Below are 72,089 nucleotides of genomic sequence, written 5' to 3' on the forward strand. Positions count from 1 at the left end.
GCAAGATTGGAGACTGTTCAAACTAGTCGTCACCTTGACATGCAATACAGGTTGGTCGACATTTCACTTAGATGTGAAATCAACATTTTTGTATGGTCCTCTAGATGAAAAAGGTATATGTCGCACAACCTCTTGGGTTTGTGATTCAGGAGGAAGCAAGGAAAGTATTCAAGTTGCATAAAGCACTATATGGTCTCAAGTAGGCACCTAGGGCATGGAACAAGAAGATCGAGTCATACTTAGTCGAATTAGGATTCGTCAAATGCAAATCTCAATATGGTGTCTATGTTCATGTTGTAGCATAAGATATAACAATTATCTACTTGTATGTTAATGACTTGTTAGTAACTGGGAATAACTTGGAGAACTTGTCGAAGCTCAAAGAGCTGATGAAAAAGGAATTTGAAATGTTAGATATGGGAAACTTATCTTATTTCCTAAGCATGTAATTTCAAATGTCGAAGCAAGGAATGATGCTACATCAAAGAAAACATGTCAAAGAGATACTCAAGATATTCCAGATGGATGATTCGACTCCTGCGTTTTCGCATGTCGAACTAAATTTGAAGTTGGAGACGCATGGAAAGGAAGACAAAGTCGATGCAACTTTGTTCAAACAAATTCCCGAATCTCTGAGATATGTGTGAAATAGTCAACCTGATATAGGTTTCTTAGTTGGATTAGTGAGCAGATACATGAGTGGACCAACGATGTCACACATGAAGGCTGCAAGAAGAATATTGAGATACTTAAAGTAATCGATAAACTATGGAAATCTATTTCGAAGAGACTCTGAAAGCAAATAAGTTATGGTTACTTTCTATTTAGATTCTGATTAGTGTGGAGATAATGAAGATTGAAGAAGCACAACTGGTTATTTTTTTCAAGTGTTTGGTGCCCCAATGTCACGACACTCGAGAAAGTAACCTGTGGTGGCATTGTCATTGTGTGAGGCTGAATATATAGCTGGATCTTATGTTGCGTGTCAAGTAATTTGGACCAGATCTGCGCTTGAAGAGATTGAGGTCGAAGTGAAGAAACCTCTAGTGCTGCAAATCGACAACAAGTCAGGCATAAATCTTGCGAAAAATCCAGTTTTGCATGGAAGGAGTAAGCACACCGAAGCTAGATTTTACTTCTTAAGGGAGAAGGTAAATTAATGTGAACTTGAAGTAAGACATTGCTCAAGTGAAATATAGTTGACCGACATTTTCACCAAATGATTGAAGATCGACAGATTCCTGGATTTGAGAAAGAAATTAGGAATAGTTCAGATCGACTATAGTTAGTGTTTGTTCCACAACTTGGATTATATGGGATTTATTCAGATATAATATAATCCAAGTTGTGTGAGGTCCAAGCCCAAAGTTAATTAGGATTTAGGGTTGTTATATTTGTTATTTAGTAGTCAGGTTACTTAGGTGTATATAAACATATACCTTGTAATTCAGTTTTGTAACAAAATTATTCTTCAATAATATCAATCTTTACTTTTACATTCTCCCTCTCTCACTAAAAGTGCCCCCACACACAAACAATATTTAGTTGGCTCACATGAACGAACATCATCATCAAATGCCCAACAAAACCAACAACAAACCATAAATACCCAAACCCAAAAACTAATACATGTCATACACCCAATCATAAAACCAAGAGAATACCCTATACTACCAACAACAATCATAAGATTTTTTTATCAATCTTCCCACCAATAAACACGAGCCCCAAACCCATCATACACATTACAAAACATCCAACAAACAAACGTCAACTTCCAAATACCACAACACCAATTTCCTTTTTACCCCAACATAATATTCTCACAAATGTCATCACTCGACCGACCTCACTATTGCCTAACCATGGACATATAAACTCAAACAACACAACCGCACTATGAAAACATGGACAACAAACTAAATTACGACAATTCTTACATTAACCCACAAGTTCGAACACAGATTGAAACAAAACATCTACAACAATTAAAACCTCGTCTGTGTGGAATCAATAATCACTATAATGCATCACATCATATTGGATATTGTAGTCTAATTTTAATTATATTACATTAGTTAGTAAATTATTTATTAAATATATTATATTAATTAAATATTAAATAATAAAAAAATATAAAAATATAAAATATAATGATACTTACATTTAATTGGTGCGCTCTATTTTATTAATAATAGCAGTGCACACCAATTAATTTGGCGGACTTAGTGTTGGTTAATTAGTAGCCTTCAATTGGTTTGGTTGATTCACTTCAAATTATTTTTTTTTTTTTTAAAACTTGAATAGTTTAAAATTTTTGTTAGAAATATGGGTAGAGTGGATATTGAATTGAGAAAGATGTATATCCGTATTTTAGTAAAAAAATTCTGGTTCTGTCCATAGGTCCCACATCAACAATAATTAGCTGGTGTGAAACATGCCGCAAATTTTGATGTTGCCCTCTATTTCATCCTGTAGAATGTAAATGCTGCTGTTGTAAGCAAAAACACCATACGGTTTTTTAGTCAAGATCACATGGTTCATTCGTTACTTAAAACATATGTTTACATAAATAAATTGTATTCAAGATAGAAATATTTAAAATTTAGAACAATCAAATATACCACTTATAAAAGAGTTTTTTCATTTTAAGTTTTTTAACAATATATATATATAAAAATTAGAAAAATGATAAAAAAAATTGTAGGTAACTGTAACTTAGTACTTATCGCGTGTACGCGAACTCCACGCGCAATCCATGTCCGTCCAGGACGGCACCCCATTACTCAAAGCTATTCACAAACTTTTCATTATCATCAAAAGCAAATTAACTTAATCTTACAATTAAACGTGCAGCCACTTTACAAATAACATTTTTAAACCATTTTAAGTCTCGATTAAAAAACATATATATATTATTTTTAAACAATTAATAAAAATTTGTCTCTTCACTCCACCTAGATTGTGCTCTATGTATTGACTATTGAAAATGAAATAGAGATAATGGTTAAGAACACCTCATGAAAATGCATCCCACTAACTTTTTTTCTTTCATTCCTCACATCATAGATCGTGCTGTTTTTCTTTTGCAACTTCCATTTTCATGTGAACTAGTAGTATCAAAGTTGTTACTTTCTTCTTAGAAAAAAGCATTTAAATTCCTCAGCAACAATGTGTATATTAAAATACTCCTGTTTGCAATGTTTGACCAAATTATAGATAACAACAAAAACAACATTGTCTTTCTAGGAAGTTACATGGAAACTGTTTCATCATGTACTCTTTAACACGAAATATCAAACTGTTTGTGTGTATATATACATAGGTGATCATTCTTGTATCTATAGAATGAAGTTCTTTCCTAGTATTTTCCTATAGGTCTAGTAAAATTCCACCATGTCTAACAATCATAATCTACAATATGATGGCACTTCATTCATCATTGATATCACCAACACCTTCACAAAAGTCACTTCTAAATACACCAATAATGCAAAAAGAAGGTGGCGTTTTGCATATACAGCTATATATTCTAGAAGGGTTATGCTTTCCCTTGCCCAAGAAGTTATATCCAGAAAAAATCCAAAACTCTTTCACACACAGTCTTCTAGCACCACTCTTGATGTAATTGAACCGCTCATTACTCGACATAACGGAACCGATCATTACTCATTGGTTTCTCATGATGTTGATAGAATCAAACTCGCTGATATGGTTAAGGACAAAAGCTTGAAGTCATTAGGTGAGTTTGGCGGAGTTGAAGGCGTTGCGCGTGTTCTTGGAACGGTTCCGAAAATGGGAATTGTGGGGAGTGATGATGATGTTTCGAGACGGATTGAGTTGTTTGGTTCGAATACTTACAAGAAGCCGCCCCCGAAAGGGCTTTTACATTTTGTGCTCGAGGCTTTCAATGATACAACTATTATTATCCTTCTGGTTTGTGCTGGTCTTTCCCTTGGTTTTGGTATAAAAGAACATGGACCAGGGGAAGGTTGGTATGAAGGTGGAAGTATATTTGTAGCGGTTTTTCTTGTGGTGGTTGTAAGTGCATTAAGCAATTTCAGACAAGAGAGACAGTTTCACAAACTGTCTAAGATAAGTAACAATATCAAAGTGAAAGCTGTGAGAAACGGAAGGCCGCAGAATATATCGATTTTTGACGTACTTGTGGGAGATATTGTGTCTCTCAAGATTGGCGATCAGATTCCGGCTGATGGAGTTTTTCTATCAGGTCATTCACTGCAGGTGGATGAATCTAGCATGACAGGTGAGAGCGACCATGTAGAGATTGAGCCTTTAAGAGAGCCTTTTTTGTTGTCGGGCGCGAAAGTGGTGGACGGATATGCTCAGATGCTTGTAACATCTGTTGGGAAAAACACTTCTTGGGGTCAAATGATGAGCTCGATATCGCGAGACACTAACGAGAGAACGCCCCTGCAAGCTCGTCTTGACAAGTTAACCTCTTCGATCGGGAAGGTTGGACTCGCGGTAGCGTTTCTCGTACTTCTAGTATTGTTGGTTCGTTATTTTACAGGTAATTCACAAGAAAAGAAAGGGAATAAAAAGTTTCAAGGAAGTGATAGCAATGTAAATGACGTTTTGAATTCTGTTGTGAGTATTGTTGCGGCTGCGGTTACTATTGTGGTTGTGGCAATCCCTGAGGGTTTGCCGTTGGCCGTGACGCTGACGCTTGCTTACTCGATGAAAAGAATGATGGCAGATCATGCCATGGTGAGGAAACTTTCTGCTTGCGAAACCATGGGATCTGCAACAGTTATTTGTACGGATAAAACAGGTACCTTGACATTGAATCAGATGAGAGTGACCAAGTTTTCTCTCGGCCTCGAAAATTTTATCGAAAATTTTTCCAATGCAATGACTCCTAATGTTCTTGAGTTATTCCACCAAGGGGTAGGCCTAAATACAACTGGAAGCGTCTATAAGCCGTCATCAGGATCCGAACCAGAAATTTCAGGTAGTCCGACAGAGAAAGCTATACTAATGTGGGCGGTATCAGATTTAGGTATGGACATGGATGAAATGAAACAGAAACATAAAGTCCTTCATGTTGAAACGTTTAACTCGGAGAAGAAACGAAGCGGCGTTGCAATAAGGAAGGACAGCGACAACCGAGTTCAGGTACATTGGAAAGGAGCTGCAGAGATGATACTTGCAATGTGTACAACCTATATTGATAGTAACGGCGCGAGGAAGTCCCTCGACAAAGAAGAACGGTTTAAAATCGAGAAGATGATTCAAGGCATGGCTGCTAGTAGCCTAAGATGCATTGCTTTTGCTCATACGGAGATTTCGGGTTCAGAAGAAAATGATTATATGATCGAAAGGGAGAAAAAGACTCTACAGGAAGATCGATTGACCTTGCTCGGCATTGTTGGCCTCAAGGATCCTTGTAGGCCAAACACAAAGAAAGCTGTGGAAACTTGCAAAGCTGCAGGAGTCGAAATTAAGATGATCACCGGCGATAACATATTCACCGCAAAGGCAATAGCAACAGAATGTGGAATATTAGATCCTAAGGATCATGCGAATGCTGGAGAAGTCGTCGAAGGTGTTGAATTCAGAAACTATACAGAAGAAGAGAGAATGGCGAAAGTTGATATTATCCGAGTGATGGCAAGATCGTCCCCTATGGACAAACTTCTGATGGTGCAATGCCTGAGAAAGAAAGGCCACGTAGTTGCGGTCACAGGCGACGGTACAAACGATGCACCTGCATTAAAAGAAGCCGATATAGGACTTTCAATGGGGCTCCAAGGAACCGAAGTCGCCAAAGAAAGTTCCGATATCGTTATCTTAGATGACAATTTCAATTCTGTCGCAACTGTTTTAAGATGGGGAAGATGTGTTTACAACAACATCCAGAAATTCATTCAGTTTCAACTAACAGTCAATGTTGCAGCACTCGTGATAAACTTCATCGCAGCAGTTTCTTCCGGGGATGTTCCCTTAACAACAGTTCAACTTCTTTGGGTGAATCTCATTATGGACACACTAGGTGCTTTGGCACTGGCAACAGAAAGGCCTACAAAGGAGTTAATGAAGAAAAAACCGATCGGTAGAACTGAGCCTCTTATCACAAACATCATGTGGAGAAACCTTCTAGCGCAAGCTTCATATCAGATAGCAGTTCTTCTCATCATGCAGTTCTACGGAAAATCGATTTTCAACGTAAGTAAAGAGGTAAAGGATACACTAATTTTTAACACTTTTGTTCTCTGCCAAGTTTTCAACGAGTTCAACTCGCGAAGCATGGAGAAACTATACGTTTTCGAAGGCATTCTGAAAAACCACCTGTTTCTCGGAATTGTGGGGATAACTATTGTTCTTCAAATCTTGATGGTGGAACTGCTGAGGAAATTTGCTGATACAGAAAGATTAACATGGGAGCAATGGGGAATATGTACCGGTATCGCAGTTGTTTCATGGCCTCTTGCTTGCATAGTAAAGCTCATACCTGTTTCAAATCAACATTCATTCAACTATACTAAGTGGTTAAAATTATTAGTCTTCAAGATTAAGAAAGCTTTTTAGGTTTATCTTGAGTTGCACTCAAATTTCAAGTATCTTATAGCATATACCTTTATTTAGGCTTGGAAGTTTGGGTAGTAGTTGTAATTGAAAAGTTCTTTATAAATGTGAGAGTGTATAATAAATATAACTACCTGTATCTATTTTTTGGGAAATTGGGTGGGTAGGAATTCAACTATAGGTGATATATTCGTGTTAACTTCTCTCAAGTGTACCAAAAAGTATATAAGCTATTAGGGTTGAAACCTTCAAATTGGTATGAGTAGAAATACATTCATTTGTTGATATAGATATGCTATCATTCTTGCTTATATAATGGCTCTTAGTTAAGGGCCAACGATAGATATCACTAGCTAAAAGCTTAGACCAATGTAAGACATGAACCCAAAGAAAAAAACCCGAAAGAGTTGTTAGGAACACTTTGTTGATGTTGAATATCTGATACAAGATAATCAAGTTTCATGTGTTTTCTGTATATAATACTTGTCTTATGATGTTGTCTATGCATAAAGGAATAAATTTGAAATGGTTGTCATTCTCATTCATATGAATAGAATATATATATATATCAATGTGTAATATTTGGTCAGTATCTAATTATGATACGGCATAATTATTTAAAAATAATTATGACAAATTATAACAAAAGAGTTTATTCTATCACACCTATGCAGTCAAAGTGGGAGGGTCACAGACGTTTAGATTGACTCGAAAATCATCAAAGAGAATGCGAGGAGACCCTTTGATGAAGATGTCTGCGATCTGATGTCTGGAGGGAACATGAAGGACACGTACCTGACCACGAGCTACCTTTTCCCGAACAAAATAAATGTCCATCTTAATATGCTTGGTCCGCTGATGCTACACATGATTACCAGATAAATAGATGACATTGACATTGTCACTATGCACCAATGAGGAATAGGAAAATGGAGCTTCAGGAGAAGATTGCAAATCCAACACGATTCTGAAACAACATTGGCAAAACCCCTATATTCGACTTCAACATTAGAACGGAAAGAGTAGGTTACCTTTTGGAGGACCAAGAAATAACATTGTCACCTAGAAAAACACAGTAGCCAGATGTAGAACGTTTGGTGTCAGGACATCCACCCCAATCATCATCAATGTAGAAGATAAGCTTTGTAATGGAGGATGGTGATAAATCTAATCTAAAATGTATGGTTCCCTGAACAGAGCGAAGAATGCACTTGAGAGAAAACATATGTTATGTGCGAGGTGCATGCAGGTGTAAATAAATTTACTAAACAACATATGATATGTCAGGTCGAGCGAAGGTGAGGTACTGTAAAGCCCCTGCAAGACTATGATATAGGGTGTGATCCTTATAAAGAGTGCCAGAGGAGATGCTGAGTTTCTGCTTGGTGTCGACAGAAGTGTCTGACGGCTTGTAGAACGCCATGTCAGCACATTCAACGATCTTTGAAGCATAAATGCTTCGACTGAGAAAGATGGCACTAGAGTGACGCGATAGTGCAATACCCAGAAAGTAACTCAGGGCCCTTAAATCCTTCATTGCAAACTCAGATGCTAATAGTGACATAATTGATTTGCAAAGGACCTGAGTGGAGGTAATAAGGATGATGTTCTCCACATATAGAAGAATGCATGCCATGTCAGAACTTTGTCAATATATGAAGAGGGAGTGGTCTGATGTGTTATGGCGGAAAAATGGTGGTGACATAGTCAGCAAAGCGTTGGTACCATGCCCTGGGCGCTTGCTTGAGACCATAAAGTGACTTCTTTAAATGACAGACATAATTTGGATGATGGGGGTCACGAAAACCCAATGGATGATGCACATAGACAGTCTCATGAAGATCACCATGTAGAAGGTCATTATGGATATCCAGTTGATGAATGGGTCATAATTTGAATAAAGCAATGGTGAGCATTGTTCGAATGGTAGCGGGTTTCACCACGGGAGTGAAAGTCTAATCACAATCCACACCAACAACCTGTGACCTGCCATCACCTACAAAACGAGCCTTATAATGCTCAAAGGAACCATCATAATTTTTCTTATGCTTACAAATCCACATACATCGAATAAGGTTAGCATCAGAAGGTCGGAGAACTAAATCCAACGTCATATTTCTAATAAGAGCATTAATTCAGATTGCATTGTGGATTTCCAATTCGGGTCAGATGAGGCTAGATTAGGGTTTTTAGGTATGAGAGTGATGGTATGGTCAAGTATAGAAAGTGATAGGGTGAATATCTTATGGGGTTTGAAAATGCCTTTCATGCTACAAGTGGTGATGGTCTGTGTAAGTGGAGATGGAGTTGGTTGGATTGATGGTGGTGAGGGAGAGGAGATCGTAGTTGGTGAGTTGGTCGAGGAGGGATCAGAGAGTGGTTGTTAGTTTTTTAGTGAGGGTGTTTGGTCGGTTGTGGTTGTCGGTGTTGTTTGGTTATTTGTAACAAGTGGTAACATTTGATTTTGCCACTGATATACAAGGTAAGGGTGAAAGTCATCGTTTAGGAAGTCATAAGAGTGAGGGAAAGGGGAATGTATCTTAGTGAAGGGAAATTGGGTTTCATCAAAGCACTTGTAACCTCTATGATTCAACGGGTAATCCAAGAAGATACGTGGAGTAGAGCGAGGTTGTAACTTATGAATGTTATAGGATAAAAATAAAGGATAACATAGACAACCAAAAACTCATAGATGTGTGTAGGTAGGATCTCGGTGATAGAAGACTTATCTTGATGACTAATTTTGAAGTGTTTTGTAGGGAGGAATGTTTAAAAGATAAGTTGTCATTTCAAGAGCATGATGAAAAAAAGATGTGGGAACAGAAGAATGGTTTTGATTTTGCATTCCTCTTTCCCATTTTGTGAGGATGTGTGAAGATAAGAGAATAAAAAGATAAGGCCGCGATTAGTGCAATATTTTCAAAATAACTCATTATTATATTCATCGTCATTGACACATTGAAAATATTTTTCATTTTGCAAAAATTATGTGCGAATACAGTTTGTTTGTGAGTGTTGTAAACATTTTAAATACTTGGGATTTTTTGCTAATATGGAAGGTTTATATGAAATTTATGAAATCATCCAAAAATAATACATAATATTTATGACCGACAAAACTTAAAATCGGAGACGTCCATATATCACTATGTAAAATATCAAAAAGCATCAAAGTTATAGTTTGAGAATTAAAAAATGGCAATTTAACATGTTTGCCTAAAACACAAGAGTCACAAATAGAAAGTTTATTAAACTGTTCACAACATATGAACTTATTAATGCAAAAGGAATGCAAAACAGAAATGCCAGGGTGACCTAGGAGACTATGCCAGAGACTGGAAGTAAGACTGACAAAATTGGTGGAAGTGGTGACTGGATAAAGATCGCCATGACTGTCACATCTCATGAGAGGGACCCTCGTTTGAAAATTTGATACAGTAAAACCAAAAGGTTAAAAGGAAATAAAGACATTGTTTTCAATGGTGAGTCTTCGCACATAAATAAATTTGTAATAATTTGCGGGGCATGCAGGAGATGGTTTAAGTGATAAGGTTGGTGAGAGGTGGGTATTTATGTATGTCAGTTGTCGTGAATCAGTATTCCATGGCCACTGCCAAAAATAATTTTCTAATTTGAATTACTTAAAGTAGAATAAGAAAAGAGATTACCTTGTGACAATGTCGTGTGGGATGTTATGCCAATATCCATGTACCACTGATTCTCAGAAGTATGGAGAGACATGGTATGCATAACGGTCTCAATGTTTATAGGTGTCTGATATAATGTAGTAGATGCATACGCCTTAGGATGTTGTCCTAGGATGTCTGGCTGGTTTGGAGGACCGGTGAGGCGTGTCCGCATAGACGCGGGATACAAGCATGGAGGAATAGCCCATGGTGGTGGAGTCCAACCCCATGGTTGTCATACTGAGTGTTATTGTTGATGTTGCCAAGGAGGAGAAAACTAGGATGAATGGGAATTGGGAGCACCACGTTGGGTGCCACCACAATAACCACGTCTCTTACTGCGGCCCTGGTTGCTACGAGAATGAGAGCAGTTGTCGGGGCAGCGGTAGCCACTTTAGAAGGTGTCATCAGAAGACCGCTGCTAAATTGTGTGCATGGTAACATGAGAACTATTGGTTGTCCTTTTAGCCATACCGCTTCTTCTAAAGTGAGCATGGAGCGGGCTTGATAAAAGGCAGGAAGAGGATTACTCTGGTGAATCAAGGTGGTAACACTGCGATAAGCTTATGGAAGACCAAATATTAGTTAAAGAACTAGGCGATGATTGTTGATAGGAGCGTCAATATTCCTCAAATGGTCAGAGAGCATGTTAAGATGCTGACAGTAAGTGATACATTGGGAAAATACTCCATGTGAGTGTTAGAGAACTCTTGCTCAATAGTGATAGCATGAGCGTTCTAATTATCTTGGAGAATATCAACCAAGCGATTTCAGGCCGCCATAGCAGTGAAGTCTGGTTCCAAAATGGTGGTTTGCAGATCAGTGGAAATAATGGAATATATCATTGAAGGACAATAGAGTCAAGGGTGGTCCATAGTTCATGCTCAACACCAGTAGCATCAATCGGTGGTGTCATGCCCTTAGAGGGAACAATGTGATGTAGAACCCGATGAGACTGATATGAATGTGAAAAATCTTAGCCCCGGTGCCATATTGGTCCTTCTCCATTTCAAGGACAATAAGAATGTGGTTCATAATGTTGGAAACAACATGAGCGGGATGAAAATCCATTTTGGAAATAGTCGATAAGGAAGGAGGGGTCTTGGACGTGCCAGAATCATGATTGACAAAGGGAGTTTGTTTGCTATCGGTGCCAGTGTCATTTTTGTTGAACAGAGACATCGCATGCGTAAGGGTAAAGTAGAGACGGTGGATACATGGACTGTTGCGGTTGTGGAGGCACAAAGAAGATGTCTATGCAAAGGTTATTACGACGAGGCAGAGAGAATGACGGAACAGAGGTGTGGCAATGGTTGCGATTTGTAGGTTTGAGAGAGAGAGAGAGAGAGAGAGAGAGAGAGAGAGAGAGAGAGAGAGAGAGAGAGAGAGAGAGAGAGTGATACCATGTAATATAATTGGAATGATTTTCTTTGTCTTTCATGTGAATAGAATATATATACATCAATGTGTAACATTTGGTCAACTATCTAATTATGATACACCATAATTACAGAAGACTATTTATGATAAATTATAACAAAATATTTTATTATATCATAAACAAATAATAAAGTAGTGGCGTAATGCTAAATGAGATGAGTGTAACACCCAAACTTTAGTAGTTTTACTTTCGTAGTTCCCAATATAAAGATAAAGAATAATTGATGAGTGATCTTTTTCATTAATGAGTGAGCTTGTAACTGGTGTTGAACACATATTTTATTTGAGACTTTTGTACAATTTTTTTAGAAAGAAGTATCCAAGAAATAAATTGATAACATTTTGTAACTATATGTTATTCTCACTATATTATTGATATATATGTCGTTTGCTATTCTAACAAGAATATCTTGCTTTTTTTTAAGGATTAAGAGAATTATAAACTACACCAACATGTGGATAGTAAGGAGTATTTTAAACTAATATATTTTATGTTTCTCTAACTATGATCTGTTAATGAATTACTATGTTGTTTGTGAAGGAGAAGAGCGATCCAAAACTCAGCGGAGATTTAAAAAAAAAAGCTCCTTTAGTGATCCTTACGAATGGACATGATCAGTAATAGAATCGTTACCTCTTGTGGCGATTGTAACCTTTGATGCAGATCTACGGAGCGATCACGAACGTTGAACGACGACATCGCCTCTACTCAGTCCACACAAACAGATTCCTTCAATCTCAGTGCTAGCTGCTACGAATGAAGTCTTTGAGTGTGAGAGAGAGAGAAACGAAATTGCAACTTCACAAATGCTTCTGCACAATCTAAAAAGCCCATTTAAGTGTATGTGGCCCATATCTTATAACATGCCAAAATCACTTAAGCGCGTGGTACCTTACCATATTTCGTATTATACTTAAGTACACCGTACCTTACGATGTTCTACAATTCACTTAAGTGCACCGTACCTTACGGTTTTCCTTAGTTACTCTATCTCTCATCAATCCATCCTTTTGTGTGTGACCCTATAGGTTTTCGCGACATTGGCAATTATATTAAATAACGTATTTAACATAATAAACAGTGAGCGGTATCTAGAAACACATCACTGCTAACCAAGACACGAAAATGTCATGTTGTCTGACAAATCCTTTTGTGATAATACTTATGTGTACAATTACCCTTTTTCCCTTATATTGAACACAAGGCATAGACCGTGTCATCCTTGTCCAATTCAATATTGGGCCCATAGACATTTATCCTGTTACGCAGGATGTACAAATTCCATCTAGGTCACTCATGTCCCTCAACATGCTTCGTGGAGTATCCATCAACTGTCTTTATGGTCATCTAGTTACGAACAATGTTTGATCAACAATAAGGCACTTGACTCTACATCTAGGGTCCATAGTGGTTTCAGGTCGAAGGATGGTATACACCATTATCACCATGAGAATAACTTATGACACTTTGCATAATATTCTATATAGTATTCTCATAGCGGGTCAATCCAGTATAAATATTACTCTTAATATTCATACCTATGTTTAAGACTTGATAACTCCTTATCCATGATCCATGAGATGTGATCATCAGTCTACATACATAATAGTCTTAATGCTTTAATGTTATCCACTTCACAATAAAGCTCAACTACGGATACTTTAAGAATAATGTCCTTATGTTTAATGTGATCTCATGATTAAGTCACACTTGATACATTAAACGGACTAGCTATTCTAGGGACTTTATTAAACAAACATAATAAAGAAAAAACCTTTTATTATTAATAAATAATTCGATACAAGTACCAAAAGTATTGGCCTCTAGGGCTTACACCAACAGTTTGATTACTTTTTTCCTTTCTTTCTGATTTAATTATTTTCTAGAATGTCTGATGAATATATATTTGATGTTAGACACATGAAAATTTTAGATGAAAAATTTAATATCAACTAAAAATTACATGCTCATGCATAAAATAGAAACTAACAAGATTGCCTTGCTCATGTCATGGCTGTAATGAAAAGCAGAAACTACAAAGTGGAGGATTACATAAATGTGCTCTATAAAAAGGAAAAATATTTTCCGTGCCCTAATTTTTCCCGAGCATTTCTGTAACATCCTATATATCGAAATGCAAAATAATACGAAAATAAAACAACTACACACATAGGTGTCATATCCTAAATTTTACCGTGCATTTTTTTCATCTGCATCAGCATGACATACATTCCATTTGATCATGCATTTCATTATTCATTTTATTACATTATTCAGAGGGTCAAAGATTGACTTTGTTGACTTTTATTACCATCTCATTTTCATTGTTTCGATTTAAATTTATGGTTTTTCTCGGTTTATCGTTTAAAATTGATTTGTGTCTTATTACTTAATTTTATTCTAAAAACTTTAATTAGATTTGGAGTAAAACTAAGAATAAGATGCAAATTAAAATAAAATAAAATATAATTATTGCTCTTATTTAAAAAAAATTATTGAATTGAATATTGTATTTTTGTCTATGAACCAACATCATTGAAATCCAAATCTTGACACAAACTTGAAACTTGAATCAATCTTTTTCTTCTTTGGTATTTTTTCTTAAGATAGTCTTTTGTCTTCATCAAAATCAAGTTAAGAAGGAGGAACATATCTTCTTTACAACTTGGATTTTAACGAAGTCTTTACACCGGCTATAAGACTTGAAACAATAAGAATAGTTGTTGCAATAAAAGCTTAAAGAGACTGGTCAATGCATCAATTAGATGTAAGATTAACTTTCCTTAAAGGACCTTTAGAAGAAGAAGTGTGTGTCAAGAAGTCGCATGTTTTTGAACTCGAAGACCAAGAGAAAAAGTTGTTCATACTAAGAAAGACATTATATGGACTAAGCATGCTCCTTGATCTTAGAACAAATGAATTGATCCCTTCATATCAAGTAGGATTCACTAAGTGTGCATAAAAACATGTAATTTATGTAAGGAAAATTAGGTAGAAGTCGTTAATAGTGTGTCAATATTTTGGTGAATTACTAATAACTAGTGAAAATGAAAAAGAGATAGACACCTTCAAGATAGACATTTCATTGGAGTTAGAGATGTCAGATCTTGGAAAACTATCATATTGCTTAGGCATATAATTCATGAGGATACGAAAAGGTATCTTTCTACGTAAAAAAGAATATGTTGAAGTTGTGTTAAAAGATTCCATATGAGGAACTAGTAAATCCCATGGAATATGGAGTCATACCTAAGTAGTGATGCATATGAGGAATTAGTAGATGCTACACTTTACAAACAAATTATTGGCTCTCTGATGAATTTATAAAATCCTAGGCCATGTGTCAAAATGTAGGATTGTTGAGTAGATTTGTGGAACAATCCAAAGTATCTCATTTTCTAGATGCAAAGTGGATACTATTGTATGTTAGTTGCACAATTGATCATGAAAATTTGATTCCAATTCAAAAGAATGTCACAAGAGATGCAATTATACAAGACTACTTAGATTCTTATTAGGAAGGTGGTTAAGATGACAAAAAGAGTATTGCATGTTATATATTTATGATTGATGGTTTGCCAATTTTAGTGAAGATGAAAATGTGATAGCTATATTTTTAGCATTGTTTCTTGAGAGATTAACTAAACAATGATATATTAAAGCTTGAATAATGTAATTGAGATACAAATATCTGATATGTTCATAAAACTATTTAAGAAAATAAGGTTTAATGACTTGAAAAAGAGTTTCAAATCATGAATCAGGTGATGTGCTTTTAATTTTGTTTTGAAAGTTTATGGTGTGTTGAATTAGTATAACTTTGTTCTAAAAGTTTTTACAAATAATTAGTTTGTAGTTTCTTTGTTTATTACGACGTGGCTAATTAGTTAGGTAACTTGCACAACAAGTTATATGCATATCAAGGTTGTTATTCTTTATATATATATATATATATAGCCATCTTCTTAATATATTGAAAAATATTTCACTTTATTAATATTCACTCTCATTTTATTTTGATCATTTTCTCCTTAACAAATACATTTGCATGAGTCATCAGAAACATAATCCTCTTCTTCTTCCTTATACCAACGTTAACTAATTGTTCCAACTCAGATCACTACCACTGCCACATCATCAAAAATAATGGAAATCAAATTTCCAAAAAAATGAAAAATTAGAATCTTTTCAAATTTCCCTATTTTAGATTCTCAATGGATTTGGTCAGAATCTTTGAGGTAAACTTCCTGTTAGCATTTGTTTTAAGATTTTAAAATGTAAAAACCTAAAACTGAGGTTAAGGGGATTCAAACTTAAGTCACCTCAACAACTAAGAATATTTGCACTACCATCAGATCAATTGAAGTCTCGTCTTCATTCTCCCATTATTTTATTGAATACTTAACTTTAAAAAAACTTAGAAAAAATATATTTAACTTTTATAGTAATTAGACTCATGTTTTATATTTATACAATAATAATATATTTATTTCAATAATTTTATTTTAAACTTTAAATGAATATATTTATTTGAAATAATATTAAAATATTTATTATATTGTCATTTTGAAATATTAGTAAATAAATATGTATTAATAAACTAAAAATATAGAAAAACTACATTATAGGAGAAACAAAATTATTTAAACTAAAAAAATAGAAAAAATAAATAAATTAAAACTTAAATAAAATTGTAAATAAATTTAACAATATATATTTTTATATGTAATTAAACACTAGAGAAATCAAATAAATGAAATGTAATTTCTCATATTATGAAATATATTTATTAAATATATTTTTAATGTTTGAAATATAATGTAGTTTTTCTATTTTTTTATAATAATTTTAGTAAATATTATAATAATTTTAATAAATGTATGTTAATATTTACTAAAATATTAATTTATTATATAAATATTTGTTACATAATATTTATTACATAATATTTATTCAACATTATTATTAAATAATAAATATTAAATAAATTGAATATTTTATTTAATATTTAATAAACTATTTAATCATTAATTAATAAGTTTTTAAATCTTATTATTATGTAATAAATTAATAAATAGTCTTTCAAACAATATTATTTTATTATTAATATTAAATAAATTTAATAAATAATTTATTAATCATTATTATTGCAATATAAGTTTAATCAATTAATTATTTAATATTAGTTGCATTAATATTTTAATCATCATTAATCATATAATAAATAATTTTTGTAAACAATATTATTCCAAGAAAAGATATAGTCCAATGCTTTAGGCGACTGCCTTCTAAGGGAGAGTGTGCATCAATTCGAATACTACCTTTCCAGTCCAAGAGTAAGGAACCAAGGCCTTTGTCTTGGGCCTCCAATTTTTCCTCTTTATTTGACCCTACTAATAAATTATTTGAATAAGTTGAATGTTTTTTTTACCATCATAATATAACATCAGTTAATCATAGTCGTCGGATATTAAAAGAAGTTTGACTTTTATTTCAAAAATCTATAAAGTAATACAAACGGATGATGGTGATGAATCGACGGTGTAAAACTTTTTACACTGACAGTGTATAGTAATTAATCTCTATTAAAAGAGTTTAATTGAAATACACTGACAGTGTAAAGAGATTTTACACCATCCGTTAATCATAGTCGTCGAATATTAAAAGAAGTTTGACTTTTATTTCAAAAATCTATAAAGTAATACAAACGGATGATGGTGATGAATCGACGGTGTAAAACTTTTTACACTGACAGTGTATAGTAATTAATCTCTTATTAAAATTATTATATTTAAAATTAACATATTTCAACTCAAATAAAATTAAATAAGTTGACTTTCTATTGATTGAAAAATAGTTATTAAATTAAATAGATTATTATAGTTTAGTAAATAATTTTAAACTTTAAAAAGTCTAAATAAAAATGTATTTTTTTATTAAAATATGATTATTATTTTAAAAAATTAATTAAAAAAATTATTTTAACATCCGCCTCAAATATCCACATCTCTTGGACGGACCTAGCTTAAGCTATTATTCGGATTTTTTTAAAAATAATCATATTTTTCAAATTAAATACTAAAATAGCAATTTTTTCAATTAAAATACGAAAATAATCACCTTTCCAAACAAATGCTCAGTTGATCTGGCGCATCCATTTAATATTAAGAGGAGGCGCCAACTCCCTTGACGCATGCTTCTAAAGTATTGCATGGAGGCGTCAGGGTTGCTGGCGCATGCATGTGTCTTTAACACATGTGTTCATGCATATGGCGCATGCATGTGCTTGTGTGTTTGACACCTCCTCTTAGGAACACTTAAAATTAAAAAAAAAATGAATTAAGGTGTATGCGCCAGATGCATTGGTGCATACCAATGCATAGACACATGCGCTAGCAATCCTGGCGCCTCCATGTAATACTTTAGAAGCATGCGCCAAGGGAGTCGACGCCTCCTCTTAATATTAAATGGATGTGCCAGATCAACTGACGCATCTGTTTAGAAAAGTGGTTATTTTCGTTTTTTTTTTAAAATGGTCACTTCAGTATTAAATTTGAAAAATGTAATTATTTTAAAAAAAATTCTATTATTCGAGTTTATTTTGGTTCACAAAAGTAGAACATTATAATAGAATAAAAGTCATAATAATAGGTTGTGGGTTTAATTCCATACAAATAAAAAATTAATTTGTGTTTATTATTTTTAAATATTAATAATTAAAAATAATTAAAAAGAAGTAAACATGATATTTAAAAAAATTAAAAGAAAAATCCATCTAACACAATCCACATCATATATAAAAAAAGTAAAAAATAAAATTACTAAGCAACATCACGTTAAAGATTGAGTCGATCAAATTCTCCTAAAATCGAAATTGAACAATTTAAAATTTGCAAGAAAGAAATCTATATTTTTTACCCTATTTTGTTTCAATTCGCATCATATGACAATTTTTTAATCCAAATAACCTTATTTTTCAAAAAAAATCTCAAAATAACTCACTTTTCAGATTATTTCCCGAAATACTCCACTTTGAAGAGGAGGCGCCAGATGAATTGTCGTTTGCTCTTAAACTTAGAGAGGAGGCGTCAATTGGATTGGCTAGTCCACCTAGTGTTGTCAAGCCAATTGGCACCTGTGTGTTAAGTTTTAAAGGAGGCGCCAATTGGTCTGGTACCTGTGTGTGTTTCGTAATTTTTTTTAAAAACATTGTACATTTTAGATAAAGTCGAAATCAGACCAATTCATATTAATATTAATACTCGTTTACACAAAAAAGACTAATGTCAATGATCGGGATCACCTAACCGACCTCCGGTCCCACATTCCCTAGCTACCCGAACTCGTGGCCCTAACCCGCATTAATTGATGATTCACCCTAGGTGTTTGAGTATCTGAGGGCCTAGAAACATCACCACCAACTGCAGGAGATTTCCTGAGATAGTCAGACAAATCAGCGTAGTCTTGTATATGCATCGAAGGGGTATCACCATAGCTGAGTTCATGACCCATGCTAGAGTAGTTGGGTTGTGTTTGAAGAAGAAGAAGAGACCGAGACACAAGTCGACCATATGTTGAACAATAACATTGAAGATGACGATCATCCAACGCCATTACCTCCAAGTCATGTATATAATCCGCCTCAACATATGACAAACATGGATATGCATGACGATGAAACATCCAACAGTGTTTTCTATAATCCGTATCCACGATTGGAGGATGAGTTAAAAGTGGGAGACATGTTCCGCACTAAAGAAGAATGCGTGCGAGGTATCAAAAAATTTCACATGAATAACTCTGCCGATTTCACTGTGAAATGCACTTATTCGAGAAGGTATGTCATCGAATGTTGTAACATCCTTTGCACGTTTCGGTTAGCTACGTCTCACAAGAAGAGAAACGACTCTTGGGATATATCTTCTATAGAACCACCTCACAGGTGCATTGCAACTAATGTTGTACAAGATCACCATAAATTAAGTGTTGGATTGATATGTCAAGACATTTTGTCGCTTGTTAACAAAGACCCATTAGTGAAGGTGAGTATAATAACATCTCATATCGTCACAAGATATAATTATACTCCATCTTACAAGAAAGCGTAGATTGCGAGGACAAAGGTTGTTGAACAGGTATTCTGCAACTGGGTGGATTCATACAAAGAATTGTCACAGTTTTTATGGGCGCTAAAAACATACGCACCAGGAACTATTGCAATTATGGAGACATTGCCAGCATTTACGCCAGACGGAACATGTGTTGCTGGAAATAGAATCTTTCACCGTCTCTTTTGGGCGTTTGAACCGTGCATAAAAGGTTTTGCATTCTGCAAACCTATTATTCAAATTGATGGAACATGGTTATACGGAAAATACAAGGGTACTCTGCTTATGGTTGTTGCACAAGACGACAACAATATGTCTTTCACATTGCCTTTGCTCTGGTTGAAGGTGAAATCGCTGGTGGTTGGGGTTTCTTCCTTCGACATCTCAGAACACATGTCGCACCACAAACCAATCTATGTTTGATTTCAGATAGATATGCTGTCATTGAGAATGTCTTTCCCATTGCCTTTGCTCTGGTTGAAGGTGAAACCGCTAGTGGTTGGGGTTTCTTCCTTCGACATCTCAAGAACAAATGTCTCAATCTAGGAGCAACACCTGCATCATAATTTAGTACCTCATTTTATTTTTTGTAAGCTTGGATTTTTGTATACCATTAACTTTTTCTTACAACAAGGTTAACAACAAACATCACTACAACATAAGCACACTTAAAATAGAAGAAGTCCAAATAAACAACACAAAAACCAAACATCGAATACATTTGAAAATACTTAACCATAATATTTAAGAACAATATTTCTAACTGATTACAACAATCAAACTGATGTCATCTCGTCCAAACATCATTTTCCTAGCATCCTTATCAGTTTTTACTCGCACTCAATCAAATATACTATCGAGTCTCTCAATACTTCTAATTTTTTTCCCTTCTGGTATTTTTCCATCTAACAAACGAACCGGCTCCCTCTTCAGTTGATCGAAACTACAGATGTTCCAGAAGAGCATCAACATCGGAGGCTTGTCTCTCGAATAAATCACTTTTTCATAGCGGCGACGAACATCAAACATGTTTGCAATATGGCGAAATGAGATGTGAAAAAATGAATCACACAACACCTCTATTTATAAAATTTTTTTTGCACATTACACTGAGGCGTCAGACCAATTGACGCCTCCTCTTCTAATTTATACATGATAGATTGAAAAAAAAAATTGAAAACTGAATTAGTTTTAGAATTTTAAAAAAACTGTGGAGTATTTGAATAAAAAAATCATATGACACTCACCGTATTAACTCTAAATTTTTATGATGATCTTTAAAATTTATTAATGATTCAATAGCGATCCATGAAAGACTTCAAATATAGTATATACTAGTACATCAACCAAAGAGAAAGTGCAAACCACTAACTATATGACTTCGTGGGGACCATATACTTGGCTTCTTAAAAATGTGACACAAGAGGAAACAAGTGTTTCAACTTTATTAACAATGTCTTTTTCTATCTCTTTTGATTTATTTTAACAAGGTTTTCTTGGGAATACAAATATTTAAAATCAACAAAACATAATCATACATCACTTATTTTATATATACTCCCCCTACCATCTTAAAAAACATTATCTCATCTTCATCTTATGTTTTTCTTTTGTATATACATGTATTATGATTAACCTTCAATGTTGTCGACATTATTGTAAGAAAATATAGGAAATTAAAAGGCACTTTAAGCTGCTTCATTTCTGTTTTTGTTAGAATTTGTATTTACATGCTAGATTTATATGGCATACTATTAAATATGAGTTTTTTTCCGCACAGAAAAATTGGCACTAGTAATTTAGAAGTTATAACACTCATCAAGTATTATCCTCAGCATAAATCGAATACGGTATTATCCGAATCTTTGTTCTTTAGTGAAAATTCATCATAAATCAAAGTCGATATTTTCCGAAATCGTTCGTCCTTTAGTCGAAATTCTTTGCCACTAGAGCTTAAATACTTGATTTGAGATCAAATTATTTGTTGTTGAATTATTCAATCATTTAATATTATATATTTTTCTATTTTAATTCATTAATAAATAGGTTAAACTTTAAGTTATTGTGTCTAACCAAAATTAATGTAGATGTTTTTGTTGAATATTCCCTCTAATCATATTTATATATAAGAAAAAGTATTTATTAATACATTCAATTACAAATGTATTTAAAAATCAGATATATCACATATTCAATTAATCTAAAAAACACTTCTTATAAATATGATGAGAGAATTTTATTTATAATGAATTTTGTTAGGAGTGTGTTATAATTAAAAACTTAGATGTTTCTTGGTGTGTAAGTAACAACTTTTTACACTATTTTCCATTCTTAGATGTTAATTAAGGATTAGTTGTGAAAGTTAATTTGTTTGCCAACTATCTTCCTCTTTTTCTTTTTTCATCTTGTGTAATCTCTCATGTACTTCTCATTCATTCATTAATGGAGATGATTTTTTTAAACTTGAAGTTACTCCATCAACATTACTACAAGAAATTTTGAGATTTATTGAAGGGGTATCAGAATCACCAAAAGTGAAATTAACCTAGCCTCTTCAAGATTTTCAACTAATTTTCTTACTATGATTCTTTTATAAGTTGTTGTCCTAGGTTTTAACATCATGTCATGCTTATAAGAAAAATATGGACATCATATCAAACTTTTGGATTTGAGTAATAGAAATATTTGAAAGAAAAATTACTTGACGAACTATGAAGCTTATAAGAAAAACAGTCAACATACCAAACAAAAACCTATCATCTTTATCCTACTTCAAAAACTTGGAGAATCTCTTTCCAGACTCGGTATTTTAATTTTAAATTAAAAGCGTAATTTTTTAAGATACATAATTCTTATTGTTCAGTGTAAAAATATTTTCTTTATACAATGACAATTTAAAATATTTTAAAAATCAATCAATATAAAACAGGTCTACTAACCAATCACATTTTTATTTTTAAACACTAATTTAAAAGAACAACTATGATTAAATGTCTATGTATATGTACTACTTTTAAACTTTTTCTATATTCTTATTATTAATTTCATCGCTACAATTTTTAGGAATAAATAAAAATTTCACTGTCCAACTGAAATTCATCACTATATATATAGTACTTTCAGATCCAACTGAAAAATGGAATATAAATAACAGTAACAATGGCTACATTTTGAACTATCACTTCACCAGAAAAAGCTACAGAAAACACCAACAAAACTCACCAACATTTGCATGAACACGGTATAGTTAATTCATGTTCTCTTTGCTTATAAAGGAAAATTAAGCTTTAAACACCATACAAGAAAATGGTGAAAAACAAGGTTTCATATTGTAGATCAAAGCCCTAGCTTTATTTTTTTCCTCCCATATACCATTACTTGAAGCTAAAAACCAAAGTTTAGAACCGCAAGCATCCAATAATCTTCAAAACCTGCTTTTAGGAAACACACTACAAGGAAATCCATCAAACACACTATAACAGATAATTGATTTTAACCATTTAGTAAAGAACATGGAGCATTGTTACTAGTATATTATTTAATGTGTTAAAACAAAACATAAAAAATAATATATCATACGTAAAAAAACAAAAAAAAAAAACAACAAAAGCATTGATACAATGAACCAAGACCTAAAAAACCAAAGGGACCATTAACCCTTTAGGTGAAGTAAACAAAAGCAAAAGACAGTATAACAATAAACTATTAAAAATAGTCAACAAGTAACAGTAAAACCAGGTTGGCATGAAATAACAAGAGAAAGAAAAAGTAGAGAGACAGACAAAAAAGGTGGTAATAACAACGCACGCCTGCCAGAACAGAAACAGAAACACAGAAAAAGGAATAAACACGAGATGCTTCTTCTAACAGTAATTTCACTCACCTTTTATGTTTAAAGTTTGTTGTGTCTTTCAGTTGTTGGAAGAGATCGTTAGGATTTTTGATTGGAAAATGTGGTCCACAAAATAGGAAAGAGTGAGGCTGTCACAGCATGACCTAGTCACGGTTAGGGTTATCTCTATCCATCCAAAGGAAAGCTCTCTAACCAAAGCTTAGATCATGCTGGCAGCTTCACTTTTTCCTTTGTGAACTTTCTTGAATCATTCTTCACTACTCTCTAGGGTTATATCAATATTTTACAGCAAGAACAACCAAAGACACATAGAAAAGCACAAAAAATGAAAGAGTTCAAATAGATGCAAGTATCAAAACCCTAACTTGAAGGAGAAAAATATACTAAAGAAGGTGCATAATTTAAAAACTATTTGTAAGCTAAGAAAGAACAAGGAAATTGAAGTATCCAAAGGAAAGAAAAAGCCAAAGTAGAAAACTAGGGTATTACTAGAAACAAACACAAGTGCAAGAAGGAATCTAGATAAGGAGAATATATATAGGGAAGAAAGAAAGGATAGTACAAGAGAGGGTAGATACAATAGTTAAGAAGGAATCATAAAGACAACACCCATCTTGTGAAACAGTGAATTTAAAAGGAAAGAAATATACATGCACAGTTAGGAAGAAAAGGAAGAAATTGAATTCAAAATTTAAGAACAGCTAAGAAAGCTATAAAGGGAATAGCAGACGCATGATGATTGATCAAGAGCTGTGTTATAGGAATAGGGTAGTAGTATAGGTCAGATATTATATTATGATATGTAGAGAGCTGCTATATAGCAGTGTTGTGTATGTGTAGCTAGCAAGAGACTAGTAGTAGAGTAGAACACAGTGGTGGATCCTTTCTCTCTTTCTGCCACCTATTCCACTGCACTCTCTCATATTAAATTATGCACATTAGGATAAATAATCTCTTTTCATTTCTTAATATTACTATTACTAGTTCCATTTTAGTCAATAAAGTTGTTAAAGCATGTTAGTAACATTTGCCCTAATGACAAATATGGTGTTAGGGGTGTGAAATGAATCTTGTCCAACAAGGATCAATGTAATCCCTCCTAATACAATTATAGACATTTTGGCACTATGTTTGATTTGAGACAAGTTGCAAAGAGAGAGTTAGCAAGGAGAGTAGTTGGAGAGAAATGCATTATTTATTTTGTTTGATGGCTAATGAAATAACAGTGAGATTCAAATAAATTGGGTCCCATAAATATTTCCAATCTTCTCTCTTAAGAGAAGAAATACCATTACCATAGATGAGTCTTATCTTTTTTTACTTTTCATATATAGCCTCACTCTCTTGTATAAATTAACTATAATAAATGTAATTTTATAACATACCATGGGAGAGAAACAATATATATGAATTGTAGTTAAGCAAAATTTGCACAATAATAATAAACTAATAATAACATATAATATTATGTGATTGTTATAACAAAGAACTGTTCAGCTAAACTTACAATTCTTTTTACATAAAATAAGTATGACCGACCAATTATCATGTAACTTAAACTAAAACTATTTACAAAAATATATTAAATAAACTAATACAAATTTATTTATAATAAAATTAATAAAAATTTAACTAAGAAATATTAAAATAATATAAAAAGGTTAAAAATATAACCAAGTAGTTTATTTAGCAAAAATTATCATTTAAAAATTAATTAATTAAATTAATTTAATTTAACCAAGGACATTTATGTATTTGTCATAAATCGAGACATTTTTTCTCTTTTGTTTCTCTCTTCTTTCTTTTATACCAAATGATACATCAAATTTATTCTATTTCTCTTCTTTTTCTCTCTTTTCATACTCTTTCTCACATCTCTCTCTCTCTTTTTAACTTCTTCTTTGAGCTAAACACACCCTTAAAGTATATATCACCTTTTACAAATATTGTCCAAATGAGTTCATCATCAGTAGTATTATCAAATGACAAGTTGATATTTAAAATGTCTTCAACAATTTGAGGAGAAAAAAATAAACAATCCATAGGAAATGTTCCAATTGGTGTTATAGATAATTGAATTGGTCTTATCAGTTTTCATTAATTGAATATCCATTGACAAATTAGGTGTAAATATTTAATTTTGTATCCCAACCAATTTTCAGTTCATAAACGAATGTTCTTCCCACTACGAACCTGTCATCTTATGCGTTCTTCCAAAAAGGAAAAAAATGCTTAATGCCAAGCCTTATCAATTTAAATAAATTGAATATCCATTGACAATACTATGTGTAAATCTTTAATTTTGTTCCCAACCAATTTTCAGTTCATAAAACCAATGTTCTCCCCACTACCAACCTGTTATCTACTGCATTCCTCCAAAAAGAAAAAAATTATTAATGACAAATCATATTGAGTGACTTCAATATGAATATTGAAAAAAAGTCTCTTTGTTCCATTTACTAAGATTATGTTTAAGAGATCTTAACTTAGCAGATAAAAGAAACATAAGGCAACTAACCACATAAGTATTCCAATTATCAGTAATAAGTTATTTGGAACTATCATCTAAAGTCCAAATCTTTAGAATTTTGAATGGAATATCCAAATAAAACCCACCTTTGTCACAATGGAAAATAATATGGTAATGGTCTAAGAGATTCGTGATCAAAATGGAGCAATTGAATATGTACAAATTATCTAGCCTAGTATGATTACAAATGCCCCTGTCATGCCTAACAAAGGAGTAAGCACCACATTTCCTCTCATTGGTCCAAGTTTAATAGCTACCATTAGTTTCAAGATGCATAAATACATTTTTATTGGTCCAACTAAGAAAGTCATATGTGGATATTTTGTTTGGTGGGAATCTACCGAATTTCTCATGGGAACAAATAACTGCATTGAAATCACTTATCATGCATCAAGGGTTAAGATTAACATGTTGAATATTGGTAAGTTCATTCTATAGTTGTCTCTGAATCACACGAGGTTTACTTTCACACATAGTTGTAATGAAGAATTTAGTTTGATCAAAAAAAGTTACATGTTGTTTAGACAAACTCAACATAAAGGGATTCATATCCATTGCACAAAAAACCCATAGGTTTCAATTATGATTATGTTTAAAAATTAATGTAAATATATTAAGTTTAATTTGTTTAATACACCCAACAAGGAAATTATCATAAGGATTCATTAGTTCAGCAATCAAAAGCAAGTCAGACTTTTGTTGATCACAAAGATTTCTAATAGACATCTTAGTATCAAGGTTTCATACTTCTATAACGTTCCAATAAATGACTTTCATTTAGTGGTGTTGTGTTTATCCAATACAGATCAGGTGTTAATATACATTCTAAACTAAGTAAGTTTATGTTTTCCTTTATTCTTTTGCTAGACCAAAGTAAATTATGTGTGATGTGACTCACAAGAATTATCTTCATTACCTCATAATTTATTCTTCTTCTCCAAACCCTAAACCATCACAAGGATCTCTCACTCATTTTTACCATAATTTTCTATAACAAGACAATGAAAACCATGTTTCTACCTTCGATCATCAACCATCTCTTTCCCAATCACCAATTCTCATTCAAATCATTAGCACTCTCTACTAATATTTTTTTTTCATTCAAAGAGCTTGTTCTTGATAAATGCTCGTCATTATCATTAACTTCATGCTCTCCCTAAATGGACAAAACAAAGTAATCCTTCTATATGTCAAATTCAATAGTATGATTTCCTTCCTTATTCATATCTATATAGTAATAATTCATTATGTCATCCAGTATAACATTCATCATTCTATATGTCCTTCACAATATCATTAATTAGTATAACAAGTTTGTATTTTTTAAGGGTGTATCTTGTAGATTATTTAATTAAATCCTTCTTAACATTCTTACCTTTTAACTTCTATAATTTATCAACACTAACACCATGTCACGATGAAGAATCGGAGACCAAGCTATTGATTAGACTTGACTCATGAATCAAAATATCACCACCGAACTTTAATTTATCCAAAAGAAGGGGAAAAGATTCAAAAATAACCCAATATGTATATGCAAAGCTAGAAGATTAAACTTAAGCTAAGCAAAAGGGGGGGGGGGAGATTCTAAGGTACGAGGGTATGTTATGAAAAGGGAAGGTATTAACACCCTAATCATCTGTAGTACTCTACAGGAACCTTTTAAATATATGTGTTTGGTTTAAAATTGTTTTCTATTTGATTGGGGAGATGAGAAAAAGAACATATTTTTATTGTTTGATGATTTGGAAAGACATTGAGTCTTATGCCTATGTACCCGTGAAGGATCAAAACCTCGTAGTTCGGGTTCAAAAGTAAGAAGGGATTTGTTGGGGTTGATTTTATGAGAAAGATACAAATTGTCATCTTAAGGAGAAAACTCACTTTTAAACCACCGCAAACATGTGGAAGATAGATCTTTGCATCAAATTGAAATAAGGGCTCTCACTTGGATATATAATCAACAAGTGTGCCATATACCTCTTCCAAATGGAAAAGAATCAATCTCAATCTCAACAATGTTACGGGGTAGGAGATTTAAATCTCAACTAGGGATGACTCATGTTTAATCCTTTTATAAAAAGGTTTTAAACATGGAAAAGCCAAAGTGGAAAAAGGGGTTGAATTAAGTTTGTGTTTTTTAGGTCTTATGAAAAGATATTTGAATATGCTTAAGTGTTTTGAAGCACTTGATTAAGAAATAAAAGGGAAAATTATGACCTAAGTGGTTATAAGAAGTAGAGAGAGAGAGAGAGAGAGAGAGAGAGAGAGAGAGAGAGAGAGAGAGAGAGAGAGAGAGAGAGAGAGAGATTAAATCCTAAGGTTTACATTGAGGGGAACTTAAGATTGTATATAGAAGTTTTTGGATTAAGGGGAAGCAAAGTTGTATAGAATGCAGATGAGCACACACATGCAAAATGACAATAATGTCATGATTCCTTTCCCTTGGATGTAAATAATAACAAGGTTGAACATGCATTAACATTAAGATACAAAATATGGCTAAATACAATGGCAATCACAATATGAGTGAGGTATGGATGGAAATATTAATCATGGTTTTTAGGCATTGAGATAAACATAAACAAGACATGATGAAGTTTCACATGATATCACAAGACACAACGTATTGATGATGAAGACAAAATGATATTTGACATGGTAAAAGAATTCATTGGTACATGGTAAACACAACATGAATCAATTTAGGTCAAACATGCATTACATTATAAGTCTTCACAAAATAAACATTAAACTTGAATCAAAGTTCATGATAAGACCAAACTTAAGTGGAAACCTAATCACCTCCTAACCATTCATTCAAACATGTTTTTAAAGGTGAATCAATTGATACATTGTATGAAGATAATCAAGTTCAAACATGTTAAGGATAACAATCAACATTTAAAAGAGTGTACTTTAATCATACAAACTTTTAACATCAAGAACAAACAAGACATAAGCCAAAAGAATCAATTAGGAGCCTTAAAAAACATTTAAAAACACATATTTTCCATCCAATCAAAAGTGGTGAAATAAATAATATTTTTGAGATTTTTTGGGTGTCATCATAAAATAGACATTCTCATGAACACATGGCAAAAAGAATGGGTCAAAAATGTTAAGGGATCATAAAATTATGGATATTTGAAGTTATGAAGAAAAATGAACATTTAACAAGTGAGAAAAAAACAAACATTACACTGCCCATGTTCAAACCCACACCCAAAGACTTAACAAACCAGTGTTTTACCACTAGGACGCAATGCCAATTTATCTATCATTTCTCATTGATCCCGTAGTCCATCATTTCCACCATTCATCATGTAGTCCATCATTTCCTCATTCATCCCGTAGTCCATCATTTCCACAATTTTCACTTAATGTTAAAACTCTAACTCTCTCAATTTTTAACAAAATCAAAAGTTGTAAAGACCAAAATTGCTTAGAATTTCGCAAGGAATATAATGGTACTCACCAATTTCATTTATTTTTAAAAAATATCCACAAATCAAACAAAATTCATATGAGCCCTAAAAATTGAATTTAAAATTAAATTTCAAACATCACCGATTAAGACCAATGATCATAGGGGTTTTGTTCCTCACACCTTGACAAGTGAAATGGTAACAAGAATGATGCAAAAATGGTGCCTTAAATCATCAATTGAAGAAATGAATGCAAACCTCAAAAATGAAAATCGTGTTCTGAAATAGGGGTGTTCCAGATGTGATTTTATGATCTGAACAACTTCCTTACACCTCAAGGAAGGTGTTTAAATGTCTGGCTTGAGCTGAGAGTGCTTGATTCTTCCTTTCCAAGTCAAGTTGTAAGCTATGAAAATGGGACTTGGAAGATGATGGTAGGGTTGTTCCTGAAGTTTTTCAAGTGTTTGGACAACTTCTAATGGATGTTTAGAAGTTGTTTGAAGTGTTGGTTTGGAGAAAACACAAGCACAATGAAATTGGGAAGTTTGAGGTTTGGAGAATTTGCTACAATAGAGTTTTTGTGCCAATTCTGGTGTTTTGAGTTATGAGGCTTGTTTCTCTATTTATAGAGGCTCCATATGGTTCATGTAACTTGCAGAAATCAATCTTGGTTCAATTGGAATGCTATTTTGGTGACTTGGTTTCATTTTGTACAAAAATTCATAATGGATCATGATGAAAAGGTGGAGTGAAAGGAGGAGTTTAGAGGTACATTTCTTGAGGTTTAGGATGTTGCTTCTGGTTTAGAGGTTAATTGTGATTAGAAGAAACAAGTTGGAAGCTCAATGCAAGAGTGGTTGGAAAAGTTGACCTTTATCAAAATGGATATGAAGCTTTTTTCAAAACCTTCCAAATATGGCATCAAGACTTGGTCAATGGCTTAATCCCTTGTGTAATGCACCAAGAGTTTATGTAATCTTCTGATTAAGGTGAGATTTAGAAGCAGATAGCATGCAAAGTAAGATTATGTAGCTTTGGCTCAAGGTTGAATGATGAACTTGTCATGAAAATGACCCAAAATTCAGATTTAGAGAGCCAACTTCATCTCTTTGAAACTCCTAGCTCAAATATGATAATTTCATAATCTTGGACTTTTTGGAAATCTAAGACCATCCTCTATAAATTTCATGTTGGTAGTTTTCCTTGAATCAATGTGGATAATGGTGAAAAATGATGATCAAGTAAGGCACTTTTTGAAGGCAGATTTGGTTGAAAATATTTCTAAGTGTTTCAATTTTATGGTACCAACTTCATGGCTTCATAACTTGAAATCCTTGTATTTTGGGGGAATAAATCATCAAGGACAAAGTTGAAGTATTAAGTAATACATTTAATATGATCATTGGAGAAAATAAAATGGTGGTCTGGATCACAAGTTATGGCATTGGAAAGATGGGTACTTGAACATGTATTTTTTTCTTAGAAAAATTTACAAAACCAAATCTTGCCCTTTTTGAAAGTAACCTCCAATTTCTTGTTTTTTCTTGATCAAATGCATCCATCAATTAAATTTTATCATTATTTATTCCAGTTCACTTCATTTTATTAGATATTATGCGGTATTTTCTTCCTATTTGTCTCAGGTGGCTTATTTTGAAGCGCAAGTAAAAATGGAAGAAAAGGAGGTGCAAAAAGAGAGAAAATGAACCAAATGCCAAAGCCCAGCCCAAAGTACAAGAACACAGGTGCTGTGCCTGTGACGGGCGTCACAGAGGCTGTGACGAGCGTCACGCCTTGCACACTCCTGTGACGAACGTCACACCAGTCCCCTACATTTTTGGCGCAAGCAACGCTTCAGAGACGTTGAGGGAGAGTTGAAGCCGATGTCCACGCCTAAATACTTTGCACGTTGAAGACCTTTGGAAGCGGAAGCAGTTACTCAAGGCACCAATATAAATAGCCACTTGCCAAACCTAAAAGGGTTCCACGTTTTTCCACAATTTTCTTTGCCGTTTTCGCTTTTGCATATTTTCTTTTTCCAGCAGCTTAGGCATTGTTTCTTTATTATTTTTACGAGTTCTACACTATTTCCCTTGCAATTTCTATTTTCCTTTTTAGCATTTAGTCAATTCTTTTCGCACAATAGTTTCTACACCGGAAACTATTGTGTACCTTTTTACCGGATCTAACCTTACGTTAGAATCTAGTTTTTATTTCCTTCGTTTTAATTTGTTGTTTAATTGAAGAATCCAAGAACAAATCCTACCGGCTTGTGGTGGAGTGTTCAAGACTACTGTTTAACTTATTCAGGTTCTTTAATTATTATTTAATGCTTTGTTTTATTATTTATTTATATTATCTGCCTGGGATGAGTCTGTTTATGCATGATAAGTATTTTAGTTTGTTTAGCATGTCTGGCTAATTCGCTTAGATATCGGTATGTAAAGTAAGCGGAATAAGGGATCAGGACTAAGTCGGTTTAACTAAATTTAAAATTAAAATCACTCTTTTTACGGTCTCAATTTACAGGTTTAATAACAAAGGTTTTTACGAAAGTAAAAGACATAAAGAAGTTAAAATCAATAGAGCGAGAGTTTGAGGTTTTAACTGGACAGTGTAAACTAGACATTAATTCTAGATCAGGGCGAGAGCAAGTTTTAGAGTTAATTAAATTCCGATATTTTCCAAAAAGTATTTTTAAAGATCGAATGTGAGGACGAGAGTTAAGCATTCGAATTTAATTATATAACCTAAGTCAACAGAGCGAGAGTTTGAGATAAGGGTGTTTAAACGGTCAGTGTTTTCTTGAAAAGAGTTTCTATGGATGGTATTGCTTTCAAAAAATGGTTTTTGACTTAATTATAAGTGACAGCTACATTAACATAAAATCATGGTTTATTCAACAGAGCGAGAGTTTGAGATAAAACTTTTAATCAATAAAGTCAACTGAAAAGATTTATTTAAAACCAAGAGACCGACAAAGGATTGATTCCCTAATTACGACGAACTACATACCGATATCCGCTTTATTAATATTTAATCTAGATCTTAGTTTAGTTTTTAGCTTTTTCCCAAACAATCAAACATTATCCACCTTAGCTTTACGAAGTAACCTTAGATAACGGTATATCGATTCATAAGTCCCTGTGGGATCGATATCTTTTAAAACTACGCGATAGAACTGTGCACTTGCAGTTTGTACCCCATTCTCGACTCATGAAGTCGAGCGATCAAGTTTTTGGCGCCGTTGCCGGGGACTTTTATTTAATCGATATCGTAACTCTTCCGTTACGCTGTAGAGACTAAGGTTTCTTTTTCTTCTATTCTTTCTTTTGTTGATTTGTATGCCACGCACTCGCTCACAAGGCGAACCGCTCTATTTACGAATCAACGATATCGAACTATATCTCCGAGTCCTACGACGAATCCGGGAATATCGTGCTGCAAACAATCTCCCTCCTGTAGAATTTCCTGATTTCAAAAACATTTTTCCTTCGATAACCGAGATGGCAGAACCAGCTCGTGCTCTTAGAGATTACGCCGCTCCATCACAAGATGAGTCGCATTCAAGTATTGCTCCACCCGCAATCGAAGCAAACAACTTTGAACTTAAACCTTCGTTGTTGCAGGCAGTGCAACAGAACCAATTCTCTGGAAATCCTACCGAGGATCCAAACCTTCATTTATCCGTATTTGTCCAATACGCTGACACTGTTAAGGCTAATGGTGTCACTTCAGAGGCAATTCGACTTCGTCTTTTTCCTTTCTCATTAAGAGATAGCGCTAGAAGATGGCTTCAGTCTCTCCCTTCCAACTCTGTCACCACATGGAACGAGTTGAAGAAAGTTTTTCTTGCCCGATACTTTCCGCCAAGCAAAACAGCTATGTTAAGAGCCCAGATAAACGGATTTAAACAGAAAGACAACGAGTCTCTTTTCGAAGCATGGGAAAGATACAAAGACATGATGAGACTTTGCCCACACCATGGTTTGGAAGACTGGTTAGTAATTCACACATTTTATAATGGTCTCTTGTACAACACAAGGTTAACAATAGACGCCGCTGCAGGTGGTGCATTAATGAACAAACCTTATGCTGATGCTTACCAGCTTATCGAGAGCATGGCCCAAAACCACTATCAGTGGGGAACCGAACGAACAATGGTGGAAAAACCTCAAACGAAAACTGGCATGTACGAGATAAGTAACCTTGATCACGTCAATGCAAAAGTGGACGCTTTGGTCCAGAAAATTGAAAGTTTAAACGTATCACCTCCAGCCGCCGTGGCTGCTGTAACTCAGAATTGCGAGGTCTGTGGAATCCAAGGTCACACTCCTACGGATTGTCAACTCTTGACAGGAATCCAAGCAGAGCAAGTGAACTATGCTCAAGGAAGCCCCTACTCGCATACCTATAACTCAAATTGGAAGAACCATCCAAACTTTTCATATAAAAGTAATAATGCTTTGTACGCACCTGGACAATCTCCAAATCAAGCCCCAGCTATACCTCCGGGATATCAGAAACCGAACCCATCCATGCCTAACAATAACGCCCCTAGGAAATCCAACTTGGAAATCATGATGGAAAACTTTATAGCTTCCCAACAACAAACCAATAAAGATTTCTTAAACCAGAATGTACACACTGGCGAACAACTTAAACAACTAGCAAGCAAAGTAGATGCCCTGGCTACCCATAACAAAATGCTGGAAACACAAATATCACAAGTAGCTCAACAACAAGCGCCTACTGCTGCCCCAACTGGTACATTCCCTGGACAGCCCCAACCTAACCCGAGAAGCCACGCTCATGCAATCATATTAAGAAGTGGAACGGAAGTGGAAGGACCGTCTGATCCAAGGACAGAAAACCAAAACCCTAAAAGATCAACTGAGGAAAGCGAACCTAAGGAAAAGGAAGAGAGTAATAAGGAAACCATAGAAAAGAAGGAACCTTATGTACCTCCACCACCTTATAAACCACCTATCCCTTACCCTCAAAGGCTGGTTAAAACCAAAGATGCGGGCCAATTTAGAAAATTTGTTGATCTCCTTAAACAATTAAACGTTACAATTCCGTTCACCGAAGCTATTACGCAGATGCCCTCATATGCCAAATTCTTAAAAGAAATTCTTTCTAATAAGAGGAAACTTGAAGATAGCGAAACCGTTACACTCCCTGCCGAATGTAGCGCTATAATCCAAAACATGCCTCCTAAACTCAAGGATCCGGGTAGTTTCTCTATACCCTGTCACATAGGAAAATTTGTCATCGACAAAGCCTTATGCGATTTAGGAGCCGGAATTAGCGTTATGCCTTTATCCATATGTAAGAAACTGGAAATGGGAGAATTAAGACCAACCAAAATGTCTGTGCAACTAGCAGATCACTCCATAAAATATCCTGTAGGAATTCTTGAAAACGTTCCCGTACGCATAGGTCAATTCTACATTCCAACTGATTTTACAATTATGGACATTAGAGAAGATGACATTACACCCATTATACTAGGAAGACCGTTCTTAGCAACTGCCGGTGCAATCATAGACGTAAAACGAGGACGACTCACCTTCGAAGTAGGTGAAGAGAAAATTGAGTTCATTCTTTCCCAATTCTTGAAAGCACCTGCAATAGAAGATACATGTTACTTCATGGATATCATCGATGAATGCATAAAAGAAGCAGAGTTAGTAGAAGACAAATCATCTGACTACCTTGTAGAAGACAGATCTAACCAATGTTTAGCAATAACACCGGACCCTACGCAATGTCTTAACAAACCAACCCTTGACCTGAAAACACTTCCCAAAAATCTGAGATACGAATTCCTAGACTTAGAACTTGAACGACCTGTGATAGTTAATGCAGACCTAGGAAGACTCGAAACAGAAAAACTCCTACATATCTTAAGAAAGTATCCAACCTCACTAGGTTACCACATCACCGATCTTAAAGGAATAAGTCCTTCTATTTGTATGCACCGCATCATGCTAGAAGAAGACTGTAAAACCTCTAGAGAACACCAGAGGAGACTAAATCCGATCCTGAGTGAGGTAGTAAAGAAGGAAATAACCAAGTTATTAGAAGCAGGCATTATATATCCTATATCTGATAGCAAATGGGTTAGTCCTGTACACGTAGTACCAAAGAAAGGAGGCATAACCGTTATTGAAAACGAAAAAGGGGAAACTATAACAAAACGAATCGAATCGGGATGGAGAATGTGCATCGACTATAGGAAACTAAACAAAGCAACCCGAAAAGATCATTTCCCTCTACCATTCATTGACCAGATGTTAGAACGATTAGCAAAACATTCACATTTCTGTTATCTAGACGGTTATTCAGGCTTCTTTCAAATACCAATTCACCCTGATGACCAAGAAAAGACAACGTTCACGTGCCCTTTTGGTACCTTCGCTTATAGACGAATGCCGTTTGGCCTGTGTAACGCTCTTGCAACCTTTCAAAGATGCATGATGGCAATTTTCGCCGATTTTCTCGAAAACATCATGGAAGTATTTATGGATGACTTTTCCGTATACGGACAAAGTTTTGAAGAATGCCTTGAAAACCTAGAAAGAGTTCTTGAGCGATGTGTAAAAGTAAACTTAGTACTTAACTGGGAGAAGTGCCACTTTATGGTACAAGAAGGAATTGTTTTAGGACACATCATCTCGAACAGAGGAATTGAAGTAGACAAAGCCAAAATAGAGGTAATCGAAAATCTTCAACCCCCAAGAACCGTGAGAGAAGTACGAAGCTTCTTAGGACACGCCGGTTTTTACCGACGATTCATCAAAGACTTCTCTAAGATAACTAAACCTTTAACCGGACTATTGATGAAAGATGCTGAATTCATATTCGACGATAACTGTTTAAAAGCATTTCAAACGCTTAAGCAAGCATTGATCTCCGCACCCATAATGCAGACACCCGACTGGAATGAACCATTCGAAATAATGTGTGATGCCAGCGATTATGCTGTAGGTGCTGTTTTAGGACAACGAAAGGATAAAAAGCTTCACGTTATATATTACGCAAGTAGGACCCTAGATGAAGCGCAGATGAATTACGCCACTACCGAGAAAGAACTCCTAGCAATGGTATTTGCGCTAGATAAATTTCGTTCCTACTTGGTCGGAGCCAAAATAATAGTTTACACTGATCACGCCGCTATCAAGTACCTCTTAACAAAAAAAGATGCTAAACCTAGACTCCTAAGATGGATCTTGTTGCTACAAGAGTTCGATTTAGAAATAAAAGACAAGAAAGGAACTGAAAACGTAATAGCAGACCACCTCTCTAGACTTGAGAACCTTGAACCGGAAAGAACATCAATTAATGATGATTTCTCGTACGATACACTTATAGCTACTTTGGAAGAGAATAACTCTGACAAGCCAGTAGAAACCACCTTAGCTATATCTGTCACACCATGGTACGCTGATCTCGTCAATTATTTAGCCGCCGGAATAGTTCCACCTACTTTATCTTACCAGCAGAAGAAACGATTCTTCTACGACATAAAACACTATTACTGGGATGATCCCTTACTTTTCAAAAGAGGCCCCGATGGTATCTTCCGTCGATGTATACCCGAAGAAGGGGTAGAAAATATAATCCAACACTGCCACTCTGCTCCTTATGGTGGACACACAAGTACATCCAAGACCTGCTCTAAAATCCTACAAGCTGGCTTTTATTGGCCAACTATATGGAAGGGCGTACATGCGGCTATTAAGGAATGTGACAGATGCCAACGCACAGGAAACATATCTAGACGTGACGAGATGCCACAAAAGGGTATTTTGGAAGTAGAGATTTTCGACGTGTGGGGAATAGACTTCATGGGACCTTTTCCATCCTCTTTCGGTAACAAATACATACTCGTGGCAGTAGACTACGTTTCAAAATGGATCGAAGCTATAGCTTCTCCAACGAATGACACCCGAGTAGTAACTAGACTCTTTAAGAATATAATATTTCCGAGGTTTGGAATCCCAAGAATAGTAGTCAGTGATGGGGGATCGCACTTTATATCCAAGGTACTCGAAAAACTATTGTTTAAATATGGCGTGAGACATAGGATAGCGACACCTTACCACCCTCAGACCAGTGGACAAGTGGAAGTATCCAACAGAGAAATCAAGCAGATACTAGAAAAAACAGTCGCCACTTCAAGGAAAGATTGGTCATTAAAATTACCAGAAGCTTTGTGGGCATACCAAACTGCTTATAAAACCCCCATAGGGACGACCCCATTTAAGCTCATTTATGGAAAATCCTGCCACCTCCCGGTAGAGTTAGAGCATAAGGCCTATTGGGCCATTAGAAATCTGAATTTAAACTATAAGGCCGCCGGCGAAAAGAGAATCCTTGACATAAACGAATTAGAGGAACTCAGAAGAGACGCCTATGAAAACGCCAGAATCTACAAAGAAAGAACAAAACAATGGCATGACAAGCGTATATCAAGGAAAATCTTCAAGCAAGGCGACACAGTCCTTTTATTTAACTCTAGACTAAAGTTATTCCCGGGAAAACTACGATCCAGATGGTCAGGTCCTTTTCATATCACTAACATCTTCCCCAGTGGAGCGATAGAAATTAAAGGCAAATCCACAGAACCGTTCACCGTAAACGGGCAACGTCTAAAACACTATCACTATGCGGAAACCAACGAAGATTCGCAAATCCTACACTTAGACGAAATGCCCCCAGGATCAATAGATTATACTTAACAGTTTCTTTGTCGAGCTTGCGACATTTAAACAAAGCGCTTAGTGGGAGACAACCCACAATTATTTTATTATTTTCTTATTCTATTATTATTATTATCATTTTTCTATTTCTTCCTTAATTATTCTTTTAATTTCTGTTTAGTATTCATTCCTGATTTATTTTAATTCAAAAGAAAAAAAAAATAATAATAATAACAACTTTTTTCTTCTTTCGGCATTTGGCCAAATCCTAACTAAAACTCATGTTTTCTTTTCTCTAGCTAACACTAACCAGATGGGACATATTGATCGTATGGGTATCAAATTCAGAGGAATGGCTCAGAAACAAAAGTTTGACGAACTAGCCACTAGAGAGATGCTACCTAGTTTATATGCTGATGATTGGGCTATGACTGCCCTTGGACTAAGAGAAAGTGTCCTGTATTTGCTGAATCAGATAGGATGGGAGACATCCCCTATCCTAAGACATTTCACCACCTACCGGAGACTCACACTAGAATTCCTTAGCTCATTAATCTATCTACCCAGCCGTGGAAAAGGAATTAGCAGAGGTTTTATCCAGTTCAGAATGTTCAACATGGAGTACCAATTTAATATTAGAGACTTTACAAACCTATTGGGTTTTCCTACCTCCTTTGACACATTCACAGTAAGCCAGGAAGAACTTTTTGAGTATAGAGAACTTGAACACTTTTGGGGTAGTTTGACTGGAAATGATGAACCCGAGGACCATGAGTTCCTCCCTGGAAACATTCACAACCCGGCCTTCCGTTACTTCCATGGGATCCTCACCCACACCTTATTTGGAGAGAAGCCAAACAGCACTTCAGTTTCACGTGATGAACTCTTCATCCTATTCTGTGCTTCTCAGAACCGTCCAGTAAACGGTGCCACCTTTATGCTAGCAAATTTAGACCACCTTATCCAAGATGAGCGAGCACCCATTAGAATAGGCGGTCTGATATGTAGCGCTATCGGGTTACGTCAGTCGATTCTCGACCTAAACCCTTTTTGTGGCATTACTACTATGAGTATACCCTTCCTCTTCAACACCTTGTTTATAGCAAACCTAGGATCTGATGAGTTTGAGCTTATTATTAATAACCAGGTTCTTTGCCTATTTACCTTACCCGATCCTAGGACTAGTATTCATGACCGCAACAACTGGCTCTACAATCTGAACGAAACCCCCACTCCTGCTAGATCCACTGAATCCATCCAGGACTATGAGATTTGTGATGACTATGAGATTTACAATGACCAGATCCCTTATGCTGAATCTGACCCTCAGACACCATCTGGCTATTATGATATTGACCCTCCTCCTCAGCCTGTTCAGACCGAAGAATCAGCAATATCCGACATCCGGCATCATATGCCCGGAACTGATTATAACACCGCCATTGAAGCTTTGATGTCATAACAAGACGCCCTCAGAGAAGAATTTACTGACATGAGACACGAAGTTCTAGGATACATGAGCAGTATGACAGATCAGTTTCACGAGTTGCTACACCGTGTTAACTCTTTTGCTCCTCCGGCCAGAGATCGTGCAGATGGATAGAATTTAGTTATTTTTCTTAGCTATCTAGTTTTAAGTTAGATTATTCATTAATGTTATTTGAATTCATGTTCGCATTTGTTTCCTTTTCACATTTCTTTTGTTTTTTTTCTTTTTTTCTTTCCAATATTACATTATGATCATTCTATTGAAGCTATTTATTTAATTTTATTATGCAATAGCTATTATATTCTCTACTGTTGCTGCTTATAACCTATTGAATTATTCATGCAATATTATGCAAAGTAGAATAGCATGCAAGATAAATTAATTAGCAATATAAAATAATCTAAAAACAAAACAAAATAATAAAAATAAATCCATTACCAAAGTAATTCTGTAGAACGCTACTGAAGCCTTGCCAAAAAGAATGTGTGACGAGCGTCACACAATCTATGACGAACGGCACGCCAAGAGCCTGTTACGAGCGTCACACCCCTTTGACGAGCGTAACACCTTTCTGACTAGGTGAACGTTACATAGCCGTTGGAGACGAACGTTACACCATTCATTTTTTATCTTCCCCATTTATTCACATTTACCCACATTTATTTACGTTTCAACCACTTTTTTTTCTCCAACTTCCAAATTCTTTTCCTATAAATACCCATCAAAACCTCCCTTCATTCACCACAAACAATTCTCTCCTATCAAATACATTTCTTTTCTCTCCAAATTACTCCTTCAAATTCATTCATCACTATGGCGGAAAACCAGAATTTCGGAAATATCATCTTCCGATCCGAAGACGAAAATTATCAAAGGGAGCAATTCGAGCGTTTCCAACAGCGAGGCGTCGTCTCCACCAGGTACCCTGATTTTACTTGTTTACACCAGTTAGGATTACTCCAAGGTATCGAATGGATGCTCCGTCAAGCCGACTTAACCTTTCTATGCACCCATAACCAACCAACATACCCCTCCCTAACCTTAGAATTCTTAAGTTCATACGCATACACCACTTCCGCCGGTGAAGATGAATTTTTAACCGGCACTGCAACCTTCCGAATGTTCAACACCGAGTACTCCTTAAGCCAAAACCAATTGAGTACCATGCTACAATTTCCCACAGAAGGTCAAGTCTACCCCAGAATCCCTCCCGAAATAAACTGGAGCACAGTTGCCATTTCCACCCTTTTTAAGAAAATATCCGGTCTAGATGCCTACAACTGGGAAGAACTCCTTCTTTCCCATATACATAACCCAACCATCCGATATTTTCTCCGGATCCTACAAAACACAGTTTTTGGACGACCAAACAACAGTAAGGTCAACGCAAAAGAACTATTCTTCCTCGAATGCGTCTTCGAACCGACTGCTAAGGTAAACGCTGCCTCTTTTCTACTTCATCATATCCACACCTTATGTGCTAGAGGCCGCCAACCCTTTGTAATTGGTGGATTAATCACCACCATTGCGCTTGGCTTAAACTTAGGGGACCGACTCCAAACCTTAGACTCCCTACCTCCCCTATTTATGGACATCAACTACTGTCGATCCAGCCGCATGATTAAGAATAGAGTAGGAGGAGGATATTATCTTATGGTGAACAACCAGGCCATCCCAAGCGTTTTCCTACCCAACATGGCCCTGACCGATGTCACAAACCGCAACCGCCTCCTCTATGATCTAAATGCTCCCGAAGCCACCGAGCCTTCACAAGCAAACCCGCTCACAGACGAGTTTGAAGAAATGGAGCAAGGTGATCAGCCTCCTGCACAACAATCCGCCCCGCTCAACCCTTCCGATAATGCAACTGGCCCATCCTCCCAACGTCGTCGACGAAGAAGGCCTGCAACCAACGACGACATCATGGATGCTATTGATGGTATGCAGGCACAAAATGTCGAGATGATGCAGATGATGCGTCAAATGCAACAACAACAGGATGCTAGGAATGCCATAACCGATCAGCGGTTTACTGAGTTGTTCAGCAGGTTCGACAACTTAGACTTACGTCAGAGATCACCTGGCCCAAGAACCAGAGGCGGAAGGCAGCCTTAGTTGTAGTTTCTTTTTCCTTTCCATATTGTATTTCATTTCTTTAAAACATTGGGGACAATGTTTAGTTTAAGTATGGGGGGGAAACCATGTTCTTTCTATTTCCATTTTTCAAGTATGTACCTTTCCCTTCATTGTTATTTTAATTATTACAAAAAAAAAAAAATCTATTATTTTAAGTTAAGTCCCGAGTGTGAACAAATTTCTATTATCTATTCCCTCAATTTTCTTGAGCCATAACAAAAATTGAACACACCCAATAAGTATAAAGGTTGCTTATTTTATAAAACTTGAGTGAAATCAAAAACAAAATCATTACCATAACAACGCTCTGAGAACCTCAACATGTTAGATCAGGATAAGTACCTATTACACCAATTCCTTGAACTTTTAGTTTTATAGTAACCCCGAGTAGTTTATACGAGAAGTCAGCACCATCTTAATAGCAAACTACGTGGAGAGCCGATGAATATAAGTGAATGATTCCCAAAGCAACATAAAAAAAATAAATATAAATATATCAGGAAATGCACTAATTAAGTTAGGTGATCCTTACCAGATCATTTAATCTAAAGGTTGCAGATCATACAAACGCATAATATGAAAGATCCATTATGAGTTGGTTCAGCAGGTATCTGGTACTGAACTTGGTAGGGCGGACTACGGTCCGATCCCCCGCAATTTGCAATGGATTGAATAACGAAGTTATCCGACTTATGTACCAGAACTTCAGGCTAAAAAGGGGATCAGAATCACTAACCGGTTACTCCACTATGTGCGCGAAAAGATAAAGGGCTTAATGTGATTTCACTTGAATGAAAACGGGTGAAATAAGAGTAAAGGAACCAGGATAGCTATCGTAGTGTACTTGAACTGATTTGCATAAGGCAGGGTTATCTAGGTTGTGACGGTGGTTGTTGATGTCAAGATTAAACTCAAGTTGCTTCTAAACTAAATCCACTTGCAACCTATCACGAATTGATGTGTGTTTTGAAATTTTATTTGGCTAAAACCTTTAACGAGTTCTATACTGAATTTTTGCTTGAGGACAAGCAAAGATCTAAGTATGGGGGAGTTTGATAACATGAAATTATATCATATTTTAGGACTTAATTCAATTAAATTTTATCATTATTTATTCCAGTTCACTTCATTTTATTAGATATTATGCGGTATTTTCTTCCTATTTGTCTCAGGTGGCTTATTTTGAAGCGCAAGTAAAAATGGAAGAAAAGGAGGTGCAAAAAGAGAGAAAATGAACCAAATGCCAAAGCCCAGCCCAAAGTACAAGAACACAGGTGCTGTGCCTGTGACGGGCGTCACAGAGGCTGTGACGAGCGTCACGCCTTGCACACTCCTGTGACGAACGTCACACATGGTGTGACGAACGTCACACATGGTGTGACGAACGTCACACCAGTCCCCTACATTTTTGGCGCAAGCAACGCTTCAGAGACGTTGAGGGAGAGTTGAAGCCGATGTCCACGCCTAAATACTTTGCACGTTGAAGACCTTTGGAAGCGGAAGCAGTTACTCAAGGCACCAATATAAATAGCCACTTGCCAAACCTAAAAGGGTTCCACGTTTTTCCACAATTTTCTTTGCCGTTTTCGCTTTTGCATATTTTCTTTTTCCAGCAGCTTAGGCATTGTTTCTTTATTATTTTTACGAGTTCTACACTATTTCCCTTGCAATTTCTATTTTCCTTTTTAGCATTTAGTCAATTCTTTTCGCACAATAGTTTCTACACCGGAAACTATTGTGTACCTTTTTACCGGATCTAACCTTACGTTAGAATCTAGTTTTTATTTCCTTCGTTTTAATTTGTTGTTTAATTGAAGAATCCAAGAACAAATCCTACCGGCTTGTGGTGGAGTGTTCAAGACTACTGTTTAACTTATTCAGGTTCTTTAATTATTATTTAATGCTTTGTTTTATTATTTATTTATATTATCTGCCTGGGATGAGTCTGTTTATGCATGATAAGTATTTTAGTTTGTTTAGCATGTCTGGCTAATTCGCTTAGATATCGGTATGTAAAGTAAGCGGAATAAGGGATCAGGACTAAGTCGGTTTAACTAAATTTAAAATTAAAATCACTCTTTTTACGGTCTCAATTTACAGGTTTAATAACAAAGGTTTTTACGAAAGTAAAAGACATAAAGAAGTTAAAATCAATAGAGCGAGAGTTTGAGGTTTTAACTGGACAGTGTAAACTAGACATTAATTCTAGATCAGGGCGAGAGCAAGTTTTAGAGTTAATTAAATTCCGATCTTTTCCAAAAAGTATTTTTAAAGATCGAATGTGAGGACGAGAGTTAAGCATTCGAATTTAATTATATAACCTAAGTCAACAGAGCGAGAGTTTGAGATAAGGGTGTTTAAACGGTCAGTGTTTTCTTGAAAAGAGTTTCTATGGATTGTATTGCTTTCAAAAAATGGTTTTTGACTTAATTATAAGTGACAGCTACATTAACATAAAATCATGGTTTATTCAACAGAGCGAGAGTTTGAGATAAAACTTTTAATCAATAAAGTCAACTGAAAAGATTTATTTTAAAACCAAGAGACCGACAAAGGATTGATTCCCTAATTACGACGAACTACATACCGATATCCGCTTTATTAATATTTAATCTAGATCTTAGTTTAGTTTTTAGCTTTTTCCCAAACAATCAAACATTATCCACCTTAGCTTTACGAAGTAACCTTAGATAACGGTATATCGATTCATAAGTCCCTGTGGGATCGATATCTTTTAAAACTACGCGATAGAACTGTGCACTTGCAGTTTGTACCCCATTCTCGACTCACGAAGTCGAGCGATCAGTAAATAATAACAAGGTTGAACATGCATTAACATTAAGATACAAAATATGGCTAAATACAATGGCAATCACAATATGAGTGAGGTATGGATGGAAATATTAATCATGGTTTTTAGGCATTGAGATAAACATAAACAAGACATGATGAAGTTTCACATGATATCACAAGACACAACGTATTGATGATGAAGACAAAATGATATTTGACATGGTAAAAGAATTCATTGGTACATGGTAAACACAACATGAATCAATTTAGGTCAAACATGCATTACATTATAAGTCTTCACAAAATAAACATTAAACTTGAATCAAAGTTCATGATAAGACCAAACTTAAGTGGAAACCTAATCACCTCCTAACCATTCATTCAAACATGTTTTTAAAGGTGAATCAATTGATACATTGTATGAAGATAATCAAGTTCAAACATGTTAAGGATAACAATCAACATTTAAAATAGTGTACTTTAATCATACAAACTTTTAACATCAAGAACAAACAAGACATAAGCCAAAAGAATCAATTAGGAGCCTTAAAAAAACATTTAAAAACACATATTTTCCATCCAATCAAAAGTGGTGAAATAAATAATATTTTTGAGATTTTTTGGGTGTCATCATAAAATAGACATTCTCATGAACACATGGCAAAAAGAATGGGTCAAAAATGTTAAGGGATCATAAAATTATGGATATTTGAAGTTATGAAGAAAAATGAACATTTAACAAGTGAGAAAAAAACAAACATTACACTGCCCATGTTCAAACCCACACCCAAAGACTTAACAAACCAGTGTTTTACCACTAGGACGCAATGCCAATTTATCTATCATTTCTCATTGATCCCGTAGTCCATCATTTCCACCATTCATCATGTAGTCCATCATTTCCTCATTCATCCCGTAGTCCATCATTTCCACAATTTTCACTTAATGTTAAAACTCTAACTCTCTCAATTTTTAACAAAATCAAAAGTTGTAAAGACCAAAATTGCTTAGAATTTTGCAAGGAATATAATGGTACTCACCAATTTCATTTATTTTTAAAAAATATCCACAAATCAAACAAAATTCATATGAGCCCTAAAAATTGAATTTAAAATTAAATTTCAAACATCACCGATTAAGACCAATGATCATAGGGGTTTTGTTCCTCACACCTTGACAAGTGAAATGGTAACAAGAATGATGCAAAAATGGTGCCTTAAATCATCAATTGAAGAAATGAATGCAAACCTCAAAAATGAAAATCGTGTTCTGAAATAGGGGTGTTCCAGATGTGATTTTATGATCTGAACAACTTCCTTACACCTCAAGGAAGGTGTTTAAATGTCTGGCTTGAGCTGAGAGTGCTTGATTCTTCCTTTCCAAGTCAAGTTGTAAGCTATGAAAATGGGACTTGGAAGATGATGGTAGGGTTGTTCCTGAAGTTTTTCAAGTGTTTGGACAACTTCTAATGGATGTTTAGAAGTTGTTTGAAGTGTTGGTTTGGAGAAAACACAAGCACAATGAAATTGGGAAGTTTGAGGTTTGGAGAATTTGCTACAATAGAGTTTTTGTGCCAATTCTGGTGTTTTGAGTTATGAGGCTTGTTTCTCTATTTATAGAGGCTCCATATGGTTCATGTAACTTGCAGAAATCAATCTTGGTTCAATTGGAATGCTATTTTGGTGACTTGGTTTCATTTTGTACAAAAATTCATAATGGATCATGATGAAAAGGTGGAGTGAAAGGAGGAGTTTAGAGGTACATTTCTTGAGGTTTAGGATGTTGCTTCTGGTTTAGAGGTTAATTGTGATTAGAAGAAACAAGTTAGAAGCTCAATGCAAGAGTGGTTGGAAAAGTTGACCTTTATCAAAATGGATATGAAGCTTTTTTCAAAACCTTCCAAATATGGCATCGAGACTTGGTCAATGGCTTAATCCCTTGTGTAATGCACCAAGAGTTTATGTAATCTTCTGATTAAGGTGAGATTTAGAAGCAGATAGCATGCAAAGTAAGATTATGTAGCTTTGGCTCAAGGTTGAATGATGAACTTGTCATGAAAATGACCCAAAATTCAGATTTAGAGAGCCAACTTCATCTCTTTGAAACTCCTAGCTCAAATATGATAATTTCATAATCTTGGACTTTTTGGAAATCTAAGACCATCCTCTATAAATTTCATGTTGGTAGTTTTCCTTGAATCAATGTGGATAATGGTGAAAAATGATGATCAAGTAAGGCACTTTTTGAAGGCAGATTTGGTTGAAAATATTTCTAAGTGTTTCAATTTTATGGTACCAACTTCATGGCTTCATAACTTGAAATCCTTGTATTTTGGGGGAATAAATCATCAAGGACAAAGTTGAAGTATTAAGTAATACATTTAATATGATCATTGGAGAAAATAAAATGGTGGTCTGGATCACAAGTTATGGCATTGGAAAGATGGGTACTTGAACATGTATTTTTTTCTTAGAAAAATTTACAAAACCAAATCTTGCCCTTTTTGAAAGTAACCTCCAATTTCTTGTTTTTTCTTGATCAAATGCATCCATCAACCATATTTTCGTGATCCTTGAGTTGAGAAGTCCATGGTTGACCAAAAATGTCAAAAATCAAACCTTGACTTTGCCTCAGTTGACTTTGTATCAGATGAATCCAATTCTTGCAATATTTAATGAATGAGATCTCTTGGGAACATTGGATAATGTGAATAGATCAATTATAATGTATTTGAAGTATTTGAACCATACTTCAAGCTTTGGGATCATGCGTTGGCTAAAAAGTCAAACATTTGACTTTGGGCCAAAACCCTAGTTTAGGGTATCAGATGGACTCTGGCCTTGATGAATTTGAGATGGAATGATCTTGAAAATGATTCTTGTTGATGGAAGTAACTTGATCACTTGATAAGGATGAGGAGTTTGAAAATTTGAAACTCATGCCAAGTCTTGATTGCTCAATCTTTGAAAGCTCTTGGTGCAAAACCCTAGTTTAAGACAAACAAAGTAGAAAATCTTTTTGTATTTTCAATAGGTTAGTAATGCAAAGATGCTAGATGTCATGCAAATGATACAAATGATGGTGGCATATTATAGTTGAAAATTAGTGTATGACAAACATAACCATACAATTATCACAAAAACTAAGTACTCTTGTATTCCAATTCAATAAAGAATGCATAAACCTATTGTTCCACCAGAATATGATTGTGGAGAGTATTTGACATGTTAATGTCTACCTACACGTGTCCAAAATACTCAAAAGTATTTTTTATTGTAATATCATCAATTGAGAAATGAGTTATGATACCAAAATAAATTTCAAATAAAGTTGTTGGTTCCCAATACTCAAAGGATAGACTATGCATCCTCAACCACACTCTAACACATGCAATCTTCAAATTTTTAAGTCTAAAATCTAGCACACATGCAGACAAACGCAAGAGCCAGGGCTTAATATTCCATGTCACTACTCTCCAGACTTTGTTGAGATCCTCCCTTGATTTGAATGAAAATTAAAAAATAGACTCGTCAAAAAGGAGTTAAGTTTTAGTTAGTGATTGTACTTCATAATTTCACAAGTTTGTCACATAATTGTGATGCCTTCAATGTCACATTTCCTTACTAGTGATCAATATCCCATCTAAATTATGCATGTAATGTTCGAGTCCTACTTTGTAAGCATCTTCAAGTATCTTGATTGAGAGACAATTACCTTTGAGAGAAGGCTTGAAAAAAAATAGAAACTGGTATATCACACGCATTTTGATGATCTTGTGCAAAGGATTTCTTTTGTGCTTATGTAACAACCCGTATAAGATATATCTAGAATAATATCATACAAGTGTTATTATTTTGGTATTGACACAATCATAAGTGCTTATTGGTATCATTTATATACTTGACCAATTATACAAAAACAAACTAGATATTGTACAAGATATGGAAAGTGCCAAAAAATAAAAGTATAAGATCTAAGTAAAATATCCCTCATTGTACAAGATACACAGTGGAAAGTCACAAATGCTCAAAATCATCAAAACATCATCAAGCAACCCCTCTTGATCAAACCTTCAAAAACACTTGAAAAACAACAACAATGATGGGGTGAGATAATAATCTTAGTGAGTCCCCATATCCTATAGGTCCACTTGGCTCTACAGGGTTTCTACCTGATTTCTAATTCAAGTATTCACCTTTCGCTTCTTGTGCGTCACTCACACCTTGTAACTAGGAGTTGAGCAACTAAGGGATAATCACAATGTATGGAAACATGTCACTTGAGTGCATCCACTCAATAAATCACTATTCAGATTCATCAAACATCGATCCCCAATTGGACCTACGTCTAGGACAAGGCTTGGTTCATGCATGCCCATATGATTCTACTTTTACGGTGGATATCAGGTTCCCATATGGGACTCTAACCCACTTTAAGAACCACCACTCATATGGGACTCGAACCCACTTTGAGTATCTTTCACCGTATGTGCCTCTAACCCACTTAGGTGTCCACCTTTCCCCCATGTCCGCCATGGTTGGGACTCAAACTCAATTGAGGCACGAATCATTGGTACCACATCCCCACTTACTGATTTACATAAGCCTCTAAAATGGTATGTGCACAATTCAAGGAAAACATCTTAATACACGATTAATTCTCATACACTCGTGTTTTCTCTCATCAATCACTGGGTGATCCATATCACCAATTCTCATGATATCATATCAAATCTGATGGCATCATAACATGATCCATTCATCACATATGATCACACATGTTCCATATAAATCATGTTCATTAATTTACGTGACTACTTGTCCGTTGTATACACCACAGTACAATCACGTCCAAGCATCCATATCTAAACCATTTCATGACCTAAGTTATTCTTTCTAAGTTATTACCTAGGTTACCTCACTCATTATCATAATTTTTACTCAATTATCATGTTATCAATACAATAAATAATTTATAACATTTATCTCATAATACGGTTCATAGTATACATAATCAAACATTCAATCAATTCATGGCATATAACCAATTGCAAAGTTCGAGATTCATATGACCAATTGCAAAGTTCTTTGTAGAAAGCCCAAATCGAAATCCTTGATGCGGGCGATGCCGCCTTCGATAAGGCAAAGACTCAAGTCTTATGCCTCTATCCCGATCTTTACTTGTCCGAGATGGAATTTTTCAAAATTATGGTCAATGGTCATCTTTCAAATATGTAAGAAGCTGAACCCTCTCCTACTAATGATCTGACCCAGGAAGACTATGTTGTTGACAATGACTTGAAGTTGTTGGTGAGGATAGGAATGAAGAATAGTTTTTAGCCATCCATTTTGTAAGGTTTTCACGAATGCTGGTGTTTTTCCTTCTATTTTGCATATGGGCCCTATTGTGGCTCGTACTATGACAATTTTATATTTTATTCCATGTTTACAGATTGCCTCTATAACTTATCTTTACAATTGTTTTTTTGAAATGATTCTTTATAGAAGCTATAAGTGTTTAAAACATTTTATGTATGCATGACTTAGTCAGAAGCTTTTTAGGAGCTAATTTATATATTTATAATTTGATAAATTAGTGGAAGATCTTTACGGGATGTGTAAATATGACGTGGGTTACTTGTAAAACTTAGATTAATAGGTCCACGACCTTGACAATGACAACCAGAGCCCAATTGGAAGTTTTTCCTTGTGATTCAGCCGAAAAGTTTGTCATTGACCTTTAACTATGGCAGGAATTTTATTTAGGTCGGGAGTTTCAAATTACTTAGCCTAGACGAAGCCGATTATGCCAGAGGCTTTAATTTTCTTGGACTTCATTTAGGCCATAGGTTTCAATTTACTTAGCACGGCCAAAGCCGATTATGCCAGAGGCTTCAATTTTCTTGGACTACTTTTAGGCCAAAGGTTTCAATTTACTTAGCCCGTTCGAAGCCGATTATGCTAAAGGCTCTGGACTTTATTTAGGCTAGAGGTTTTAATTTACTTAGCTCGGTCAAAGCCGATTATGCCAAAGGCTTCAAGTTGCTTGGACTTGATTTAGGCAAGAGGTTTCAATTTACTTAGGCCGGCCGAAGTCGATTATGTTAGAGGCTTTAAGTTGCTTGGACTTTATTTAGGCCAGAGGTTTGAATTTACTTAGCCCGATCGAAGCCGATTATTCCAGAGGCTTCAAGTTGCTTGGATTTCATTTAGGCCATATGTTTCAATTTACTTAGCCCGACCAAAGCCGATTATGCCAGAGGCTTTAAGTTGTTTGGATTTCATTTAGGCCAGAGGTTTCAATTTACTTAGCCCGATTGAAGCCAATTATGCCAGAGGCTTCAAGTTGCTTGGACTTCATTTAGGGATCATGCCATATGACCTATTTTACATGCTTTATGTCGTACCCAATATTTTGACCACCTTTTCATTTTCATTTTTAGCTGACACTAACACATCCAGAGCATACCAGTCATCTGATCAAATTACCTAAAAAGTCAAAGGGAGACCATATTGGTTTTTTAGTCCCTCTTAGGAGTTGATTTTAGTTTATGGGTATTATTTAGATTTTTGAAAAAAAACATAATTTGTAGGAGTATGTGATCGCTCTATTTGCAAGTGCATGAATCGCATCAGAGTAATATAAAATATTATCGATCCCACAGAGACCAAATCGTCAATCTATCGATTACTATTGTTACGATGTTTATCTAAGGCGGTACAAATGAGATATTGATGTCGCAAAATAATAGTAAATAAAGAAAATGATAAATACAGTGCAGATAAAGATAGGCTTGAATGTATTTCACGTCAGTTAAACGATGCTTCGATTGTCTAAATAGAACTACTTATAGGGCAATATTTTCTACTCTTGAAAAGAATCCATTTAACAGAAACTGTCGCTTTGACATATTCAGAACCGAGTTTACCCTTAAATTAAGGCCTTTTATTGTCACTTATAAAAGGTGCGCAGAACGTTAAAGTAGTAAACCTATTTTTAAGAAATAAGACTCATAAGCTTAGTTGAAAAGTGATTTTGATTCGGAAAGTTTACCTAAGGAGCTTCCTGATTTTAAATCTATCAACGCGTCCGAAAACAGTTTCAAAAGTCGTTTTTCCTTAAAGTGATAAAAATTCCTAGTTAACTAAGTCAGGGTGCTTTCGCACTTCTTGAGTAGTTAAAATTAACCAAGTTTGTTTCAGAAAACTCGAATTAAAAATCAAAACAGCCCCTAAAGCATTTCTACAGATGCAATATGTGAAACATGTCTTTAACTGCGATCCTTACATTCTAATCTTTGAAAGATTTAGCCAGACATGGTAATACAAACAAATACAACGATATTGAACATGATGAAAATAAGTTTAGAATGTAAGGCGTGAAGAACAGGTAAAGCGTGTAAAACAATTTAAACGAGTAATAAAGATAATGGCGAGAAAATTAAATAAAGTAAAAACAATGACAAGGAATTAAATAAAGTAAAGCATGGCAAGGAATTAAATAAAGTAAAGCATGGCAATGAATTAAATAAAGTAAAGCATGGCAAGTAAAATAAAAAAGCGATTAAATTAGAACCTGCTCCAAACGGAGGCTTTAAATCTGGTACAAGGAAGTAAATAAACCTTTGACTTTGAAAATAAAGATGACGAAAAAATCAAAGTGCTCCAACTCAATTACACTAAGGTGAGATAACCCCTCGATGTGACGGATTACCGCTTTTACAGATGATATTATAGTCTTAGTGTTGTGAACTAAGTAGGATGATTTGGAAGTGAACTAGAACGACCTATTTATAGAGGAACTCAACAGCATGCAAAGACCAGGATGCCCTTCAACTTCTCTTTAGTAAGAATGTGGAATTCAAAGGTGGCGCCCGCCACCCCTCCATGGCGCCCGCCATGTGAGTAAATGGGGAAGTTCATGGGATCATGGCAGTTTCCTCCTGGTTGAGGACTGATGTGTCATGACTTCTCCTATAGCGGCCGCCATGCAGAACGCCACGAGTACAATATTTGCCGAAAACCATAATTTTTTGGTCTTTTTGCTTCGTTTCTTCTAAAAAGGTCCTGAAAGAGCTAAATACCTGAAAACAACACAAAAGAGAGCATAACACAAGCAAAATGATAATAAATACCTAATAAACATGTGTAATCCGAGTCAAATACGCGGTGTTTTTCAGTGTGATCAAATTCTCCCACACTTAAACCTTTGCTTGTCCTCAAGCAAAACTCTTTATAGCTCATACAAGAAAAACAATATTAACCAGAGTTAATTCAAGGATAAAAAGGCTTATAAGTTCATTCAAGGAATGTATCGATAGGTACTAATGAATCAAACTAAGGATATTGTAGTGACACTTTCTCCAAATGCGGTCATAGGCTTCGTTCCTATACAAATCAATCCATATCACCCCACCATACCTAGGCCTTCTTTTCATCTTCTTCAAGTCCTTTTCATTCAGGTGCAATCACATTAAGCCCGTTATCCGTACATACTCATAGTAAGGTGACCGGTTAGTGATTATGATCTTAAGCATGGGGCTCTGGTACATAAGTTGGTGTATCCCCTTTATTTAACCCAATTGTAGTTGTGGGGGATGAGATCGTAATCTACCCTACCAAGTTCAGCACCAGATACCTCTGAACCAACCAACAATGGGCATATTATTATATATATTTTTTATTTTTCTGCATGTTTCGCAAACCTCTTTATTTTGCTGGGTTAAATGACCGTGTGAGAGTTACCTAGCCCGAAATTTCATACAACTAGAGAACAAAGCAGAAACTTTTATGATCGTTCACTTATTTTCATTGGTCCCCTACGTAGAGCATGCTTAAGCCGGAGCTGACTGTAAGGATAAACTAATTAAGGACTTATTTGGAACAAAAATTAGGGCCACAGCATATGGGGTATCATAATCGACTCTTATAATCATGAAGCCTACGGTGTCAAGACGATATCGATTTTTAGAAAAAGTTTTCTCAAATCTTTTACATCCTGTCATAAACCTGTCTTATAGCCTGAATATTCAAAATACAATGTTTTCTTTGCTCACAAATTTTTTGGTAAGGCTAAAGAAATGGGAGAAGTACGGATACACCATACAGATGACTCGTCAAACACATGTTATTTTATTGAAAGGAAAGCAAACAACTAAAACACACAAAACATACTGAAAATAAAGGAAAGCGATAAAAATCTCCTCCCACACTTAAACCGAACATTGTCCTCAATGTTTCAATATGAGATAGGGTAGGAGTAACCTGAAAGAAAAAGAACTATGGCTGATCACCGCTACCATCACCGCCCTGGTCAGGATGCCTGGGTCGACGACTCTTGCTATGAGTACTAAGACCTTCCTGCAGCTGCCTAGAGCGACCTAAGAGAGACCCCTGGTTGGCCTCGATAAGTGCAAAGTGCCGCTCAGTAGCCTGTCGCTGGCGATGCCGCTCATTAGTGATCGCAAGCAAGGACTCGGTGATAGTCCGATGTGCTTGCTCAGTGCGCTGCTGGGAGGCTACCATAAAACTCATATTATCAGTCAATTGTTGGTTTATGGTATTTAGAAGGGCGTCACGCCTTTCTTCCCGAGCCAGGTGCTCGCGCCACATCTCCTCAATGATGTAAAAACCCGGAGTGGTACCTGCAAAATGGTCAGAAGAAGAAGGTGCAGTGTGTGCAGGTGATGCAGTGTGTGTAGGAATATCATGAGCAGGGGACTAGTCGCGCCGGTCATACTCATCATCGGTCCCTTGCCCATCGTTCATAGGGATATTAGGTGGCAAAGGACCGGTAAAAGGTGGAGCATCGAGATCATATGTACAGTTCCTTGCATGTCGCACATCTGTACGCTGAGAGCAAGGTAAAACAACACTCGGTATAGCTACACCATGAACCATGAGGTTATAACCGCCTGCTTGCCGTACCTTGCACAATTTCATATCCTTCAAAAATTTCAAGTTAATGGTGCGGTGAGGGAGCAGTTCTAAGGTAGCTAACTCAGCGTTGAGATTTAGTGCTCTAGCAATAGAAGTAATTAATCCACTAAAGAAAGTGTTCCTCCTTTTTTTCGAAATGGCGGACATATGTGCAAGCATAAAAGGAACAAGATTGATCCTTCAATTAGTAAGGAAACCCTGTAAAAATAACAACTCGCGAGCATTTACTTTATTAGAATTTTCCCGACCAAAAATAGTACATTCCAAAAGATATCGAAAAATAAGGATGGCCGGGTTATGAATAGTGGAGGCTAAAATTCCTTCAAAAGAAGTGGCAGCCACATTCGATATTCTATTCCAAAAGTTAAAGGCTTCGAGTGCCCATTCTGCATCCAAGGGTGTCTCACAAATGGCACCCTCTCCGTAAGGCATTCCTAACAAACCTGCTAAGGCATCGGTAGTGTACTCATATTCAACATTGAACATTCTAAAGCATACAGTACCAACCGTGCTAGCAGTGCCAGGATGAACGGTGTAAATTAGGGACCTTAAAAATTCCCTAGTCAGCCTATCATAGGCGGGTTCCTTATTAGCAAAAATCTCATGCAATCCGAAATTATCTAGCATATGAAAAACACTATGATACGTCCCTAAAGTATACAAGCAGTCCTCATCTGCATACCTGGTGGCAAGAATTTCCCGTGTTTGTAACTTCTGTAAAATTTTGCTCTGACACTCTCCAGGTTTCCCTCCACGAAGGATGATATTGTTGAATTCCATTCTAGCAATTGATGGTGAGTGAAGAGAAAATGGGTTTTTATGGTAAGAAAGTGAAAATGGGATTGTAATACCCCAAATTTTACCCTCAGATTAGTCGATTCATGTCGCATGTCATCTCATTTTCGCATCAGCTAACTATTAACGGGTTGTGTAGTTTTGTTTCGTTTTGCATGAACCGCGTCTGGTACACTTTAGTTGTTAAAGGGCAAAATGGTCATTTTCACGTTGTTTACTGACAGTCCTCGAAGCTAAGTTATCATCAGGGATTTATTGAATAATTAAGGCCTCCGCTTCCGAGTTATTTTATTTTATTTTTATTTTCTTTGAGTATAAACAGAGATTCACGGTAACTTTTGGCATCAGGATTTTTGAGATACGATAATTAATTCAACGGGCTGAGACTCTGTCGTCAATTGAGTTCCGAGACATTTATTTTGTCACTTGGGTTTGAGTATGTTTGAGACATTAAGCTGGTTCGGTTCAAATCGGGACAAGATTCCATGCGGCGGAATTTCTGTTTTAATCAGTTTATTTTTCTGTTCTTCTGCTATCTGCCAATTATTCTTGAAGCCAAAGCAGTAGAAATTCGATTCAGATTCGGGTTTTGATTGCTGTTTGATTGAGGTTTATGGACTGGGTTGGTTTATGGTTTGGTATTTTATCAGAGACGCAAATTGAATTTTAATGCGGAATATATTTCTGTTTTCACTGTTAATCGATTTTCTCTGCTTCCTTCCTGTTTTACTTTGTTCGAGACTATCATCGATTCTATCATCAGGCGCGATTTAATCTGGAAATATTGGATTGGAACTGAAGGTTACATCATGTTTTAAGCAATACGGTTTGAGATGACGAAGTTTAATTCATTTGGGTTTTTCTGGAGTTTATTCATATTGGTTTCATACGGTGAAGTTGGTTTTATTATTAATCGTTTAAATTTAACCGAGTAATTTCATTCAGAGAATTTTGACCAAGTTGATTTTAATCAGATATTGTTTTGGGTCATTCGATTGCGACAAAATTAAATCATGGAAAGAAGAATCAAACGTTGTTCTTGGGTAGAAATGTTTGTGAATTTTATTCATAAATAATTTTATTACAAATTATAAAAGAAAATACATTTTGATTTTTATTTCTAGGTCCTATGATCTTCATGCCGATTCTTCATGTTTCTTCATCCGATATTTCCTTCCGTACCTGCACACAGACAAAGAACATAAAAGCGGAGTAAAAAATGTTAGAATTTATTTTGACACCCTCAGAAAAATGTCATCACTGGATGTCGGGAGGGCACAACAATTGCCGAAACCAGCTCCCATTCCGATTTATGACCTCGGTATCAACCGGTAGTGTCCGTTCTTTTCGGGACAGTCGAGAAGAAGAGAAAAAGAAGTCCTGGGCCGAAAATGATTTTGCCGGAAAATTGTTTCGAAGCCAAACGGATTACCCACATGAATCTAAAATCCATATCCATCTATCAAGTAAATATACCCAAGACAAATCCAAATATCCAGATTTCAAAGCCAACTGAAAATCCAAATCTGGAGCTATGGATCCAAGAATAATATTTCGGCAAATCCAATATCTGAAAATAAAACGGATATCCAAATCAACATCAGAAAAGAATCAAACTCATCCAAGATCCGTAAATCATAATTAAATCCAAAACAATACCAGCCAGCAAATCTGGATCCAAAAGCATAGCAACAACATAACAAAGCCGTTCAGTCAAAGACTCATTAATAATCTGTTCCGAAAATACTTCAACAAATCTAGCAACAACTTCAGCGGAAATCATGAAAAATCAAAGCCCACAGTGGATTCGAGGGGGATATAAATGTTAAGAGGGATCCGCAGAACCCGAGGGCACAAAAAAAAGCGGCGGCGCATTTGAGAAGGCTCAGAAAGCTCTAAGCTTTCATCATCACCCCGCGCGGAAAGAAGAAGAGGCGAAGAACGAACGTAAGCGGCGCAATCCTCAACTAAGAACGAGAAGCCAGAATCGAAGCTTCGTCGTTAACGGATCAACGTCGGGAACTCGCGGCGGCCGTGGATCCTTCCGATTGCCACTACCACCGGGACCCATTACCGTCATCGAGCAACGCCTCAATCGCAAAACATCATCGGCTAACGAACCTCAACAAACGCCGTTGATAATAAACACGTACAGGTAGGATTTTATCACCGTAAATCATTTTGCTCTGATGTGTGCATTTCAGGTTTAAGAAGAAGATGCGTAGGATAGAAGAAAGAAACATGGAGCATGCAACAGTGGCCGCCGCCGGCGGTATAAGGAGAGAAAAGAAGGGATTGACAAACCCTAGCAGCAAGCACAAAACCAATTGGCCTTTTTCTATTCACGTTTATGCTTGTCTGTTTGGCTTTAGTAAATTTGTATTAGTAATTTTTTTTAAATAAAAAAACACCACTAGGAGTCAATTAGTCATTAACATAGTAAATTGAAAAGTTTTCTCATAACTTCTAATTAATAAAGTTAGTAACGTTAATAATTGCTATTAAGTAAGATTTTTTTTATATAACTTTTACGTAACAAATTTCCTTTGTTTTAAAAGCTAGGTACATAATTTATAATCAATTTTGTTTTTTTAAAGTTTTTTGACGTCTTGTTGGGATTAAGTTAATTTACCTGTTCATTTTCGTTTTCTTTGTTTTTCTGTAATAAATTTAGGATAGGGAAAGTAACTATAAATCATTCTCCACCGTTTAAAAAAGGATAATAATAACACATTTTTTTTAATATTTAGATTAATTTGTTTTTTATTTATTTACCACAAAAGTTAAAAATAAGTTCTTTTCTTAATCAAAAAACCCTTCAAATTAAAACAATTTGTCTTTTTAGAAAAAAAGGCATTAACCTTAAAATAACCCTTCCTTCTCAAAAATATAAAAAAATATATAATAACTTTTCTTTTCAACAAAGGAAAATCTCAAAAATTCAGTTTTGACTTAGCCGTTTCATTTTCGTCTAACCCTCGTTAATTTGTTTGTTTCAGTTTATCATTATTATTTCATTTGTTCGTTTTTGTTCCATGGATGTATTTTACGCGAGGCCATGGTCGCGATTTATTTTATTTCGCATTTCTGGGGATTTTTAATTTACGCGAGTGGTCACGATGCTTTCCTTTACTGCTTGCTTTATTTTCATATTTTTTATGCATGCCATGTAATAATTTCGTTGCTTGCATGTTTTAACCGTCTTGCCCTCCGAAGGAATTAGGTTTAGCAGTGTGACCGCCGAGTCAATAACCCTAAATTTTGACCCTTTTCAAACCCTTGACCGTTTCCAAAACCTCAATAGCCTAGGCGTCCCGCCGTGGACGAAAACGCCCTTTACCCTAGCATTAGGTCAAAGAGTCGTCGTACTCTGCTTTAGGGTTTCCCGCTGTGGAATTCCTAATTTTAGCCCTAATTTCAATTCAACGTCCCAACATAGAAATAAGAGTTTCAACACTCAATGTAAGCGTTTCTTTAAGAAATGCTTATTCCCCATCGAAATCTTGACCACAGTCAAGAAGTTTCTAATCTCTCTTTCGAGGGGAACTACAATTACTCTGATTCCATTCCCGTCAGGATATGTAGGCACAAGATGCGACGTCTTGCCGGGTAAATTTAGGACTAACCCCTTAGGTCTTTTAGGTCACTCAATCCCTTAGCTTAGTATATATTTAAAGCAGATAATAAAATCAAAAAGCATACAGTAAACAAAAGGTTCCTGTAGAGTACTACAGAAGTTTAGGATGCTAGTACCTTCCCTAAGCTTAGCCAACCCCTTACCTGGAGCTCTCCCCGCATTGTGTTTACGATGCAAAAATAGGTTTTTCCCTCTTTTGACCTTTTCCTTCGGATAAATCAAAGAGCGGTTGTGAATTGAATTGAGATTCAAACTAATTAATAGTTTGGTATCCTATTTCCACCGCAACAGGGATTGTAGTGGGTTTTTAGTGGAGGAAATTGATGAGTGAAGTTTGGGAATGATAATGGGTTGGAGTTAGAATGATAAAATTGGGAATTTTCGTGGACTTCAATGGAGGTGGAAGGAGGAAAAAATGGGTTTTGAGAGGTTGAAGAAGAAAAAAATGGGGAATTTAGGGATTTTGTCTCGTAAATGGTACATACCCCATGGCGCCCACCATGAGGCTATGACGCCCCCATGATGCCGGATTTGTTGTTTGGGCCGGGCTTGTTCCTTGCTTCTTGGGCTACAACTTTTTCCTTATTTTGTAAAGGGGGTGTACATAGGCTTCCATAATATGCTGCCTTTTTGATAAAGCTTGATAAATGAAAAATAAAAAAGTAAAGTAAAATAAAAAGAAAATAAAAAAACATATAATAGTAACACCACACACACACACACACACACACACACACACACACACACACACACACACACACACACACACACACACATATATATATATATATATATATATATATATACATATATATATATATATATATATATATATATATATACATATATATATATATATATATATATATACACATATATATATATATACACATATATACATATATATATATATATATATATATATATATATATACATATATATATATATATATATATATATATATATATATATATATATATATATATATATATATATATATATATATATATATATATATATATATATATATATATATATATATATATATATATATATATATATATATATATATATATATGAATAGATAGTAATAAGTCACGGGTCGAAAGATGCTAGGAAAGGAAAAGCAAGCATAAAGTCAATAAGTAAAGCAAGCATAAATAATAAGTCTAATAATGGGAAATAAGTAAAGCAAACGACATCTCTCGGTTAGTGATATCATCAATATCCAGGGAATAATGGAGTCTCCTCAACTTCGGATCCTCAGAGCTCTGCAATCTGGTGTCTAAGGTTAGCGATCTCATTGTTCAGTATATCGGGTTCAGTGGCATGTGTGGCATCTGACACTTCGACCTGCAAAGCAACGTCAGCAAGCTCCTAGCAGAGTTGGGCTATCTCCATACGAAGCTTAACAAGCTCAAAATGCATGCTTGGACTCTGAAGATTTGGATTATTGGTGAAGACTTTGATTCTCGTAGGTGCTGGATGATGCTCTGCTTCAGGTGGGATTCTCTGCTCATCTACTGTCTCGCCTTGGCTTTCTATGGCATAAGCCCAATTGGCTTGATTATAAACACAAGTTACCTGAGGGTCTAGTAAAGTAAAATAATGGATAGTCTCACCCTCGATCAAGAGCCTGTATTGATCTGGGTGGAAAGAAGATTTCCTCATGAGGTCACGGTCCAGACAGAAGTCAATATCCATCAAAGTATAACTGCAGTAAGATGTTAGGTGAAATAGCCTTCTATCAAGTCCTAGGGCGGAGGCTATATGGGTTATCGTGCTTCCAACATGTATAGGACACACAACGGGGCGAGCATTAAGATAAAGACTCTCGATCATAAAATCCCCACAAGCTATTGGGCGTGACTGAGTGGTACAGTACATGAAGAAAATCTCTTCAGCACTTACGTGTGTATCAGTGTCACTATTCCCTAGGAAGGTGTGGGAAATAATCATCTGAAAATATCTGAAAGCAGGATTATGGATCTTGTTAGAGATTTGGGTGGAAGGGTCAGGGCTACCTTCACATGTAATGTCACTCCAGAACTTCTCAACGTCTCTACTCAGGAAATAGCTCATGAGGAGCTCAGATGAGGCATCATAAGTAGTCTGAAATCCAAGTTAGTCATCGGAACGCTTGTGGTTGAAGGTGTACTCTGTCCCAAACATCCTGAAATTAATGTAGCCACCATCACTAGCGTGACCAACATAGGGCTCGTAGTCCAGCGAGCTCAAGAACTCTAAAGTGAGGTTCCTGTAAGTCACATGCATCGCTTCAGTATAATCATCCCATTGCAACTGACTGCATAAATGCCTGACATTAGGCTCAATGCCTAATGCTTCCATGCAGCTTGAATCAGGATATCTGGTGGGCAGCATTGTACGATGGGAAAGCATGGCGTAGCGTTGCTCTTGTACTGGGTCACGAAAGATCAATGGCATAGTGTCAAAATTCTCCATCCTGAAAAGTTAGGTTAAAAACAGGGGATACCTGAAATCGTAAATATTTCAACTGTTAGTCTAAACATAAATATATATATAAAACATATGAAAATATAAATCGAAATAGTAAAAGTGAAGTAAAGGGAAAAGAAATCATGGGTTGCCTCCCATGCAGCGCTTGTTTAACGTCGTTAGCTTGACAATTTAAACTTTATATATTAGAGGTAGGAACTGGAGGGTCGATCAGAGTTTGGCCAGGGCATTCTATGGGGATGTCACCTCCTTGATATTGCTTCAGTCTTTGTCCATTTACCACAAACGGATTACAAGAATTGTTCCGGATTTCAACTGCTCCAAATTTGAGGATTTTGGAAACCTTAAAGGGGCCTGTCCATCTCGAACGCAGCTTACCTGGAAAAAGTCATAATCTGGAATTGAAAAGGAGAACAGAGTCGCCTATATTAAAGTCCTTTTTCACAATCCTTTTGTTATGCCATGCTTTGGTTCTTTCTTTGTATATAACGACATTCTCGTAAGCGTTCTGGCGGGGCTCCTCCAATTTGTGAATATCGAGGATTCGCTTCTCGCCAGATGCTAAGTAATCCAAATTCAGGGTCTTGATGGCCCAATATGCTTTGTGCTTAAGTTCAAAAGGTAAGTGGCATTACTTTCCATAGACTAGCTGGTATGGTGTAGTTCCAATAGGGGTTTTGTAAGCAGTTCTGTAGGCCCACAATGCTTCTGTTAGCTTTTCAGACCAATCTTATCTGGATATTGAAACAGTTTTTTCCAAGATTTTCTTAATCTCTCTGTTTGACACTTCCACTTGACCATTAGTCTGGGGATGATATGGTGTTGCGATTCTATGTTTTACTCCATACTTTCTTAAGAGTTTATCGAATATCCTGGATATAAAATGTGATCCACCATCACTTATGACAAGTCGTGGTACTCCAAATCTAGGGAAAATATTGTTTTTAAACAACTTGATGACTACTCTTATGTCGTTAGTGGGTGAGGCCATAACTTCTATCCATTTGGACACATAGTCGACGGCTACCAAAATATACTTGTTTCCCATCGAAGATGGAAAAGGTCCCATGAAATCAATACCCCAAACATCAAATAATTCCACTTCTTGGATGTTCTTCAAAGGCATTTCGTCGCGTCTTGAGATGTTCCCAGTGCGTTGGCACTGGTCACATTGGACAATATAAGTACGGACATCACGCCATAATGTTTGCCAATAAAGACCAGCTTGAAGGATCTTAGCGTATGTCTTGGATCTGCTTGAATGTCCACCATAGGGTGAAGAGTGACAATGCTCTATGATATTTCTAACTTCTTCTTCCGGGACGCAATGTCGAAAGATGTAATCTGTTCCTCTTTTAAAAAGGAGTGGTTCATCCCAATAGAAATCTCTTACATCTTTAAAGAACTTCTTCTTTTGTTGATAGTTGGGGTTAGGTGGTATGTTATCAGCGGCTAGATAATTCACAAAATCAACGTACCATGGTACTCTGCTAATCTCTGAAACTGTTCCAAGGTTGTCTCTATCAGGTTCAAGGGGAACGGTATCTAACTTAGCTATCAATCTGTCATAGACGAAATCATCATTTATAGGTAAATGGTTTGGCTTCAAGTGCTCTAGTCTGGAAAGATGGTCAGCAACTACGTTTTCTGTTCCTTTTTTGTCTCAGATATCTAAGTCGAACTCTTGTAGCAAAAGGATCCATCTGAGTAACCTAGATTTTACATCCTTTTTGCTTAGAAGGTAACAGATAGCTGCATGGTATGTATAGACTATAATCTTAGATCCGACAAGATAAGACCTAAATTTATCAATTGTAAAAACTATAGCTAGGAGTTCCTTTTCTGTTGTCATATAATTGAGTTGAGTGGCATCTAAGGTTCTACTAGCGTAATATATCACATGTAATTTCTTATTTTTTCTTTGTCCTAAAACAGCTCCTACATCAAAATCGCTAGCATCACACATTATTTCAAAAGGTTGAGTCCAATTCGGAGTTTGTAAAATGGGTGCTAAAATTAGCGCTTGTTTTAAATGATTAAAGGCTTCGATACATTTTTCATTGAAAATGAATTCAACGTCTTTCATCAGAAGGCCGGTCAGGGGTTTTGTTATTTTAGAGAAATCTTTGATAAAGCGTCGCTAAAAACCGGCGTGTCCAAGAAAACTTCGGAATTCTCTAATGGTCTTAGGAGGGTTAAGGTTTTCTATCACTTCTATCTTTGCTTTGTCGACCTCAATGCCTCTTTCAGATATTATATGTCCTAACATTATGCCTTCTATAACTATAAAGTGGCACTTCTCCTAGTTTAATACAAGGTTAACTTCTATGCATCTTTCTAGGATTTTCTCAAGATTAATGAGGCAATTCTCAAAGTCAAACCCACATACCGAGAAATCATCCATGAACACTTCCATAATTCCGTCGAGATAATCTGCGAAGATTGACATCCTACAATGTTGGAAAGTAGTTGGCGCATTGTAGAGTCCAAACGACATTCCTCTGTAAGTAAATGTTCCGTAAGGACAAGTGAAGGTTATTTTCTCTTGATCCTCGGGGTGTATGGGTATTTGGAAAAATCCAGAATATCCATCCAGATAACAAAAGTAAGAGTGTCTGGCAAGACGCTCAAGCAATTGATCTATGAATGGAAGAGGGAAATGGTCTTTCCTAGTTGCCTTATTGAGTTTCCTATAGTCTATGCACATACGCCATCCTCCTTCTATACGTTTAGCCACATGCGCGCCCTTCTCGTTCTGTACGATTGTGATGCCTCCTTTTTTGGGTACCACATGTATAGGACTTACCCATTTACTATCAGAGATCTGATAGATTATACCAGCTTCTAGCTGTTTAAGGACTTCCTTCTTTACCACCTCACTCATTACAGGGTTGATTCTTCTATTGTGTTCTCTGGAAGGTTTTGAATCCTCCTCTAGCGAGATCCTGTGCATACACACAGATGGGCTTATACCTTTTAAATCAGAGATGTTGTACCCTAAGGCAGAGGGGTATCTTCGTAAAACATTCAAGAGTTGGTTTATCTCGTCTTGGTTTAAGGTGGCACTAACTATTACTGGACAATTCATTTCTTTATCCAAAAACTTGTATCTTAGGTTCTTGGGCAATTCCTTAAGTTCTTGAGCTGGTTTTTGAGAGTTTGGTGAAAGGTCTGGAGTAAGGGCCAAACATTCGTTAGTGTGAGGTTCCGTTTCCTTTAGCTCATCATCCTTTTCATTCGGGTTTGAAAATGGTTCGATCATAGGTTCTTCTTGACCAAATTCCTTTATGCATTCATCTATGATATCAATCGCGTAACATGCGTCTCCTATGATTGGTGCCATCAGGAACTTTGAAAGAATAAACTCTATCTTTTCATCTCATACTTCAAAACTTGATTTTCCTCTTTTAACATCTATTATAGCTTCGACTGTTGATAAAAATGGTCTACCTAAAAGGATAGGGATACCGCCGTCTTCCTTGATATCCATGACCACAAAGTCTATCGGGATATAAAGTTGACCGATCCTAACGGGGATGTCTTCTAATATGCCTACAGGATACTTAACAGATCTATCGGCTAATTGAAGGGACATTTTAGTTGGTTGTGATTCTCCTAAGTTTAACCTTTTACACACAGCTAAGGGCATTAAACTCACACTAGCGCCTAAGTCTAGGAAAACTTTGTCGATCACATGACTCCCTAGAATGCAAGGTATAGAAAAACTCCCAGGGTCTTTCTCCTTCTTGGAAATAAAGTTGCATTCCAAGGGTTTGGGATCGTCAAGCCTACACTTGTTGGTTAAGAAACATTGAGAAATTTGGCGTAAGATGGAATTTGGGTGATGGCTTCAGTGAAAGGAATCTCTACATGAAGCTTCTCTATTAATTTTATAAACTTTTGGTATTGGTTATCGATTTTGATTTGTTTAAGTCTTTGCGGATATGGGATTGGTGGTTTGTACGGGGGTGGTGGTTTGTAAGTTTTATCCTTGGCTTCTCCTTCTTGGTCGGTTTGTTTTTCGGGTTCCACTGGTTCCTCTCCTTGGTTGGTAGGTACATTTTCTTTAGAAGCTCTGGACTCTCTCATTGCTAGGTTATAAGGCTCGTCGTAAACGGTCCCACTTCATAATGTGATAACGTTAGCTTGCCCTCGAGGGTTGAGTTGAGGTTGTCCAGGGAATTGTCCTCCATGTGTAGTTTGCGGGGCTTGGTTTTTTGCTACCTGTGAGATCTGGGTTTCAAGCATCTTATTGTAAGTAGTTATCTGATCAACCTTAGTCCCTAATTGCTTTATCAGTTCGTTTACGTGAATGTTCTGGTTTAGGAATTCTTTATTTTGCTAAGTCTGGCCTGATATAAAGTTCTCTATGATGTAGCGGGAAATTCATGATCATCAAGCTATTGACAAGCTAGAGATCAATTAACAAGAGTCTCCACCGCGCTTTTATTGTTTCCAAGGGAAAAGGGAAAAGTACGAACAAAACCCAAATAGTAAGAAGTTTTCAAATAAAAACTAATAAAAGTCAGAGATCACAGGTAAGGGGGTTGGTTACATAGAGGGAAGGTGTTAGCACCCAAAGTGTCCTAGGTACTCCTACAGAGCCCTTTTTGTATGCATATGTATTTTTTACAAAGTGATGTTTACAAACAAATAGAATGGGGGGATGAGAAAAGAATTCATTAATTATATTTTTGTGTTTGACAAAACCTTCGGACTTGTGCCTACGTACCAACATAAAAATGAGGGATCAAAACCTCGTAGTTCGTGATACAAATTTCAAAATGGATGCCTTGATTTTACCAAAATTTAAGTTTGAAAGGCACCAAGGCCTAAAATGGTTTGAATGAGTTAGTTCTTTTTGGCTTTTTGAAAGTTTAAGTCAACTATAGTTAAGTTTATTCACAATTTTGATTTAAGAAAATAAGTTTGAAAATGCAATGGCATAAGGCCAAAGTTTCTATTTTTTTGCAAAAGTGGTCAAAGTTTAGAACAAAAATAGTTCACACAAAGAAGGTTTTGAAAATGGAGGAAGAGATTTTAAAATTAAAGAAATGGGAGAAGATGAAGAGACTATCCTATGCATAAAATTTAAAAGTTTAGAGTTGAAAAGATCTGACCAAATGGGTAGCAATCCAATAGACAAAAATGTCAATAGAAACCCATATATCCCTTGGACTTTTTAGGATCAAGCAACACAAATGCACAATTTTATTATCTTGAAGAGCAAAGGAATCAAATAAAGATGGCCTCATCCAAGCTTATCCATTCCATGATCTTCTTCAGAAATAGTCCATGTAACAAATGAATTCCACAAGTCACAGGTTCAAATAACAACTTCACAATGATCATGTTGCAAATGAACTAAGAGAGATCTTGATTGATGTATCAGATGAATTTCAAATTGTAACCACTTGGTCCTTCATAAATTGGCATTGGCCAAGTCCTTTAGCTTAGGGAGGTTGCCTAGATTCTAAGTCCATTTGACCAAGATCAAGCCAACAGTCCACTCAAAAGTTTTTTTTTTGGTTTTTGTGATTATTATGTACATTAATGGTCAAAGACCACACAAACCAACAAAGTATATACAAACAATATATATCACACAATATGGTTCAAATGGACAAAGTGAAAATTTCATTAACATAAACAATTAGAATGATATGTACAATGGCAAATGAAATAAAGTGCAAAAAGTAAATTGCATTAAGATAAAAACTTGAAATTAAAAGTCAATGGTTAGTAAGTTAGAAGTTGGTTTTGCTTTGATTTTTCAAGACATTCTTTGGAGAACACTCAACCCACTTATCACAAGCATGGATCCTTGAACCAAAACATCTTCCAAAGGAAGGAAAGAAAGCCAAGTTTCCACACAATACCATGAAAGAGGGGAGACTTACAATCTCACTAACTAGAATGCTTATGCCTTTTGTGTCAAAAATTTAGCGCTATGTTAAGCAATCGTAATTGGACTTATGTAGAAGTCACAACTATTTGAGAACGGGCAATAAACTTTTGGTGTTAATGCATGTTGGAGACATAGTAGTATGAACCATGCTCATGAAACATACCACACACAAAAAATATGCAAAAGGTGTGGCCTAATCTCATCCATACTCATGTCAATTTTTCAATCAACTAGCATTAGGACTTTGAGATGTCATATGCCAAATGAAAATGAATGAAAGAAGAAGGGGAATTAGATGAAGAGGGAAAGGGATGAATGAGATCACAAATTGGTCAAAAGAGGACTTTTACCAAATTAATATCATTCATTCATTTTGGGAGATGGAATGTACATTCCATCAATCCCCTAAATCCAATTATATTAACTTGACAAAGTCAAATCAACCTTGACCAAGGCCCAACAACAAACAATCAAACTCAATTAAGTTAATACAAATGGTCAACAAAATTAAAATGGCATTTATTCAATTAAAAATAATAAAATAGTGCATTTAATTCAAATATGTTTTGTCCAAATCCTAAAATCGCATCAAAACACCAAAGAAATGGCCATGAGATTTATCATAGGTCAAAAAATGTCAAAGGACCTTGGAGAAAAATTTCATAATTTTTGGACACTTAAAAATATTTTTAAACAATTAAAAACAAATGCAAAATCAATTAATTCATGAAAAATATTAATAATGATCCAAAAAATAATTTTAATTCAGAATATGCAAGAGAAAAATATTTGAATTTTTTTTGTGAAAGCCCCATATTTTTTGGATCAATATTAAATTTAATATGAATTATTGAATGAAATGCAATTAAAATAAAATCAGAAAAAGTCTAAATCACGTGGACCATCAGATCTCCCTCATTAATTGAGGTGGCAAATCTGATGATCTAAAACGCGCGTTCCACATGTGTCTGAGTCAACCGCGTGGCACAAATGGTAATCAACATCAACGCTCAAGATTAGAACGCGAGAGGAGGATCCTATGGTTCAGAGGTTGTCCAGATCATCATCGGAGCCAGAGCTCCAGTCATCTTCTCCAGTGGAGCTCACCGGACTGATCAACATAAACCATCACCAAAAAAAGAAACAAGGACATGATCTTAAAGAGAAAATGGCACTGAGCTTGAATCTGACCTCCAATTACTCCAATTCCAAATATATTAAGAGATATGTGGATTTGAAATCTGAGGTACATGAACTGAGTTGCTTCGATTTGACCTCAAAGCAACTCAATCTTCTTGCCTACATTGGTAGGACTTCAGACAACCAAAGAATCAATGGAATTGAGCAATAAATTGAGAGAATCGAAGAGTTTAAAATTTCTGCAAATTACCTTCAATGGAGGTATGAATTTGATGGATCTTGATCTGGCTTGTGCTTGGACTCACTTCAATTTCTTGCAGGAAGGGAATGGAAAGGTTTAGAAGTAATGGATTCCTGGAGAATTAAATTCCAAAACAGTGGAGATTCAAGCTCAAATTCAAATGAATTTATCAGGTTTATCCTATGAGAGTGAAGGGTATTCAATGAGGGATCAAAGTTGGCGCAATGGTGTGGTTAATTTTGAGCAAATGTAGCTTCATTTATAGAGGAATCAAGTGATATTTGCACACTCACTTCCACTTTGCAAAATTGGCAAATGATGATGGAATGGTGCATGGGCGCGCATAGGTTCATGAAATGATAGCTGAAGGTCCAAATTTGAAGTTCAGATGCTTTGAAGTTAGCTTAGATTGCAAGGCACATGTGCATTGTTGCTTGAAGTTGGATCCATGCCAAATGATATCAGCCTGTTAAAGCCATGCGCAGCCTATGGATTTCTCATCCAAAATGAATAAATTTGAGCTCTTTGGAAAGGTGAGATCAAGAGGAACAAGTTTTATGTTCAACATTTTTTCATTTGGAGCTTGGAACTTAGAGAAATTTGAGGTGGAAGTTTGGAAAAATTTGACATATCAAATTTTTTCTAAGTGTCAAGCCATATGTCTCAATATTCCACCTTGCTTAACTTTTTATGGGAGCTTTAAATGAGAAAAGTGTCTTCATAAAAGTTGTATCTCTCTCAAAGAACTTCAAAATGGTCACCAATTTCATGTAATTTGGATTTTAAATGATAGAGTTATGCATTTTTGAAGTTGGGAAAACTCACTTGATCAATGGTATAGGTCAAAAGTGACCTATAATGTAGCCTCATATCATATGCTCAAAAAAGTTGAATTAGCTCCCACTCTAAACATAAAGGTTGAAGTAGACACATTGAATTTGATTGTGCAACTTGTAAATCTTTCATCTCATAAAAATTGAGCAAGTTATGGCTTTGGGAAGTTGACTTTCAAATTAGGGTTTAGACAAAATGACCTATAATGTTTCAACGTAGAAAATGATTTTCCAAGCAAAACTAGATCTAGGTTTAAACATGAAAGTTGTTTGTATTGTCATTTAGAGTAAGTTTGATATTGGAATCATTTTCATATGGTGAAAATTGCAGGAGATAGGGTCTAGGGAGACCCAGTTTTGATAAGATGAATTCATCTGGCCAACCACCATCAACCAACTTGCTAACTTCCAATTCTCTTGACTTTATTGGCTCATGGTAGATCATATATGCATAAGATGATGAAATTTGAAGTGCCCCTTGATAAATTTGATCAATTGGTGAGATAGCTTGTTGGAGAAGTTACTCAAGATACCTAGTCAAACTAGGGTTTCCAAGGCAAATCACCCTCAAACTCTTGAAGCAAACTTGATCAATATAACATGTAGAGATCATTGGGACTCATACATGATGCTTATAACCATTCTTGAAGAAATCCTTGGTTGTGCCCTCTGTTCACGAGGGTCTCAAACCGTATATGTGATCAATGAATCAATGAGATCATGCCCTTCCTACAAAAGAATTAGGTAAAAGCAAAGACATATTTTTGGTATTTTAGTTAGTAAAATGATAATATACAAGTATGATATAACCACAAAGTGCTTGGTGATCTCTCCCAAAACAAACCCAATGAAGGAGGGGTAAGGAGGATGCCAAGATATGATCCCAATGCTAATGCTTATGATGGAATTGCATGAGGGATCTTAGGGTCAAAATTGGTGTCTTACAGCTGCCCCTATTAAAGGACATTCTAACTGAGGAGGCGAAGGTTAAAATCTTCATGTCGACTCAGTAGAATAGGCTTAAATAACAACATATAAAAACAAATTTTGGTCCCTACGAGACCTCATGATGCATATGATATGAATGCAAAAATTAACACTCTGTGGGGAAATGTTGCCACAAAGGAAAAAGAAATTAGAGAGACCGAAAGTCCGCAGGAGCATAATGCATTCCATAAGGAAAAATTGTCGGGGAGATAGAGACTCTGATGGGATAAAAGGAGGTATGCGTAGGCCAGGCTACGACTTAAAACTACTGGGGGACTTGAGGGATTCCATACAAAATGGAAAGACTCATCCGGGGAAACAAAACATCTGCGGGGGATATAGGTAGGTCAGGATAAAACTGAAGTACTCGACTTGCACATGGGAAAAACAATTTCACCAAGGAAAACCGCACTCAACTCAACTAGGGAAGAAATAACCTTCAATACAGGAGGAGCAGAAATCTATTATCTACTACCTGTTACTGGGTAAGGAGACAATAAAGATCTGATAGGGAGAAACATCTGTCATCGGTTAGGATGAACATATCATGGATGACTCGCTGAGGACCGCCAGGAGGGAGTATTCATTACCGGTTACTGGGTAAGAATAACCTTGCTAGGGAAAATTGCAGAAAAAGTAGGATTTACAACTATCAGTTACTGGGCAGAAGACCAAAAGGGTGAGAGTATCCGTCATCGGTTAGGATGAACATATCAAGGATAAACTCGATAGGGAAGAAAATTCATCACCGATTAAAGTGAACATATCAAGGATAGACTTGCCTGGGAATGTCAAGGAGGATACCCGTCATCGATTAAGATGAACATATTAAGGATATACCAACTGAACAAAAGGGTAGTAATTACATCTATCGAAATCAGGATAGAAAACTGTCGGAAAGAGAATCCGTCACCGGTTAGGATGAACATATTAAGGATCAACTCTACGAGGGGATAAAGTAGGATTTACAACTACCAGTTACTGGGTAGAAGACCAAATCAAAGAGAAAATCCGTCACCGGTTAGGATGAACATATCAAGGATAGACTTTGAAAAGGGGAACACAAGTAGGAATCACATCTATCAGTTACTGGATAGAATATTAATCAAAGAGAAAATTCGTCACCGATTAAGACGAACATATCAAGGATAGACTCTGTGAGGAGATAAAAATAGGGATTACATCTATGAGTTACTGGATAGAATACCATAGAAGAGAAAATTCGTCATCGGATAGACTCCGCTCAGGGGAAAAAGTCGGATTTACAACTACCGGTTACTAGGTAGAAGACCACAAGGAGAAGAAAACCTGTCATCGGTTAAGATGAACATATCAAGGATTAACTCTCCGAGGAACAAAATAGGGATTACAACTACCTTTTTACTGGGTAGAATACCAAAGAAGAGAATG

At 35.6% G+C, this 72,089-nt stretch overlaps 1 protein-coding gene, 1 long non-coding RNA gene and 1 pseudogene across 2 annotated transcripts; 1 reads left to right on the forward strand and 2 right to left on the reverse strand.

Moving 5' to 3' along the window:
* The first annotated feature begins 3,089 nt into the window (after nucleotides 1-3,089).
* Nucleotides 3,090-6,838, forward strand: LOC127126118 (calcium-transporting ATPase 12, plasma membrane-type). Its single transcript, XM_051054978.1, has one exon. The coding sequence runs from the start codon at nucleotides 3,397-3,399 to the stop codon at nucleotides 6,550-6,552; it is 3,156 nt and encodes a 1,051-aa protein (XP_050910935.1). The 5' UTR covers nucleotides 3,090-3,396; the 3' UTR covers nucleotides 6,553-6,838.
* A 16,110-nt stretch (nucleotides 6,839-22,948) lies between these two features.
* On the reverse strand, nucleotides 22,949-24,537 carry LOC127129042 (uncharacterized). The gene is made up of 2 exons (XR_007806128.1): nucleotides 23,668-24,537; nucleotides 22,949-23,233 (listed from the first exon to the last, which is right to left on the reverse strand). It is a non-coding gene; the product is annotated as an uncharacterized LOC127129042 (long non-coding RNA).
* An 8,949-nt stretch (nucleotides 24,538-33,486) lies between these two features.
* Nucleotides 33,487-33,586, reverse strand: LOC127133787 (uncharacterized; annotated as a pseudogene).
* Between the last annotated feature and the right edge of the window lie 38,503 nt (nucleotides 33,587-72,089).

The sequence above is a fragment of the Lathyrus oleraceus genome, chromosome 3 (genome assembly GCF_024323335.1).
Source record: "Lathyrus oleraceus cultivar Zhongwan6 chromosome 3, CAAS_Psat_ZW6_1.0, whole genome shotgun sequence".
NCBI lineage: Eukaryota > Viridiplantae > Streptophyta > Magnoliopsida > Fabales > Fabaceae > Lathyrus > Lathyrus oleraceus.

Bases quoted from the DNA above. Each gene is read 5' to 3' on its own strand.
- LOC127126118 (XM_051054978.1), top strand. From the start codon at position 3,397: ATGTCTAACAATCATAATCTACAATATGATGGCACTTCATTCATCATT.